At 38.6% G+C, this 57261-nt stretch overlaps 1 protein-coding gene across 2 annotated transcripts; it reads right to left on the minus strand.

Moving 5' to 3' along the window:
• Positions 1–36025: 36025 nt before the first annotated feature.
• On the minus strand, positions 36026–47240 carry LOC139709346 (talin rod domain-containing protein 1-like). 2 transcript variants are annotated; one of them, XM_071621301.1, is made up of 2 exons: positions 46927–47240; positions 36026–38649 (listed from the first exon to the last, which is right to left on the minus strand). In XM_071621301.1, the coding sequence occupies exon 2, from the start codon at positions 38244–38246 to the stop codon at positions 37188–37190; it is 1059 nt and encodes a 352-aa protein (XP_071477402.1). In that variant the 5' UTR covers positions 38247–38649; positions 46927–47240; the 3' UTR covers positions 36026–37187. The 2 variants fall into 2 exon arrangements, with proteins under 2 accessions (XP_071477402.1, XP_071477401.1); XM_071621300.1 differs by lacking the exon at positions 46927–47240 and adding an exon at positions 46790–46892.
• Positions 47241–57261: the final 10021 nt, after the last annotated feature.

Consider the following 57261-nt stretch of genomic DNA (forward strand, 5'->3'; position numbering starts at 1 on the left):
CGTACAATATTATTATAATAGTATTGTACGACTTAGAATGCTTGACATTCCAAGAAAGGTTGCTGCTGTACGAAAGATGAACAATTGAAGAGTTTTATTGCACAATGACCTCAGCACCATTTTTAAACATTTCAAAGTAAGTCCATTATCAGATAGAGGAAAACCAAACCTTTCCAGTAATACCCCACAACATAACACGGAATATTCTCGAAGTTATGTTTAAAAATATGCTGTATTTTCTTATTATTTTCTTTCTTTTTAGCATGCATGCTTTAATCACAAATATCTCAACTTTAATTTATAACAAGAATGGAGTTCGCTTTTTTTTGCGATTAAACTCTTCAATTAATCCTCAAAATTAACTATGCTTCTAAAACTGAGAAGGGGGAAGGGGTGGGGTGGGTGTGGGTGTGGGGGTTGACCTTGACACCCCCCCCCCCCCCCACACACACACACACGAAAAAAGTTCCGCGGCCCCTGTAATAAGGTGCTTGCAGCATCATTCTGGAGAGTTTTAAATTGATTTAAAAAAATAATGCTGTGTCACCATCATTGTAACATTGATTCCATAATGATTCTCTCACCGATTCATATCTCATGTCGAAATAACATTGAAAATGATGTAATGTATGATATTGCTAATATCAGTCATAGGCATTTAAGCTCCACAGGATTCTTTTAACTGCAAATCATAATGGAAATCACCTTTTGACAATTTTCTTGTGTGTGATTATCTGCTTCGTTAAAAAGTTAACGATCGAAAAAATCCTCTCCTGTTGACTAGGAAAGAAACTGTCAGCGAAATTTTGAGTAGTATAGCGTCCTCTTGTGGTGATGATCTACAATCTTTGACAATCCAGGATACTTTGCAAAATATTATATTCAGGGTGTACAAATGGTATGGTATGGAGTCAAGAATATTGATAGATAGATAGATAGACAGATGGATTGATTGATTGATTGATGATTGAAAATTTATACAAAATTCTCTGGACCAATTTCATAATCATTTTTGTCAATGGATACAAAATTTATACCAAAATTTAACATCAATTTGATACATTTTGATACACTCTGATACATCTTTTTCACAGTCCATATACACAATCCATATACACATCTGTCTTCTTTTCTATTTTTTACACTACTAATCCCTCATTTTCATTTTTATTTTATTCCTTCATTACATTACAAATTTTATTAACTAAATCACTAACCCAAAAATTTCTTTTCAACATTCATTCAATCCAACTTAAAATCCATTGATTGAAGTTTATTGTTTTAAAAAACCCACAACCCCCCCCCCCCCTGACCACCCTATACCCCCGTCCATTCTCCCTCTTACTACCCTACCCCATTCCCCCTCCCCCTTCCAACCCCCCCCCCTCACAACAAAACCTCAAAGGCAACTGATTAATTGATGGATTGATCGATCGATTGATTGGTTGATTTATTGATTGAATAAATGTATTGAGTTATTGAGTAATCATTTCAGTTTGTTTGTATGATTGATTGATTGATTGATAGAGGTGGTGGATTAATAAATGACTACCCCTTGAATGGGTAGACCTTACTTATTGATCGACTCATTCTAAGTATACCAGTTATCATTTTGTTTTTGTATTCATCTCGATCCATCACATTAATTCATAGGTTTTCCAGTCATGGTGATAATTTAGTTGAAAGGTGCCCCCTTCCCACCTCTTAAGTGTAAAAGACGAAATTCCCGTTGACGGAATCTTAAATCGGCAAATTTGGACAGGTCCAAAATGTGCCAGAGCTTATCACGCATTGTCAATATGAAATATCTTTATTTAGTAAGTACAGATTCTTAAAAACAAATTTATAGGCAAAGATCTCGATACGATAGTTATTGAAGAATAATAAACCTTCTGCTTGTATGCATCGCCATGAAATAATAATATATTTCTATTTACGGTAAGTACAGACTCTTAAAAATAAATTGATAGATAGAGAAATTCAAGCTTCTCGATACGATCGTTATTAATATAACTGCTATTAAAGTGCTAAACTAAATGCTTTGTATGCATCGAAATAATATTGAAACTCTTGCAGAGTGTTCCGTACAGAATTGTATGGAAGAAATTATTGGGAAGAGCAGCCAAACAGGGCTGATAACTGATAAGATGCCGATGTCAGCAAGAGGCATTATTGTCAGACAAGTTTCGGCAGTTTCCGGCCATTGAAACACGGTATACACCCACATCGTCTTGGCTTGAAATCTCTCGTACTGTCATTTTGTGGTACCTTGGTCGTAGGAAAGGAGATGACTATTGATAGAGTCTCGCGAAACCCGGAAGTCAGCTGGACGAACAAAAAAAAAAAAAACACCAACTGCTAATGATAATCATAACTGATGGAACAGAACGAATATACAGGAAATGAGCGCAGTTTTCTAAGAAGGAGAGGGATAGAAAGCAAGAGAGAAAAAGAACGTGTTTGTTTATAGCAGCTTGTTCGCTTCTCTGTCTGTTTATGTCTCCTCTGTCTTTTCTTTCTCTCTCTCTCTCTCTTTCTTGTTTCCTCTTCGTAGCTATATATACCTCTCTTCATCTGATATTTTGTTTTCTTCATTTCCCTGAAAAAAAGAAAACAACGCAATGTTGTCAGTTTTTTGTTTTGTTTTTGTGTGTGTGTTTAGGTGTTTGTTTGTTCTTTGTCTGTCTGTTTTTTTTTTTTAGTTTTTTGCATACGATTCATGTGCCGAATATTGAGGCCATCTACGTGTGGGTTTCTGTATCTTTTTAGTTTGTTTTCATTTCACTTTTCATGAGGGGTCCCAGGTTCAGCTGTCTAAGGAACTTTCCTCACACCTGATTTTTTTTAAATCATATTCTTTTTTTCCTTTCTTGGGGTTGCATCTTCTATACAACACAATCATATCAATATCCCCTTCATGTACTCGGAAGCGAATCCTATATTGTTATTTGCATGTATTGCATGTACACTTCTAGTTAAGTTTGATAATATTTACATCAAATCATATTTCAATATTATAGTTCCGCTACACACCTTTGTAAGTGTGTGTGTGCGTGTATGTATGTGTGTGCAACAATTTCTGTATCATCATACAATGAAATAAAAATTCTTCTGTTACACTCACACTATGAGCACAAACTACGAGAAATATATAGTGCTCACCAAAATCGATGAAATATTCTTGGCATGTGTTGCTTTGTATAACTGCACTAAAAGATAATTATAATTCTGTTTTGGAGGACAAAAGGTAGGACCGCGTTCACTTTACTCTCACGACAGAAAGAAGCTAACAATAGGCATTGTGTATAACTGCCACCTATATACTTCACTCATCTCCAATTGAAATCATTGTTTTTGCAGCATTACCGGAGTACGTCCGATGTGAACCGGTGAATGACTAACTCTACCAGCAGTCTTTCCGGTTCTTCCGTAAACACTCTCACAAAGACAAAGTAATGCGGGACCATAATCGAGAGTATATGGGCGTGGTTCTACTTTCACTTCCGTTAGATGTTTCGAAAGAAAGAAAGAAAGAAAAAATCTAACCAGAGAAGCGTGACCTGTATTTTTCGCTACCTCAGGAATTATCAATAAGGAAAGAGAAACTATAATTTCTTAATTTTTATTATTTCCATGTATTGAGAAAGGAAAAGGTCATGAGTTAAACGGCATACACCTCGAATGTTGTTGCATCAATCGGCGGAATATAGTGACAACAGTACTTTTTAATTATGTTATAATTCGTGTTAAGAAACAGTGAAATGGCAAGGACGCTATGATGGCACCGTAATATTTTGCTTTATAAGACCTGCGCTGCAGCTTTTTTTTTTCCTTTTCCTCTTCTTCTTCTTCTTTTTTTCTTCTTTTCCCAGAAAGTCATATACCTCAAAAAGACCATTTCTTACCAACTAAATTGGTAATTTTCTGGACTCGATAACATAGTAGCCATTGATCTGGGAGCAAGAATAAAGGAGGGGGGGGGGGGAGGGCGAGGTATACATTCTACTCTGACACTCTGAGGGATTCCTGAAAGACAGCCAGAGCAGCATACCTCACTATTCAGAGACCTGATGTGTGCACGTCCACACGTATACGAACACAGGGTTATGAGAGTAATTAGAGTCACGTGACTTTTGTTTGATATTTTAACCTTCATGGCAAAACTCAAGTCTAATCTCCAAGAAAGCCACGGACAGGTTACAGCCGAGGGTTATAGTGACTACCGCCACCAAGGGGACCACTTTGATAGCTGGTTATAATTTCGTAACGTGCACGTATTGACCATGGACTAAATGGGCAGCAACCGATACCAGATCGATACGTGAGAATCAGATGAGGAAATTTAAAACACCATCGATGGTAACACAAGTTTGAGGAATATCGGACAAGCATTTGAAAAGTTATCAATCTTTATCTACCATAAAATAGTATACACATTCCATCGAGTTGTTTAATGTTGAGGGTGATAATTCTCTGTGCCTTCTGAAAGCGGTATAGTAGAACGGAATAAGCATATAGATAGATAAAAATAAGTAAAAAAATAAACAAATAAATAAATAAATAAATAAATGTACATAATTATGTTGAATTCGGAGTGTTTATATTTTTCTTAGTTGCCCCATAAAATATTGTGACATCACGAATCGTTGTAGAATTCTAACCAGTGATGACGGCACATGGATTTAATCAAAACTTTTAAAATGTATATCATATTCATGACTTTTGAACGGATCGTCCAAAACTTCACTGACGCGAGTGATGTGTTCTACATTAAATTTATTTCTCCATTCACTGAATACACGCAAAAATATTTGAGGTAAGTTTCCCTTTAAGCAGTCACAGGAGACGAAACCTGGATGTGTTGAACTTTCTAAACTTTGTGCATGAAGATTATCATTTGAACCTCAAATAGGCACTATTTTTTTTTTTTTACGCAAATTCAAAATCAATAATTCTAATTGAAATCTCGCTGTAAGACTATGGTACCGAATCAGGATCTACTAGGAAGATTGAACACTGTGGCATCTGTGGCATCAGTACTACACGTTTGGAAGACGTTTGAGCAATTATGTATTTGTAGAAAATCACACAAACGTGTATTACGAGGCCTTCAATATTGACCCCTGAGCGCTTAAAATAAGCGATGTTACGTAATCACCAAATCACACACTGAAGTGTGATTTTTGCAACTTTCATCATTTTTAAAATTCTTAAACAAATAAATATACTAGTAATGGAAACCATTGAAACAGTTAAAAAGCATTTGAAGTCATTATGTTCGCATCTTGCTTTGGTTGAATATTAATTTGTTGAACTGCTAATTGGGTATTATACATTTCTCTCTCTTCCAATGGCGCATTATTACTATTATTATTATTATTATTACTATTATTATCATCATCATCATCATCATTATTAATTGAAAATCTTTTCCAACCTACATATTATAATTATATACATTGTGATCTTATAGTCCGTCTATGATGCTTTTGTAAATTTACAAATATTGCTCTGGTGTTATAGCAGTTATAGTAACGTTTGCCCAATGAATGAATTCCATGGCCTTTAGCTGGTCATGTTCGTTGACTTCAATGGTCCTAACACCGGTTGCCCTTTTTCGCTGCTTCAATTCACACCAAATCCATGTTCAAGCTGACATTCCGTCGTAGCTTGCTCAGATTGGGGGGGGGGGGGGAAACCCACATACACACAGCAGCGAAAATATCACTGAATTTACCACAGGACGATAAGTTATAGTAAGAAGGGTGTGCATGGGAAGTTCAAGACTCATGATGTTGACATGCGATAAAAATGAGTGAAATCAGTCAGGATCGCAAAGCTGAATCTCGGTGAGGTGAGGATTTCATCAACAATCAATTCTCCTATTGACCTGAAAATAGGCCGTCATCAAATTCCCTTTTCGGATGAATTTTAAGGGAAAAGGTTCAATCCTTCGAACGCATCATAGAACTGTTAAAAAGATAGTTTCGGTTGAGATGGGGCTTGAGGTTTCCTTTTCTATACAAGCCTTCTTACTTCATCTCTATCTCGTATTTGTTTACACTTGTTAACTTGTTTCTCCTATACACATATGTTTATCCATTCTTCGCCTTCGCGTATTGGCCTATCATCAGTTTTCATGTAGGGCCTATCATCGGTCCTTGAGAGTTTTGTTTGTTTGTTTGTTTGTTTGTTTTCTCTTTGTAATAAACTAAACTGAAACCAAACCTAGTGCGGCTATGTCTCACATTTCAACACGTATGATATTGCACTCCAATGGTTTTGAATTCATCACATTTGTCTTATACATGGTGTATGATATAGGCCTACCATAAATCATGGTCAGTACTGTGATTCTATAGCCTTCCATTTACAGTGATATATAGGCCTACTGAAGTATAAGAGAGAGCGCGAAACAGTCGAGGAAAATGGGACAAAGAAAAAAGAATAGCTGAAGCGTACGAAGAGGAATGGACATTAAAGGAGACCTTCTGATGATTTTCAGACTTTTACATTTGAACAACAATAAATTAGTTATACTGAGGACAGAGTTTCAGAGTTTGTAGTGACTGGGATGACGAATAAGAATGTTTTCAAAATTGACAACAAATTGGAATGAACAAGGATGATGACATGACAGCCTCACCATAAGAATACATGAGTTTGGGCTCAAGGAAGCAGAAGAAAAGAAGAAGGCATGCATAGATTCTACACAGCTAAACTTTTCAAGCAAGCGGTATTGTAATGGAATCACACTGCTGCATAGCTGAAATTATGTGAGGCTCCTATGTCATCAACATTGTTCAGTGCAATTTGTTAAATATTTTTCAGAATATTGGTTTCTCTGCTCAAGAACCACAACAAATTACACACACACACACACACACACACACACACACAGACACACACACACATCTACATATGGATCTGTCGATTTATGTACTACCTGATGTAAATTTTGAAAATCGTCTGGAATGCCCCCTTTAATGTAAATTGAACGAAGGAAGGGAAATGGATAGATAGTAAAGATCAATAAAGAAAGGAAACAGAAAGAGGGAGTGACAGGCAGAGAGGGAGGGGAGGGGGGGGGGGGGCGGTAGAGGAAGAGGTGATCACTGGGCCATTGACTCCGTTCATCGACAGAAGGCCAGCATCCACATCACGTGACTGATGGTGGTGACCTTCCAAGTTCAACAGCTCGACCTTTGTCCCCCATGATGGAATTAGCAGCTTTGAGCATTATCCCAGGCACGGAACTCCTTATTCTACGTGCAAATCCTGGTCCAAAAAATCCCACAGAACACCATGCCACATGGAAAGGTGGGATATACCATGTCCACCAACTTATTATTGTGTAAAACCAAAAGACAAGCGTTTGCACATCATAGTGTATTAGCAGTGGACTTCTTGTGATAAATTATCTGGTAACTGTAATCGACTATATTATACCATATAATGAGAGTCCACATGTGTCCACTTCAGAAGCTCGCTGCAAGTCCTGCAACAGCTCAACATTGCAAACATTCAATGATCTCGCCAAAGCCAAAGAATCGTCAAGAGGATATTTCTGTCTAGGTTATTCATAAATTTTAACGGTATATATAAGAGGACGAAGAAGCATATCACCGGCTATATAGGTCTAGCTCTCTTTCAATAATTATTGATTATTATACACAAAATAATATACTTATTCTGAGATCGTTGTGTGTATATCAAATTTGCACATACGCGCACGATATGTATAATGCATGTACAAAATAGTAGGGCCTACATGTATAATAATGTGCCCTTGTGTCCACCACAATAATAGTATTGTTAACTTTATACGCATTTCTCCTTGAAATGATTATATTTCCTTCTTCTAGCAAAATGTTTGTAAAAATAAGGAAAAGCAATATTCCCCTACCTGTAGTTTCTAAGCTCATGTAGAATATTGCCTAGCTGTTCTAAAACGTTGTGGCTTACTAGTATTTGGCCTGTCAGAGAGGACGTGTAGACATAAATGTGAGATGATTTAATGCACAGTCTTTAAATCCCAGGTCTGCCATCTGTCCATCACGATAGTGTGTTGACCTATGTCGGCATGCCTGACTTAAAACAGCCACACCCATTCCTAGGTTAATTACATATCGACTGCAGACTGCCAGACTAGTCTAACTTTTACAGTCCCCAATATGACGAGTGGCTAACCGAAGCGATGATAATACCGCTCATCTATTTGCGCTCTTCACGTATAGCATAGTCCACTATCTATCTATCCGGCACTTCTGTTACATTACGTGAGAGATAGATATGAGATACGGATAAAAGATAGGCAGACAGATACATTAATAGATTAATGGATAGATATATAAACGGGGGGTGGGGGACGAAGGTGTACCCGTTACCCATATTGTATTGGGTTCCAGACCACTCAACTTCAACAAAGATTTACTACTGCAGCCGTTGTATCATAAGGATTTAGCAATTACTGACATTACCCTAGTTTTGAAGAAAATAGCTGCTGAGTAACAACAGGACCTGGTAATGTACCTATGAATTATTCTACATTTGTATTAAAAAAAAAAGAATAAGTACAACCTCATTACCCAGGGAAACCAGATACATATCAAAGCATCTAAAATGACTCGGTTGTGAAGTGCGAGTTTAAATTCCACCCTGGCTCGGTGGATGAGACTATCTCACGACACTCGATTCTATAATGACATTAATATGACAATGGAATAATGGCCTGAAGTCCTACGGAGTATACTAGAGTATACACAGAGTGTTAGAACTAAACCAGGGCACGAAGAACCAGACACGCATTATAACACACTGATATAATAGCGGTAACAGTATACTGAGTACAGTCATGTTGGTGATAGTGGTGGTATCATTATGAGAATGAGAACGTGATTATTAAAAGAGGTATAGAAGGCGTAGAAGTGACGATTGAAACGACGATAACAAAATTAGCTATGGTCACCTTTTAACACCATCATCGTTATAATTATCATGATAATCATGATAATTATGATAATCATTATCATCATTATGCCCCCGTAACGAAATATCACCGAAGGCATTACGTTTTCGGGTTGTCCGTCCATCCGTCCGTCATTCCGCAATCGATTTTGTGGACGTCGTAAATTTAAGAATCATTTGAGGTATCCGAATGTAAACTTGGCGTATGCATACGGTATGATTGGACGAAGTTGTACCTGTCATCTTATGGGTGCACGCGCAAAGTCAAAGGTCAAAGGTCAGGGTCAAATTTTACGACTTTACTATTTACCCTTATATCGCTGCAATGCCTAGCTGAATGTATAATTATCTTAATTCAGATTATTAATCATAAGTGTATAAATATATTACCAGATAAAGATTCTCTTGGAAAATTTTTGGCCATGGAGTCAAAGACCAAGCGAAAATGTTAAAATTCCACTTCTTATTCCACATCTTGGAAATGGCTCAAAGTGTCTTCATTATAAGCTTAACATAGAGGATGTATTGCCTGGGTATTATTCTCTCGGGAAGTTTAGGGTCATGGAGTCAAAAGTCAAAGGTCAGTTTAAAATGCTGAAATGACACTTTGTACAATTGAAAATACATCATTTTCTCCATACCTTGGAAATACTCAATGTACAATACGGCATTTAATAAAATAGAACTCGCATTCATATACATTGCACATAATCATGCATTACCGCACAATGTTTCTGCAGGAAAAAGATTTGGTTCAAAGGCAGTGGCGGATCCAGGAGGGGGCGCATCGGGCGGGCACCCCCTCCCCCTTTATTTTTTGTTAAAATAAAAGAAATGAAAAAAAAATGAAAAAATGAAAGGGGGCGTGCCCCCTTATTTTTTTTTGCCCCCCCCCCCCCCCCCTTCCAGAATTCCTGAATTCGCCCCTGAGTTGGTCTGAGGCAAGTGAAATGCTATCATTTCGCTATCATTTCCCCCATTTTGAAAATGTCTCAAGGTATTGTCATGAAAATTGATGCATATTGCTATGGATAGTGATTATTTGGAGAAAGTTGTGGGCCAAAGGTATGTTCAATCATGTAGAACTGCATGTCGTCACACATTGTCAAGATGTATACGGTTATACACTTATTATTTGGAGAATAATGCGATATAGCGGAGGCATATAAGTCGCCGTGGTGGCGACCCAAGTTGTTATTGCTATCATATTCTCGTTATTTTCGTCATCAATATTATCACTGCCCTAATCATTCTCTTTTATCATCAATATTATCACTGCCCTAATCATTCTCTTTTATCATCAATATCACCATATTTATATAGTTGTAATACACATGTTTTTCGTGGTCATATTACTTTATTTGTAATTTTGCTCCACAAACTAGGAAATCAGGTGAAAACCTCATCAGACCTTAATCCGTCAATGTTCTGCTTTGAAGGGGAAAATCCAGTCCAAACATAAGTTAGTCTGATAAGAGAGAGTAAAATATTATGAGTTCAACGGTATATTCTGATCAAAATCGGATGAAAAATAAGGAAGTTATGACATTTTGAAGTTTTGCTATTTTTTCTCTTTTTTTTTGGGGGGGGGGGGAACTGTTCTTGAACAATCAATATGAATATTATGCAAATGGCAAAGTGAGCATGTCATTCCCTCACAACTTACCATACGGTTTGTACATAAAATTGTGAAAATTCCAGCTTTTCATTCAAACGCAATTATGCCCGAGGCTCAAATCCTGATGTATCTAACTGATCACTATATTCTGAAGTTATTCAACCAGGAATAACGTCATGTTTTGAGACTTCAATGACAGAAACATTGAATTTTCGTCATTCTTTAAATTGTGAGGGTATATGACATGGCTAGTCCACTCATTTGCATATTCATATCCACTGTACTCTCTGAAAAAAATCGAGTGAAAATATTCACTCTCGAAGGAGTGAATACAAAAAAGAGTGGATTTAGAGTGAAATTGTTCATTTTCATTCATTTTGGAGTGACCTCAGGGATCACTCGAAGATTTTGGAGTGATCCCTGACGTCACTCTAAAACGAGTGAAAATGAACATTTTCACTCAAAATTCACTCCAATTTCACTCTAAATTCACTCTTTTTTGTATTCACTCCTTCAAGAGTGAAAATTTTCACTCGATTTTTTTTTAGAGAGTACGAGAACTGTTTTGCAGAAATTAGCGAAACTTCAAAATGTCATTACTTCCTTATTTTTTCCATCCGATTTCAGTCAATTTTTTACCTGAACTCGTTAGATTTTACTCTTTTTTTATCAGACTAACTTATATTTTGACTGATTTCCTCTTTAAATGTTCTGTTTTGAAGTGTCTTATATCACTCTAGAAAGAGTTGAGAATTGAAACTCAACGCAAACATTCTCTCGTGATATTTTGTCACTTAAACGTTTTTTAAATAGACAATTAACATTTGCTATCCACGTTGATATCGCTAGGATTTCACTACCGCCACAAAATGTACACACATTGTGACATAAAATGAAATGAGTTCCGGTTACAATAAGGTTAGAACATAAAGTATGGTGGTTTTCCTCATCAATTAATGATTGTAATCATATATGGACATGGACTGAGTAAATGGCTCAATTATCATAATTGCCCGGTACGGAATAAATCAATTTTGATTTTGCAAAGTTTCTCACTTGCGATCTGTGAAAACGCCATGAGCTCTTCATGTAAAGCTCATCATGGAGTTTGACCTGCTGATCACGAACCCGGTTTGCAATTTTGCACGGTTGCAACTCTCGACACGTATCTGTATGATGGATAGGCCGGAAATAAACTATCGATACCGTACATCTCAAATCATCGGCATCAGGGCTGGCATACTTCGTTTGTGGGGGGAAAAACACATTAACATCATTTTCTTCCTCCCTCCCCCTTTTTTTTTCTTTTGATAAAAAGCAAGACTTGTAAGAGGACTTGGGCCCTGACTTGTTGTATCATCTGATAAAGTACGATGGGTCCTGTTGTATGAAATCAAAGAGTCCGATAAAAATGAATATAGTGTAAATGTTATTCGCAAAACTTGAAACTATGTATATAGGCCTACTAGTCCTCATTCGACTCATGATACTGTAGTGATGCTTTAATCATTGTCTTTTGAAATGAAATTAATGGACATGCTGAGGGTGATAAAAGGGGCTTGTCACCTTTAACGCAAACTGAGAGCAATCATAACATCAGGAAAACTTTAAACCCTTTGCTTGTTGACTCACAGTTCTGAGTAAACATCTGTGTTTTTATTTCCCAATAATAAATGAATCACTGTCTACAGGCTTCAGACCACTCGACATGTGCACGGTGCCAATGCATTCATCAGCCTGAAATAAGTGTGGATAAAGGCTACTCCCCAGTTCTTTCACCCTTCGAGTAGCCGGTACTGTTTACGGTGTCAATCCAGTGGAAATATTTTCTCATGAGCTTAATTCAAAGAACAAACAATTCCCCCTGAATCACATAACCGTTTGGACAGCCAAAATCCTCAACAAACGCTTGGCAGACTTGAAACTATTATAAGGGCAACACCCAATGTCCAAATCTAAATTAGCCTAAAGTCGTCATTAAGCTCGCTCTGACAGATTAGGTCCGACAACCCAAATACACAAGGGCCAGATACAACCTCACGGGGCAGGGCGTTTTCTAACATTCCGACAGAAGATCATTATTCGCACGTTTGTGTTGCGTTTCCTCCAGGGGTTGACATCACTTATATATGTATTTTGTTGTTGTTGAACGAGGAAGTAGATAAGCTGTGATGTATACTCCCATGCAAAACAAACACGCCCAGTTTTTATCATGTTTCGCCACGACAGTCTGATCGTCCCGTTGGGAAGGACGCTGCAGCAATTGCGTAATTTCCCCTCTCTTCAGATCAGTGCCAAGCATACTCGCCGCTCCTATCACATGCCGGGGCCAATCTCGTTCATAGTTTGATGACAAAAGGTTACTGTATCTATAATTCAGCCTCATATTCCCTTTTTTGCGTATTAAATGCGTTGATTTTCACTTGCTCTACTATTTCAACAGTCCTGGTTTTCAAGATGATTTAGGAAAGGGAAATATCAAAGCAAAATGTGGAATTTTGCAGCTCAGGAACTAGGTATTAAAGGTGCATGGCTGGTTTAAGAATAGTATACGTTCATGTGAAGTCCTGATAAAATACGATCTTGTGAAACCTAAATGTATCCTATCACGAACAACCCACAATTCTCTTGAATTTCTTGTTGCAAAGAGACACCTACAGTGCTGTACAGCCCCTCCCCTCCTCGGGTTTTGTGCAGTGGGAGTTTTTTGCCTCGTGTGTAGTCTTTGCCAAAGGCTATCACACTGTAGTGATTGTTTAGGAGGAGCGAGAAGATGATCTTCAAGAAGAGAATCACGTCTCAAGGGGAATGAAAATTTTGGCTGATTCCATGAAGACTGCAGTAACACTAAGGTCACACTATAAAACGATATCATAAAGATCTTTTCCCCTTCTAATAACTGCACTAATGCCATCTTGATAAAACTGGATTTAAAAAAAAAAATCCAGCAGAAACCGAAAGCCTTGCATATCCAGGCCACCTATTAATCAGCAAACCGAAAAATATACCACAACAAATATCATAGTAATATTATGACAAATATGAGGAAATACACTTATGTTATAACTTAATTATTATGTATAATTTCATATCATTTTATAATTCTTATATGTGAATTGTGATTCAGGGCCACGGAACGTCTTTAATAAGACAGTGTTGGGAGTATATATATAAATATATATATCTATCTATCTATCTATCTATCTATATATATATATATATATATATATATATATACATATATATACATGTATATATATACATATACATGTATATACATATACATGTATATATATATATATATATATATATATATATATTTGTATATATATATTATATATATATTGTTGTGTTGTTGTATAGCTGTATATAAACAGCATGGCAAAGATTACCCCTTTTGTCAAGTTTTGGGTTAGGTGGAATGAAGAGAAAAACTCGCGGTCATTCCTTCTCACTCCAAATTACCAGGGTAAATGAGGAGCATAATACATCGACCTGCAATAAACCCATATAGGCCTACAGCACTCAAGTTCGCAGAATCCGTATAGCCTTCAATACAAGGAGAGGGGTAGTAACATTAAACTTTTATTCCTCTATAACGAATGCTGGTCATCGACACTATGAACTCCCTATCAACGCCTCGGGCTTTATGAACCTACACTAATACACTAAAGAGCAGTTATACCTTGGCTTTAGAGTGGTGAAAACGCTTCATGTTGTTGTTATTATTGTTGTTGTTTTTCTACAATATCAGTGGCGGATATTGGACAAACTATTAACACTTTACAACCAAAAGGCTATAACTAACCAGCTAGTAGACATCAATCAAATAAATGAGCAAATTGAAAATCCTGCTCTTTATCCCCACGCAAGCCATGACATGTATCCTATCACGTATAGTATGACAAACAGAAGCACTTTCCTACACGAATTTATCCCTTGCATTGGCTAATCAAGGTACGAGCAAAATGTCCTCCAGTCTGGAAGGAAGGCTACGCACCAGCTAAGGGAGACTCTCCTACTGGGTGAGTGCATTCACCTCCGTCTTCATTCCAGCACAGCGTGGGTACCCATCCTGCCAACCCGTATCAAGTGACCTTGGAAGGGGTGTCCCCATTTGGTGACTCAACCATGGCTAGGTAGGCATTATGAAGGAGGGTGCGTTCACACATGACATTTTATCCTGAGACAATCTAATGCCGTTGTTCTCCTTGACAAGTGAAAATGAATTTGACACGACAAAGGCACAGAGATGGTATAAACACTGTTTGGAATTTGTTGATGCATGTATCAGATGCGGATGTCATTCTTGGGATGAACTGGGCTCGTGACAGAAATATGGCTTCTGTTTTACTATTTTGTTCTGTGCGTTGCCGAGAAAAGGTTGAATGCTGTGTAGGGCTTGTGTTCATGACATCTGACATTTTTAGGCTGTATCCGAGCAGGGTATACAATGTAATCTGCATGTGATAACAAGTTCATGGCAATGCTTTCAGATTGTCATTCCACCAACCAAGGCATGGCATATACTCAGCAATAGATGAACAAGTCTTGTGATGTTCTGCTGGGCTTGATAGCTGGAATGTATACTCATGTATGCATTTATTAGTGTTTGTATACAATAGCCCATTTACCAAATACATGAGCAGAATTGATTTGGTCATTATATAACATGGAGGGTGGAAATAAGTCTTTACTTCGCTGATACTGAGCCATCCTTCTTGTGAACTACATGTAGGGCTACCATCCAAAATGTAAACATAAACACTAATATTAATGTTTAGGTATGTTCGTGATCTAACATAAACACATTAAAGTTATATAATTATGGTATTTTTAATAACTGGATGGCAAGATAACTACCCACTTTCAACATAGCATGATACATCTGGATTCTTATCCTACCAAGACCTATACATGTCTTCATGTCTCAATGTTTGTATACAGTGTACATTCTAATGTTTTTCCTTCACATTGAGCAGGATCCTGAAAAAGGCCTACAGCTCTCTAATTACACACACAGTTTACAAAAACTCCTCTTTGCCTTTGTAAAGTCTCCCTGCAAATTTAGTGATTCCCCCTTACTGCTTTAAAATACCCCAATTTGATTTTAAAGTGCAGCCCGCCCACTGCACTGGATCAACACCAATGGTCTCTTCAGTCAAAAAATGAAGTAAGACAAAAAAAAAAAAAGAAGAAAAAAATAGATATGAATTCTCTATGATGCAAATGAAGCAGAAACAACTGACTTCTTGAGCAGCAACAGTGGCTAGGCCCTATAGCAGATCAATAAGATTTTCATATTTCACAAATGAAGAAGACAAAGCTAATTAAAGAGCTGCCAAGAGCTCTCATTAAAGGGGGGGGGGGGTGTGCTGTCTGGCTGTAGCTCTTCATCTAGTTCTTCGTCTAGCATCTTCGTACAGGTAATTAATTCCTTGCATGATACAACAGCCCACTCCAAGCTGATTATGGCTCATAAATGAGAAGTGAATTATGTCATTTAAATTGGCCATTATTTTTATGTCTACCTTAATTTCCACTTTGACATTCAAACATCCTAATCAAAGAAGTTCAACTCTGTATCATGCTGTTAACTAAGGTCTTGCACAGAAAGATCTGATTAAAAAAAAAAAAAAAATATAGCAACTGTAAATAACAAGTACTATTTCATTTCTTTACAATTACATCATTGTGGTGATTCAGTGTATATAGGCCTACCATCCACACAAAGCTAACATACTTCAAATTTCACTTTGACCACATAATTATATCAGTTGGCCGTCAACATTGTAGATATCGATACGGCAACAATACTCTTAAAAAATCTAATGATTATAGATAGGGCCTATAAAGTCAATTGAAAATCATACATCAACACCAAATGACTCATTAATAAGAAGCCACGAAGCATCACAACATATTTTTATGGGGGAACCTTGCTTACATTTCTATATCATACACTGGAAGACATTGATAGGTCATTTCCTATAATATGAAGACTGCATTTGGATTAGGTTACATTTGCAATTATCAAACTGTAGACAGTTCTTTCTCAGAAATTCCATAGTTTGCATGGTTCATCAAGTGCTCAATGTTATGAAATAGCTGAATACAACTGAACTCAAACTTCCTAACGTGTATACATCCCCAAATTTGACCAGCAGTGGAGGGCAAGTGTCATGTACAGTAAAACATCAGAAAGGTACAGAAAGGTACAACCCTACATGTAGGCATTGTTCTCCATTATCCACGGGCCACATCTGTTTTCATCACACACCACTGACCTAAGGAATATGCCTCCTTCCCTCGTTGTATCGTACAGCAAGCATCCCTCATACTGGACGCACCGACGACTCAGCATACATGCTACAGATCATAGCACACATGTGACACCAGGCAGATACGCTTTTTTAGGCCTGGCGTCTTTGCCTCCTGCTATGTATTAAAGTCAGATTTAACAAGACATGCACGCATAAAGGCCGTGCACACCATGTGTGCTTATGAATCCGCCATCTTCGGCATACTCAGTTTCCCTCCAGCACAAGCGGGTCTATTTAACCATCAACATCAAGCATAAATTACAGTGTATTTGTTGTCTGCCCTACACTACATGTATCTGGATGACATATTCTCCTCACATAAATTACACTGTACAAGAATTAACTGATGGAACTTGGTCGGAAGAGAGAATACATCTCAAGGCGAAATTCAGCATTTCCCCTGGGATATAGTAGTCTGAAAAGATGTTTAATTGGTAACAAAATGTATGAAGTGGTATAGAACATCCTTTCAAACATGCATGTACATCGATATGCACATTGCATAATGTCTGTGACTGCCCAGTCACATTACTGCTAACCTTTCATGCAATGATGCAAGGGATTACTACTAGTAACTCAAAATGGGACACACGTACAGTGTATGTTCCTTCCTATGATGACCTAATTCATATTCCTGTCAAGATGTATACATATGTATTTTGCATTCTTGTATTCATATTATGATAAAACTTCCATTTCATGTTAAACAGGCTACTAAATTATGTATCATGTATGCACAGGTTGGTGTGTGCTAATTGCAATTGTCCTTAAAGGACAAGTTCACCTTCATAAACATAAGGATTGAGAGAATGTAGCAATATTAGTAGAACACATCAGTGAAAGTTTGAGGAAAATCGGACAATCCGTTCAAAAGTTATGATTTTTTTGAAGTTTTTGTGCAGTAACCGCTGGATGAGGAGACTACTGCAGTGTACGATGTCACATGCGTACAACAATATAAGGAAAATATAAAGAGAATTTCACAAAATTCCATCTTTTGAAAAAAGTACACATTCCCCTGACTCATTACCGACAAATGTTATGGGTAATATTATTCCCCCTGCCTTTAGAAAGAGGCAAGTCAAGTGCTCTTTGATTATGCGAAAAAAAGTGAAAATATGTTGAATTTTCTTTTACATTTCCTTTATACTGTTGTACGCATATGACTCACAAGCTGTGTTAGTCTCCTCATCCAGCGGTTCCAGCACAAAAATTTAAAAAATTTATAACTTTTGCATCGATTGTCCAATTTTCCTCAAACTTTCACTGATGTGTTTTACTAATATTGTTGCATTTTCTCAATCCTTATGTTTATGAAGGTGAACTTGTCCTTTAACTCTTTAGCAACTGAAGCAACTATTGTTCCCTGAAGGGTCAGCAATATTACTCTCATTTTGACAACTTTCTAGATTATGTAGAATAGCTCACTGCATGTTTATTCTTGTCTATTATAGTTATGCTTTCACAAATATTATAAGTTATATTTATTATTAAGCCTACCACGACTTTACCAAGAGAATGGTGAGTCACAGAAATAATTCAAACATATTTTTGTTTACTTTTGACCTCTTTTAAATTATGTAATTATATATTATTGATTATATATAAAAACAAAAATGGTAAAGCATAAAAAAATTCTTTAAAAAAAGCAGACGGGTGGTTTCAGGCAATTTAGGGGGTAATGAGATGGGCAGTTTAGGGCTGTTCAGTTACTAATGGGTTTAAAAATTTATCAACTTGCTGAATATCAAGGCTGAGAATAAGTTCAACTCCTTTCAATATGCCACATCTTTCTGTGCTTGATCAAACCAAACCACAAAATTATTGCCAAATGTCGACTAGACAAAGAGGCAGTCTGTGATCTGTAAAAGAACAAGACTGCATGAATAGGTTTTCTTGCAGCAAAACCAAATGGAATTTTCACATTCTTGAATTGCATCAACTGTTGTGCAGAAAGCTGCCTTAGAATTCCCTTGGCTTGTGAAATATGTGTCAAGTAGGCCTACAGATGTGATGAGGAAATATCCCATGCCAATGAAAGTACACTTAAGCTGTAGTGCAATTGTTAAGAATGAATAGTTCCACGAGTTCAAGTGGAAAGTCCAAAGCTGTTGAAGTCAGGCGTCCTATACATTGTATTTGAAGTGACACTCTCCAATCCAGCGCTTAGTGCATCTTTTGTCGGTACAATGGCAAAGAATCATGGCTAGCAAATGACATAACTAGACAAATAGTAGAATGGATGTGGTGTGAAAAACAGTTAGTATAAGACAACTCTGTGCTCTGTAAAAGGAATAAAAAGATGCAAAAGACGGTAGGCAGAAATAACCGAAACTGTCACTTAAAGGGTAGCCTTTTAGACAGGCTCTCATGCTGGGTTTTTTTTTTTTTGTCTTTTTCAGTGTTGACAATCATAAGCTAAACAACACCTCTTTTTGTCTCGGGTGGCTTGTCTTGTGTGACAGGCCTCTCTTCGCTTCTCAAGCAATTACGACAGCAAGAGGACCTTTGACAGAATGCAACCACCCAGCTCAAAACCCATAGAAAGTCACAGGATTCTTTATAATGAACCAAAATATTCCTTTGGGTTGATCAACTCAAAGGTTTATAGTTTGTCTTTGAGTAATCCTTTCTCTATGTATTGTCAAAACTTGGGGGCTTGAAACAAAACCAAAATGAAGATATCAGCAGTTTTCCTGGACAATATTTTTTCGGACAGGCGCTATACTTTCATTGGGAAATAGAACATGGTTTCATTGACTAGGTGTGCACAGGCACACCTAGAGTGACCCTTATCTTTAAATCATCTTTTTTCCCTTTTCTATGAAACAGCACTTATAAACTCTCTTATTTCAATCACTTTTTGATTAGGTTAGGATGGCCAAATTTGAACAAGTTATATACCATTTTGAAACTTACTCTTGTAAACTACATGAAGAAAAGTACAAATTTTGGACTACTTTTTGTGAGTTTTGAGCTGGGGTCACAATATAATGTAGAAAGGGGACATGAAGGCAGACCTGTGGAGTATTTTACTCTGATGATTCCAGTGACGGAAATGAAACAGTATCCAACCAATAACAGTGCTGTCCCTTTGCCATTGAGTGTGAGGTGGCATAGCGACCTTCTAGCGCTCACAGGAGGCTGCAAGCTGTGAATAATGACATGGGACAGATTACCCAATTCTGGCTGACAAAGTTCATCAAATACATCCTGGACCGCTTTCAGCGCACAACCCCTCAAGGCCCTGAGGTGGCTCAGCAAAGGAAAATGCCAAATTTGGCACTCCCTGGTGTCTAACCAAACAAGGTTTGTGTAAGCCAGCATGAATTCAAAATGGTTTAATTCTTCATCTCTCAAGATGCAATTGTGGCATATCTATGGCAGGGCTTCAAAACCTCTAGCTCATGCACATGCAAAATAAAGGCAACAAATCATAATTAGGTTCATCAAATACATCCTACTAAGGCATCTTTTCAGGGTTACCTTCATATTTTGTATCTGTGTCTTGGGCAATGGTGATTTTCACATATTGCTACTTTGAAGCCACAGTCAAATTCATACAATTCAGACTTTTTTGTTTTCATGACAAATGCTCATGGAAATCATAAAATGGCAACAGCACGATTGTAGATTTCACGTACAGTAATTTCTCAAGGCATACATCACAGCCTGATGAAAATCTTCAATTCATAATATTCCTAATTTTGTTAATTATAGATCTGGCTGTGTATGCTAATCATTTTCTTGCATACATTTTTCTTTTGGTGGGAGGATTGAAAGGGTTTAATTTATGAAAGAATTTCATAAGTAATGTTCAATTAACAAATCAAAACTTATTTTATCAAAATAATCAAAACAAGCATTGATTCACATTAGGCCATGTGCCGCAGTACAGAATTGATAGAGAAAACCTTACAAACATGAAAATATCCTGGCATGTCACATAGTATTACACAAACACTGATTTTGTCCCCTTGTTATACTTCAAGCTTTAAATACTGGAGGCACCATATCGAGTCAGTGGCAGAGATACATCTAGCGACTCATAGGCTGAACATCAGGATTATTTCATTTGTACCTATAGACCCTCCGCAAAGTCTGCTCAGTTTCTAAAATGACTGACAGCGTCTTTTGATTTTCAGGATACATTGTATACCTTTGGCCCTTTGATACTGTGAAGAAAGCTGAAGTATTGAATCTTGTATTTATAGCCAACCATTTTATGTTTGATGAGGAATTGCATAATTGTTGGTTTATGCAATTCAACCACTTTGAACATCTCATCTACCATCAACTCATTTCTGCATATGATTAGATACTCCCAACAAAGCTGAGATATTATGTGCACACGCTATTGACAGCAATTTTGTTATCATGATTATCATCAAAATTGTGTTACTATAGTATAAACAACCAGCAAGATACAAATCTCTCCCTGCCAGCTTTATCAGTTTGCAAATACACGTAGTAAGCAGTTTTTTTAATTATTACAAACACAGTTTCTTCTACTACACAATGTGGCAGGGAGGTGTGATTATTGGTTCACTTAACAAAAGATTCATTTGTGTGTAAAATCATTTGTGTACCACACAATAGGCATGGGACACTGCAATATGATTGTTGGAATAAGTGTACACTGCTAAAATTAATGAGGATCTCTGATCTGTGAGTCAACACAAACTCGATCGGCACTGTGCTGGAGGACCTATGCATGTCTACCAAACAAGGCATATCAAGGGTAACAACCAACACTGACACCACTACAATACTGACTTAATCACAAAACTTTGTATTTGATGTTTTGCTTTGTTTTGTTAAATTGTTTTTTTTTTCTTTTTTTATTTTCTGGGGCACAGTTTGAACTCCTGGACACAAGCCTGGTCAAAGACTGCCAAAAAGATGTATTTCTCACTACATTTGGTTGGAAAAAAAATGCCTAGATATAGAATATAAATGTTTGTAGGTTGACAGATGATATCAGAATTATGTTTTCTGCTATCCCTACATAAGAAACTCAAACAAAAGTGACAAGTTTCCCTGCACTGGACATGAAGAGTAAAATAAACACTTTAAATCTGGGCTGTGATCACTAATATTAATGCTATAAGTTATAACTGCATAGAAAGGTAGATTAAAGAACCAACCACTTTTGAAAATGGGTCCATAAGTTCCATTATAACCACAAAGAAAACAAAAAGAATTCGATAACTGGTAAATTGTTATGAGTTCATCAGACTGCCTTCAGCAATTCCTCTTTTTTAAAGTTCTTTTCTGATTGTCGGTACATTACCACCATGAATAATTCTTTACAAGACACATGGTGCAATTATCCCTGCCGCATTACCATCATGTGTAGATTTGTGCCTAAATTTTCATCATGATGGTCGATGCATTGGCCAGGAACAGCTCTCTCTGTAAGACTACTAGTAATTCAAAGTGACTAATTTGTTAATCAAAAACAGAAGCAATTGGTATATCCTAATTTCCGCCACTAAATCCCCCTGACTGTCACCAGCTACATGTACAGGCAATAATCGCTGTGCCTGTGTGCGTGTAGTGGGGGGGGGGGGGGGGGGCAGTAATGAGGTGGGGCTGTCATCAAAGTTTGAGCCGACAGCCCTGGATAATCGTTGGCTTGGGAAGACAGGGGACAATTCTGCTTCATCCTGTTCTGTAGTCATGCGTGACCAGATTCCCTCGGGGACAAATGGGGTGGACTAACGTGTTATAAGTTCTAGGGCGGAGCTACATTGTAGCATTGACAAATCCAAGGCTGCTTTGTTTCTTTTCTTTCTGTTGTTTAACCTCAAATTAGAATGATACCAAAGTCGACAAAAGAAAATAAGCCAATGAACTAATCATAGTAAGTTATATGAGATCTGGGTTCAAAGGAGGCTCTGTGTTAAAAAAAAAACAAAAACAAACAAACAAACATACAGAGCACAGCAAAATGAGACAGTAAAAGATTCAGTATTGGACCAGAAGAATGAAAGTTTGAACATTTTGCAGCTTGACACGCTTTTGTGAAATGGTGATATCAGCCATAATCATATGCAAATTAGACAAGGGAATGACAAGACTACTTCCTTCAACTCTCCACTGCATTTGATACACACACTTTGTAAATATACACTTTTCACTTTTCTTTAAGTTTTTGAAAATAATTCTGCAAGTTTAGCCTCCTTCCCTTTGCAAAGTCAACACAGCTAACTTGTTAAAAAAAGAATCTGTATCAATTTGATATAGTAATGATGGAAATGATTCATTTCCCTTGAAATCATGTCAAAACAAAGCAATATATCTGCTGCTCCTGGTTGCTGGGATGCCCCCATTTCTCATGAAATCATTACTGTACTAGTATGCACAGTTTAGTTCATAGTGCTGTGTTTTTTTCAACAACTTGTGAAAATGTTGCCTCCCATTACAAAAGTGCATTGCATATCATTTCCAAGATAAAACCTATCACCTATTCATATCTACCCTTTCTAGCAAAGTATATTAATATTACCACACATTCCTGCATTTAAGCAATTTTCAGTCAAAGTTTAGTGACCTTTGACCTGGAGGGATTTCAACATAATCTAATCAGTGCATGCACACCTCAATCATGCATCATACCATGGAGGTACAAAGAAAGATGTCTTTGTACCTCCATGATCGTACACGGACCTGGGCCAGGTACCTGTAAAAAAAGGTGAACGATACCCAAAGATGTGGATTGAGAGAATTCAGCATTATCATACAGTAGAACACATCAGTGAAATTTTGAGGGATATCAGACAATCTGTTCAAAAGTTATGAAATTGAAAGTCATCATCCATTGCTTAATGAGAAGACTACAACAGGGCATCACTTCATTGCAGGAAAATCATATAAAAAGAACAAACTCTAAAGAGAATTCAACATTTTGCTAGCATAATGAAAGAGCACTTGACTTCAATACCTCTTTCAGAAAGCAAGTGTATCACGATAATGAGGCATGGGACGCACAGACAGGGAATCCCCAAACATATTAAATGTCTTTGGTGCCCTTGTGTAGGGTGGAGATGTACAACAGAATAATAATAATAATAATAATAATATGAACACTTGTAATGCGCCGGTATCCATCATGAAAAGATGCTCATGGCGCAAGAAAGAGAGGCAGAGAGAAAAAAACCAGTGAAAAGGAGGTATGAGAAAAGGAAGCTAGTGAAGATTTGTGTGTGAGTAAATGAAATACCTGTGAGGCTATTATGACATCACATCTCATCTGATATGATTAACACTTACTGAATAAGCTGTTATTTTATTTCTGCAGCCCTGTCTCTGGAATGCTCTTCCACTGAGGATCCAATCAGCAGAAACCACAGAAACATTTAAAAAGCATCTGAAGTCATATACAAGTATGTTCACATCTTTTTGTTGTTGTTGTTGTGGTTGTTGTTGAATATTTGTTGCATTGCTTACTGGGTATGCTTACCTCTTCCTTGCTCTTCAAATTTCATATGGACAACCATGTATGTTATTCTCTTTATATGTCCCTCTGAGCCTCAGAATAGGTTACTTGATTGATGGTGCATTACAAATTCTGTACTTATATTATTTTATGCATGCATCATAACAATGAGCGTGTTTCTACTGAGCGACGAAAATTCGAGGTGATGCCAGCCGATGTGTGGTGATACCGGCCGATGCCGGCCGATACCGGCCGATGCGTGGTGACACCTCGAATTTTTCCTCAGTAGAAACAGATCGGGTAGTGGCCGATGCCAGCTGATGCGAGGTGCTCCGTCGTCCATCTATTGAGGTGGTCGATGCGTGGTGACGCGAAGGACGATTCTCAGTAGAAACACACCGGGTAGCGAAATTCGTGGTGTATCGGACGTCTAGAATTTCTCCCTGCGCTTTTCAATCGGTTCATCGGTTCAAACACTCCTTCGACACACATGTACAAAATACGTGTGTACCACAGCGACCGTGTTCGCATCATGCTTTGTTTGTACCAACTCCCTTGTGTATGTGTTATAGGCCCTATACGTTACGTTACATGTGAATTGTGGCATTCATCGTCTATTGTTCGCGTGATTAACAGCCTAACTTATTGCATTACTAAGCCCTCATCACTTACTTGATTTTACACCGCGTTATTTCATTTTATATTTGTCTTGAATCGCGAGTACCACATTAGTATGTCGCAGCCTTGAGAAAATCTCAACTGGACCCTCGATCTCCAAAGATTTATCATCAGTCAGTGGCAGGATACCAGTATGTTAGTTCGGGGTATATTAAATTGCTTATCAAAAAATAGCCGACGCAGTTGTAGCAAAGCAGGCAGGGTTCGGATCGTAAACAGTGCGCGCGTGACCCAAATCTGTGACTTAAAAATACCTGACTTCCGGAATCGCCGCATTTGCACGTCACCTTTGCATCACCTCGTATTCTATCGCTCAGTAGAAACAGCTCGAGTGGTCGTAAAATACGAGGTGCTGCGTTGGACAAAATTCGTGGCGATGCCAGGGATGCGAGGTGCTCTCAGTAGAAACACGCTCAATGTACAATGTATCCCTGTGAGTGCTTTCACTGTTGTAGATAAACTGTGATACTCAAATAGTCTCATCACTTGCACCCCCCCCCCCCCCCCAATGAAATATCACATTTCTGTTTATTTTTTTAAAGTTATTCTTTTTGGATACAGCATGATGACTTTACAACATGTATTATATGCCTGCAAAGTATGCATCTTTGTGATTGTAATTCCCACATAATAAAACCATTCAGGAGATAAAATGCATACTATTACAACTAAGCAAACCATGTCCAACACACAACACACACACACACACACACACACACACACACACACACACACAAATGAGCCACACAGAGCAAGACTAAAGAGGAATGGAGCAAAAGTCCTTGCCAAAATACTTCTTCAAACAAATAATTCCACTTTGATTATGTTTGAAATTACTGGCAGGATGTTCTCCCCTGAATTCTTTTACTACAATAACAATACGATTTTATGAACAGCAAGAGTGAGTTCAGGAACATACTGGTATATCTGCAAATTAAACATTTTCAGTCACTATAAAAAACAATCCATACTGTATATTCTGTTCAACACACTGGTGACTCTCTTCATTGTCTTCATCATTTCAAAGGAATATAATCTCTAATGTTCTCCTTGATTAACAGGTTAGATGCAAACATCTTCACAAGCATACATGGAATTCAAACATGAAGATTTAAAAACTACAGTACACATCTTACTTAAAACCAAAAGTAATACTGAGTGAACTGAACACTATCATCACCAGTTTGTAAATTATGAGTACTACACTGTACTTTTTTTTTACCGTGATCAACTGGAAGAATGCATCAGCAGACTCATAATAATTTCTAGTGCCTGTGCACCATCGAAGTTTGAAGACAGAGATAACAAGACAAAAACAACAGAAACACAGACCTGTGTATCCTTAACCAGGACATCTGTTAAATCTTTTTATTGCTGCATCTTGCCTCTTTATAAGTCCTCTACAGACATTTGTCCTCTGCTCTAGAATGCTGGTATGGCGTCTGGAAGCAAGCATTTATCAACAGAACTTGGAAGTATAAATCAAACTTTTCTTCTCATTAATTAACTGTTTGTTTTTTTTCCTGGAAACTACAATCAATTACAGTACATTTGCTTTTCAATACACACACACATACACACACACATAGATTGTACTCGATAACACAGCTCTTTATCAAACTAATACAATTTCAACACAGTTTAAGTTCAGTTTTAAACAGTATGCAGAGTATTTCAGTATTTCAGTGCCAAGATACACAATGTACACTGTGTATGTTTACCCTTTCACAAATAAGCATGTTCCTGTCCAAATCCATATCTTCATACTAGTAGTCATCACAAAATTTGCACCATCAGACCTTTTTCAAAGAACAAACACACAGTTCTTCACTAAAGTGTTTAAGTCAACATTTGCTTGCATACAAATGAGTAATTAATCAAGAGAGTTGTATTGGCAGGGTGGTCCACGAGGGGTTTTAGCATGTCGCTGCAACATGCTAAAATTCTTGTGCGACATCCTCAAAAGCCAGCAACATGCTATGCAACATCCTCAAGAATTTGCAACAAGCTCAAAGTAAAAGTATTCAAAAATGTGCAAAACATGTGCATAACATAAGAAACATCAAACTACCTGGTACATAGATATTTGTGTGCAAAATATGAGAGAGAACATTGAATGTACCATAAGCAGCACAAAGAGAGATAAGCAGCAAAATATTGCGTACTATGTACTCATTGTGTGCGCTCCGCGCATATTCAATTTCTGCAATATTCTCAGATTCTGAGCTTGCAACATGCTCAAATTTCAAGTTGTGGACCACCCTGTATTGGTATATGTACATTGTCTTCCAAAATGAAGTGTATGATGTCACAGTCAAGGGGGAAAAAATCCACTCTACTACAATAGATGTACAGATGTACATTTTGTTTAGCCTACGATTTATAAATCCATCTATAGCATACTCAAATTGCTCGACAATACCTAACAATATTGTTTTCTCAATAACAGGGAGATTATTTACATTATAAGCTGCATTCATGCTCTTCTTACTTACTGTAATCAGACCACTTGAAGCATAAACGTTCAAAGTCAATCTCTTTTCAAGATATTCTACAGAAATATCGGCTGTATGTGATATATGTATGCCATGTGTTTAGAGAGCACTACCTTAAGTCTTAGGGAATAAATCAATAGTTACGTTCACACGCAGTTGCCAAACTTGAAGTTTAGATCAAAAACTGAACTGTCAATGATTAGCTCCACTCATGAATTCACGACGCGATTTCACACACGCACCTAAACTTGTAAGTTACAACTTACTGTACGAGCGCATCCCACTCGATGATTACACCGGCAGTGCAGAGTCTTTACTACATTTGTAGATGGCCTTATGGCTTTATGGCCAGCGCAGATGGAGGTTGACCCGGATGCGAATGAGAAGCAAGGTTCATGCTATTAACTCACAAGCTTGTTGATCATTGCGTCCACACGGAGTGAAAGTACAAGTGGGGATCCCCCATCGCTCGTGGGGAGAGCGTAAACCCTAAGATGTCTCGTGGTTCTAATCATCAATTAAACCTGCAATTAACTTTTGAATGCATCCACACGGTGCTAAACTACAAGCTAATCATCAAGAGTTAAGTTTTCGACCTAAGCTTAAAGTTTAGGAACAGCGTGTGAACCTAACTAATGACAGCACTGAAACTGGAAGCTGGGCAACTGAGGGACAAATATTCAAGCAAGAGGAGTGACAGGCTTCATGTATGAAGGTCTTGACAAGCTGACAGTGCTCAGTAAATAATCCATGACAATCATTCCACTACACAACTCAAACAGAAGGTCACATGTGACTGTGAGATTTAACTTGTGTACTCTGGACAACACAGTCATCATTTGTTTTGCTTATGAAACTTTTGAACTTTCAATAATCATTGGAAAAATAATTATCTTTCTAATTCTGTCACACATACATGTACATTGTAACATACAAAACGAAGATGGTGCTCGTATTATTTCAAACTATGACACTGCATGCAGTGTATCATCCCAGTTTATCCAAATTGGTGTTTTCAACAAAGTACACTGTAAGTACATGTAGGCCTACAGTAATGTACATGGCACACACGAGGGTCTGATTCAACTTTCTGGTTGTCTTTGTACAACAAACATGATGGCTTACTTGTTACCCAGAGTGATTCAAATGCCATCTTGTGATTTGTCTGATTTGGTACAAACATTCACTGATGTGGCAATTCAGTTTAAATATAGATTCATTTCCTACATGCAGTTTTCTCTCGACATCAAATTTGTAACATCGGCAAAAAGAGACTGACAGAGGCTGAAATACAAACAGAAAAACTTGATCTTTCTCTCGGGAAAGAAAAATACAAAAGATGAAAACACTCTTTCTCATATTGCAATCCACTAATAGCTTCACTTGGCAAATCATATTACAGATCTGTTCATAAAAAAACATACACAGTAATACACGCTACAAGAAATAGATTCATCATGCCAGGACAACCATACATGTACATGAATGTTACTTGTTACATGCACAGGTGAATCATATGTAGTTTCTTCATGTGTTATGTGAAAGAGAAAAGGTCGTCCACACTGCCATTGGAATCTGTCGTGGAATCTGTGGTGGGACTACAGTATCATGCAAGGTCCCTATTATTTTGCAGCTTTACAACCTATGTATATATGTCTATTATAAATATCCCATTCACAAAATATTTCCTGTGACAAAAATAGTGTTCAGAGTTTGAATTTACCCTGCATACTGTTTATTATTTAAAGCAACATTGCACAAAAGTATCTACATGTAAAGGGCATATCTCAATGGAGGAGGCTTTGCCGTGACTGCTGCAACTCACGCAACTCAAAGGACAAGTAAACAAATGGATCGCGCCCTCACCAAGAGAGCGACTCCATGGTGACTTCAGAGACGGCTTCAAAAAAGGGGAGAATTCACTCGTCCAAAAGTCACAGAGCCGTCACTGTGACATCTCTGAAACATCTTCTAAGTCACAGAGATGACGCCATGACATTTCCGGTAAGTCATGAATAAAATTAGTCCCCATGACTTGGCTGCAACTAACTACACAGGTTAGGAGATGTCACGGAGACGTCTCCACGACCACCTTGCCGGCTTGGAGACCGAAAAGAGTCTCTGATAAAAACTTGAACATGTTTGATTCTCTTGCGAACCTTCACAGACTCAGCTACATGCTAGGACATGTCGCCGAGCCATCTCCGCATCTAGGGAGATTGAGTCTCCACAATGAACTCCTAAGAAAAAAATAAACAACAACACCTTTTTATCACTGATAGCTTTTACATACAATGTATTTCCAGGGTGGTCTACATGCCTTTATTGTATTCATTCCAACAATGAACGGATAATCACTTTCCCACATTTAGTTTGTCCAAGGAGGTTGAAGATATGGAGTAACAACTGAGTTATTCCCTTTGATCTATGTTCGAAGCCGCCGCTCAAAAATATTTGAAGCATGTGCCAAACAGGATCTGCCGCGCCGATACGAAGACAATTGACTCGTGTCTCATTGCATAATTACAATGTACCAGCCACTTTCAAAGGAAGATATGTCTTTGTGATGGTAATTACTTTTCACTATCCCTTCTTATAAAAGCTAGGTGGTACAGACACGAGGATGCGCAAACAGAAATTGAGGAAAAAATGCTCAAATGAAAATGAAAATTACTCGACTGGGCATACGCAGGCACTAATCTAATATATCTATCAATAAAGAATTATACTTGAAGATTATTACATGTTAGTTTCATTTGGGAAAATTAAGTCGAAAAGTGATAAAACCAGCTTTCCAGGATGGTACAGTTTTAAACATTTTCATATAATACAGCTCTGATTTACACTTTTGCGCAAATTTCTGAATGGAATTGACTTTCGTTGTTTTACATGCTTTACTATTAAGTGAAATTTCATTTCATTTAATAAATAGATAAGCAAAATATGGCCAACATTATGATAACGTTCAAAATGAATCTTCAGATTGCTCAGCAAGACGGCGGCTTGGAACTTTGATCATCAATGGCACAAGTGCACCTGTGGAATTCTTTTGCACATCAATAGAAATCTGACAACTGTTTGAATAAATTACAGCCAGTAGGAACTCCAAGTACAAAACCTCCTTGGTCTGTCAAAACCACAACCTGATTTCACAGGCACTGACTTTTATGTAGTTTTACAAAGGGTGAACTATCAAATGCTACATGTAGCTGCAGCAAGTCAGAGTAGACTTTCACTGCACATACTTGTACTGTAAAAAAAAAAAAGAAAAAAAAAAAGGTGCGAATGTGTACTCCAGCACAAGACGTCCTAGAGATCAAAGTGCATGTTTTGGAAATAGAATCACTTTTAAAAATCCAACCCTCTTTGCACCTAAAGAGAATATATAACCTGATATCATATTTCACTCATGATCAGTGAAATCGTAATGTACGTGTGTACATTTAATAGATTTCCCTGAACTGTTCTAAAGTTTAAGACTGAATTGAGACTGCATACATACAGTAACTGTGAAACTCTACAGAAAATGAGACCTTGTACATATTTTGTAGATATCCCTAGATTTTTAAAAAGGACATTTTTCTTCTTTTTTTAAATATCTGTTTGTATGTGAAACACACGTTTCATGTATGCCACTAACATGAAAGACTGGACAGTGTAGGCCCTATTGATTACTGTTGACGTCAGGCTCAAATGTTTGGTTTTAACTGTTCACAGAAATATAGAGTGTACATGTACCATGAAATCATGGTGTGAACATACACACTCACAATCCATAAAGTAAAATTTGTTTTGTTTGCATGGCCACCAAATAATTCAAAATAAATAGCTGTTATGTTTGATATCTCATATCTGGTACCTCTGATATCTTACCACCACACTTACTGCTACAACATACAATAACATGATGTGTCTTCAATTTGATCACACAATATACAGTGTCATGTTACAAATTGTCACGTTGCACATGCCTTTTATTCATTGCACAGTGGTCAATGTTACAAGGCATTTTGGACTACATTTTTAACACATCATAATACTGTATAACCTCCACATAAGGTGTTGCACGCATGACTGCAAGATCCAGCAATTAGCTAACTACGAAGTTGTAATACCTTTTATGGCCAAGTAAACTTAATATGGCCAAGTGAACTTAATATGTTCTGTAAAGTATGGTTGCCAAAAACACTGGGGCTTTTGTTACAGAGCGTAATTTGCAGTATGCTTCATACACTGTACTTGCACAATTGTCCAACAGAAGGCAACTTACAGGGCAACAACACGAAAAAGATCAGTCATACATCAACCCTTGATTACAAGTATCACTTGTCAATAAGTTTGTTTTGGACACCATACGTGTGTACAGGTAACAGGGTGGTTTGTACAAAATTGTAATTAGCGAGCTTCAAATCACTATCCCTCATTGCTTGTCAATACTGTTTCAGGCACCTACAGCTAACTGGGTGGTTTGCATGTCACCAGTTTCAAATAATTATCCCAATAGCCCAATTTGGCTATCACACAATTTCAATGTCACAGGCTTGTGGTCACACATGAATCTCAATTGTCCAATAGATTTTGAAGTTTCAAGTACACTGTTTTTTTGGAGAGGGAATGAAACCACAGCTATGGCAATGCATAGCAAACTAGTAGTATGAATGCAATGCACATCAACAAATAAACGTAGTATTTTCAAGTATTTTTATGGTTCTTTTGACTTGTGTGAAAGTACAAACACTTCTACACCTGATGGTGTCTGACAGTCAATGTACAAGCTGTACAACTTACAATTGTACATGTATAGTACAGTATTGTGGTTTGCCGTTTTTTAGTTTTGTTCGGGGCTTGAGATAGTTCTTGTTTTTGTTCTTTGCTTTTTGTGTTACTTTTTGCTTTTGACAAGTGTTTTGTTCTGTATCGGAGGATTATTGGACATTTACAATTAGTGCTTGCATGTGTCCTGTTTTTAAATTATCAATATTGTTACATCTACACATTCCTGCGATTTATCTCTGTGAAACACAGTAAACATCTGAATTTGGATCTGACTTTTAATTTCATAAAGAGCACTTTCAAAACCCTGCATTCATACTGCTATTAAAATTAAATTTCTTGAGAAGCAGGGCATTACAATCCAAGATTTCTACCCTTCTTGTCTTATAAATGGGCATTCTGGCAAGGGCCCCACACTTTTAACTGGCAAGTACTGTCAGTACTCATTCATATCATCACTTCCCTGACAGTGAGTTTTTGTAGCCCAGGGGCAAGCTGGCTAGTACACTGTAGGTTTGTAGCATCCCGAGATCATAATCATATGGCCGGAGGGGCATGCACTCAAAACTTAACATCTTCAAGGTGCATAGTCCCGGTAGTGTAGAGGACGCTGTTGATGATACTGCCGATCACCGTTAGCATTGATACGAAGATTGCCGAAGTTGAGCTGTCATCGAGAGCAAAGCGCATAGGTGTTGCTAAGTAACGTTGCCTTCATTGTCTTCTCGGCGCATCACACAGTCTGTAGTACAGTGTAATGCCAGGGTTTGTGCAGATGTGCTTCTTATTATGACATCACAAAAGAAGTTTGCTAAAGCTGTCATCCCCATCAGCTGAACCATGAGCCGAACTGTGATCGGACCACTGACTACAGTGGATCGGACTTCTTCGGACTCGGGAAAGTGGGCCACAGCGTAAGCGCTAAAGAGGAGTCGATAGCGTACTCTATAGGAAACTTGCGCCGTGCGCCCGCGTACGCATTTGACTAAAACACCGGGACCATGCACCTTTAATTGTGTATTATCAGCTACAGTATACATGCACAAAAACATATTAATTTAGATTAAACTTAAAAAGATTAGCGTGAATAATAAGCTCATAGCATAGTACCATGAAAATGCACACAAAAGTTAGCTACATGTACACAAGATTACTTGATGATTGTAACCACAAGATATCTCAGGGCTTGTGCTCTATCAAAGAGCAGCAGGGGTCCCCACTCGTAGTATAGCATCTTGTGGCCATGTAATCAATACCGGCAAACTCAAAAGTTAGTGTAACCTCTCAGTGAAACCTATTCCCCGTCAGTTTCCACGTCAACCTCCAGGGCCGCAGGATGTGTTGTACACTTCTGTATCGTCAAGCCATAATCAGGTTTGTCTTCAAATAGCGTTGTGTGTATGTACATTGTATCTCTTCCAGTTAATGGTTTTATCATCGAGTAAGACACTCTCTCGTGAAAGTTCAATCTTTAAGATTAAGTGTCGTGTGGTCATGCGTTGTAGCTTAGAGGGCAAATCTTATCATTGATGCTTAGACCGACAATGATTAGCTTCAATCTGAATGCAACTATTGTGACTTTTGATAACAGATTTATCATGTTCCCAGCACAAGCACAACAAATATTTATGTATACATCATAAACAATATAACTTTATCTCCATAACATTTGCTTTTTACATGTATGAGGAATTGATTTTAATTTCCTTTGCTTGACTGGCACAGTCGTTGCTCAGAGCAGTTAACAATGTCAGTTTGCCGAAGATGTTCCTCTAGATGAAGCTTCACATGTAATACATGTACATTGCACATTTACATTGTACAAGTACACTCACAAGTTTACACAAACGCATAATACAATGTACAATGTACATGAATTAACTACCACACAGTGGTTTCAGGTAAATCACAACATTACAAATGTTGTTTGGCGTGAACTTGTAACATGTCTTCATAACATTACATCCATATCCATTAAAGCCTTTCCCACGATTAGATACCGGGAACTCTTGGTTATTGTAACACAGGTACAGTACAATGTATGTTCTAATTTGGCTAAAATAATATGCCTATGGCAATCCCTATTAGAAACCTGGATGCATATTCTATCGTAACAGTAGTTGGCAAGGAGTGGTACAGATTGTACATAATACAGCATAGGAATCAACGTGCTATCCATATAACCAAGCAGTACACGTTGTATTCAGTACAAAGCCTGCCCTCAGTGTTAGCCAAGAGGATTTTATACGTGTGGTACGGTATGTACAACTGTAGTGTGCATGTCCAAGGCATTTGGTATGTACAACACCGTGTCATCTGAGATATCTCGTGACTCTGGGAGATGTGAACACAAAACCACATGCGAGACAGGAAAAACAACCTTGCGCTGATATTCTTGTATTGTATGTATCACATACTGTGATGTGGGCAGGAACTCAAAAAATTCAGGAAGTTGCGCCATTAAATCAGTGCACACATGTAAGATTAATGCATACATTGTAGTGCCATATCAATACTCACTGCAGACCCTCAGATGGTATCAGCAATCCAAATTCTATGTCATGGTGTCTTTTTATTTGAAAATAAAAAGAGAAAATGTCATCACCCCCCCCCTCCAAAAAAAAAAAAAAAAAAAAAAAAAAAACTATGAAAGTGAATTTGCTCTGCACAGTTCCTTTATTGCTAAAATTCGAATACAGGTTTAATCATGACTGACAAAAAAAACAAAAAACAAAAACAAAAACAAAAAACAAAAAAACAAAACTCCTCCTAATATAAAATTGCTAAATATGATTGTAAAAATGGCTTCTGGAAAATTTTAGACCAAAGAGATACAAAAAGACAACTGAATGTACATAATGTAGGAGAGGTATGACTGTTAGACTCTAGTGAATTTTGTACCAAGCACACAATCATTGAGTGATGTAACAAACAGGGCTCCTCAAATGCACAAAGCTGTGTAATTGCTTCACTAGTATTAAAACCTTGCTTCTAAAACTCATCACATGAAACATGTCTTTTTTTTGGATATCACAATTATTATGTTTTCTCTCTTTTGGGGTGGTTAGGGAAGGGGATTGGAAAGGGGTAGGATTGGTCTAAAAATTTATTCTGCCAGGGCATCAAACTTTCAACTTTGCCTACTATGGAAACAATCCCTGTAACCACTGCATTGCAAGTGCAGGATCTGAGAAGTCGAGACATAAAATTGATTAGGCACATGACATACTTAATCATTGAAAGTCTGTGCTTGAGTGCCTGTGCTGCATACCAGTGTCGCAAAGCATACCACGACCCTGTATGGCTTGGAAAGTTACGTCAGTGTGGGAACGAGCATGCATTCGGCAATCCTTTACTGCACATATATTATGAAAGGCGAACTTGTATCAAGGACTGTACATTAGTACTGATTAACAGGTTAACACTTGGTTACTGATAGTTCCAGATACTTTGTATTCGAATCAATAACCTGCTGGGAAAATGTGTTAGGCAGACATTCAAATTTGTAACAAGAAGCATACAAAACAAAAACAATGACAAGAAATTTAGGCTTTAATCTACCTAGAATCCGACCAGTTTGTTCTATATAGCAGATATGGTAAGTTAAATGTCATTCAACACCCCAGTGGGATATTCCCAGATAACAATCCAGAATAGTTACTTATATCTTGCAGAAGAAGCCAGAAATTGCCCACTGTAAAAATCAAGATTTGACTAAACATACAGTGTAAATAAAAAATGCCCCCCCCCCCCAAAAAAAAAAAAAAAATGTTGGCGTTTGTTTTATAGTTTTCAAAGCCCATACTTCTGCACTAGCACAACTTTTCATCACAAACTGGCCATTACAGCACCACATACTGATCAATAGGAAAAATATTACTTCACAGCAATTGATTTCTTTACAAGTGAAAACAAAAACTCAACATTGAAAAATATGTCACTCACAACCTCTCTACTTCACATACAATGAGTCACAAGAGTTCCATTGTGTCTTGGACATACTCTGTCAAATGCGTTGAAAACTCTAGGCAATGTCAATTACCACAAAATGTCTTGTTCTGATAAGTGGCAGTGTCATCAACAAGGTGTGGAAAGCACTTCAAAACAATGCAATCACAGCACAACATGCCATGCATTGGTACATACCACAACTACTGTATATGCCATATATTTTAAATAGCAAGTCTAAATTTTCGCGAATCGGGACTTCCTGACAATTTCGTGAGTGGTTGAATTCGCAATCGTGGAGTCCTGTACTGAATGGAGAAATGTATGTACGCGTACATCACATTCATATCGGCATTAGAGTCAATATTTTCATGTGTTTTTAATTTCGCGAATAGCAGCTGACTCGCGAAATTCGCTAAAATAAAAACTTTGCGAAATATTTGGCGTATACAGTAATATTTCCAATACACTGTGTACCATGGCCTTTGATTTTTGTTTTCTACTGTCATTATATTTACATTCTACAGGTTACCACATCAAAAGAAACTACTCTATGCATAACTGAACATAGTAATCTTACAAGCAAGAGAGTGGAGGGATGGAATTTGGCAACCATTACTTCATCTTTCTCTATTTTTTGGTGTATTTCCGTAAGTCCATTTTGATATGATATGTATGAAGACTGAAATGAATAAACATTAGTTAAATGGAAATACTATTTTTCACTGCTTGTGGATTACTTATCATCGGCCTGGTACGTTGAGATGGCACCGTGTTTTACATGTTGCATAGTGCGAATGGTAACTGCCACCAGGGATGGGTGTCACATAAATATAGCACATTAACAGAGCTGGCAAGTATGAGTACATGAATGTAAGTTATGCCATAGGCTAGGACTTCAAGTTGAAGTGTCTCCTACACCATTACTTTATGCTTCATTTCCGTTATTCTGCATGATTGAGGTGAGGGCAAGATGCAGATGGGGGAATAGTTCGAGGCGACGATTTATCCCGCAGAGCCTGAGCCAGCAGCGTGGCCCCATCCATCACTGCTGTACAACAAACTGTCAATCTTTGTATCAAATCGGGATTCTGAAAGTCGAAAGCTGCTGTCCGCGTGCAGTGACATAGCTGTATACAAGAGCTTGCAACACTCATGCCGCCACCTAATATTGCCGTCTGCACCTGCCGTCCACTTTCAGAGATCTCCGCCTGGACACCCGTATGCTCCGGTTCACTCGCGTAGTCAACAAATGCCTGACAAGATTGCACAAGAGGTTTAGAAAAAGTAAGGCAGCGAGTCCTACTCCGCTCGTCCAATGTCACTTTATAGCGTTTGATGCTCGCTAGCAGTGAGCTTGTGCAAGCTGTCACACTCTTCATGGACAATTTGAACTGTTCTTTATGGAAGATATCATCGCTGGCGTCGCTGGCAAGTTTGCTTGCGTTGGTTAAGAGCACAAGCTCTTTGGCAATATCTGCTGACAGATCAACTATATCCGAGGGGGAGAGTTCAACAAGGGGCGTGTGTTGGAGCTTCATGCACGAGTGCTCAATGTTCAGTTTTGCACAGGAGATTTTGTATCTATCTATGATTCCCGGCACTGCTTGCTTGGACGCTGGCTCATTTATTGCAGCAAGATATGCAGCATGGCTGGAGCACTCTGTGATATGAACGACGAGGTCTGTGAGCTGCCTGAGTGCAGTGGCAGCATCTTTTAAACGTCCCTTCACAAGCTGTGCCCTCACTTCCCTCGCTGCTATGGCCAGGCCCTTTGTCCTGGCTATCAACGTGTCCCTGCACTTAGAATACGACTCCCCGATCATGGAAACACCATCCGTGTTCACTGGTCGAATGTCCCTCGTGAGAAGAAACAAATCGGCAAAAGATTGCATCTTGAATGCACAAAGATCACACACAACATTCAATGAAGAAGGTCCAAATAAGTCGTTTGCTGACATGGCCATAATACACGCAGTGATAATCCATGAACAGCTAGACATTCACAAGGGTTTGGTTGTAATCCATTGCTTTTCACGTGAGGAGCAGATTGTCCCTGCAGATGCACTTGTGGGTTGATCCTGTAGTACGAACAACTGTTGTACTTCATCATTCATGAATAAAATGTTGTTTACTGAATGAGAAACACTTTGGAGACTAGTATAGCCCTGTGGTTTGAAGATCTAGCCGCTGAGGTAGGTGGGCTGCACTGCCACGGTGCCCGGCTTATCACCTCTCACCAACACTGAATGATGTGTGGAAAACTTACTTCTTTAGGGTGAGGTGTGTCCCGCAAACACCCAGCTCAATCTCTGGTACACTCCACACTGTTTCATGACTCACCAGAGAGCACTATGACAGCGGTCCCGTTTGAAACCCTCTTGACAGCCATTGGGGAGAGTAGACCTGCAAAACACAGCAAAAAAACCTTTTGATAAAAAACACAATGCAATGGTAGCCTGCCGGCTGTCAGCCAACTACACTTTTAACTCTTCGGGGTTTTGCAACGCCCCCCCCCCCCAACCCACCCCATGATTTGAATATTAGTGTTTGGATATGGGATCAACTACACTAGAAGGTCAATTTCACTGGGGGGAAAAAAATGGTTCCACAAGGAGACCTACATTTCTACATGAAAGCATACTGCAATGGTCCTTTACATGAGACTAGCCAACATGGTGCACTGTTGTCGTATGTTGGTATTTTCATTTTTTTAAATATTCAACCTTAATTTTACATAATGTTCCAACAAATTCATCGAAACAAAGAAAATGCAAACATTTTATGAGATATTTACTGTGAAATTCTTATTATTTCTCGTATGACTACATGTATGTATGCCTCCCTATGTATAATTTTGAAAGTTTGTAACATGATAAAATGGCTACAGATATTACTAAACCAACAATACATGTATCTATGCACTTGCTGTTTTGGTTCTGTGCAATGTTAAGAAAAAGGCACATTGTAAAAAGCATCTTATAATAGCCCATCTCTGTCCTTTTAATTCATACGATGACTTGTTCAAATCACAAAATCTGCATCTCAGTTCTCAAAATATCATGGTGAGTTGAACTACAGATTATACTTCAACTTGAAATAGCATGATAATTGCATAATGCAAAAATCAAATTGAGTATAATTGCAAGAACTACACACTGTACACTATACTAAATGTACACTTGTACATGTATACAGTACATGTACAGGGGCGGATCCAGGAAATCCGTAAAGAGGGGGCGCGTTTACAAAATTAAAGGGGGGGCACACGCGCCCCTCCCCCCATTTGTTTCTTTTTACTTCTTTTGTTTCAACAAAAAATAAAGGGGGGGGGGGATGCGCCAGTTGCGGTCCTCCCTGGATCCGCCCCTGCATGTACACATGTACTGTCATCTGTTCAGAAAAAAAAAAGAAAACAAATCTTGGATTACAGTTTGATAAATACAGAATGCAGAGTTCTTGAACAGTCCACTTGATGACTGACATCAAAGTTCATCACTAACTGTTTTGTGCATTTAAAAGACTATAGTGCTTCTTCTTATGCGAACATACAAGTCAAGACTGGGTATAACTGTCAGACAGGAGTAGGCAGTGGCACTCAGAACACAACAGAGATCCCAAAAGCCAGCTACAGTATGATCAGATCAAACACACACTCAGATCAACAGCTACTTGCTGGATTGGGAGATGATGCATAGAAGATGGCCATGGACGTCATCTTCAAAACAACTGAGTAAGGTGTTTTAATCCCAAGTCAGTCTATACAACTGAATATAGATCTAGAAAAAAAAATAATAAAAATAATAATAATAACAATAACAATAATAATAATAATAATGATAATAATAATAATAATAATAATAATAATAATAATAATAATAATAATAACAATAATAATAATAATAATAATAATAATAATAATAATGATAATAATAATAATAATTAATAATAATAATAATGATAATAATGATAATAATAATAATAATGATAATAATAATAAGAAGAAGAAGAAGAAGAAGAAGAAGAAGAAGAAGAAGAATAACAACAACAATAACATGGACATTTATACCGCGCAACTTCTCCACTCATATTGTGCTCAGGCCCCCCGGCGCTCATACACAATCTGATGGTTTATTACAAATTCCTACAGCTGCAAAGTGCAACATGAAACCAACCAAACATTGTTTAGAATTGATTCTGTCTACTATTCATTTCACAAACATTATGTATTTGATAAAAGTTAACTACTTTGTTGCAGTTTATAACCAGATGAAATCACACTTTCTGTTAATCAATGAGCAGAACAAAAGAATCTTCATTGCAACTTTATGTTATGTCTGTACATATACATGTACCATAGTAAAGTAGATGACAAAAAAGAAAATTTGGATAATTAGAACACCAGCAAATAATCAAAATGCACAACTCACTACAAGTACAAACTGAGCTGCCACTATGTGGTCAGCTGGGTAGGAGTGACTCAACTTGTCATGATGTGGACAGCTTGGATTGGTGGAGCAAAAAGTTGTTGAAATTTGTGTCAAAAGTCAAACATTAGATTGACGCAAACGGGGAACATAAAAGCTGCATTGCACTCTATTTCAGTCAGCTGTGATGCAACTAGGGCAAATTACACTTCTAGACATTGACACCACACAAATGATGCATCTGTCGAAGTACGTCAGTAGGAATTGTGTGCACAAGGTAACTACGGAATTGTTTACTAGTAACCCACAAGGCACAGCCAAGTGAGTTAACATTAGATTCCATACAGTACCGTGTAGTTACCACATATACCGTAATACGCATGATTCCTACAATGTACTGACCAATGAAATGACATATTGTATTGAATGTACACGTACATCATCTGTTTTATAGAATGGTGGACAGATTACTGCCAGAAATAATTTGTTTTAATCATATTTCTGACAATTCCTGGATTCATGGTTAACCATCTCTTCTCAAGTGAGTGAACTCTTGTGACTACAAGTGCACAATAACATGCTTTACAGTGTCTATTAACTGGTACGAATGCAATGATTATTCGACACTGAACATGCTACCAGTAAAAAGTGATGCACAGGTCTTGACCAACGAGACTGCAGAATTTTCTTGACCTGTTCAATACTATGTATATATGGCGCCATAAAAATGCTGTGGATCATCATCATCATCATCATATGTAAATCATTTGCTTTTTAATGAGTGTCACATTATAGAAAGAAGACAACTCCGGGTTCTGTTAGTATAAACTGTGAAATCTTTGCCAGACATCTATCAATTATTCAGAGTTGAAACTCAGTTCCTTTTAGAACTGCAGACAAACTTTTCTATGATTCTGGATGCATGAAATACTCCTGCAGTGTGATGGAAGTGAACAGGTGACAGCTATCCTGGAGTAACCTGACCAAACTGGCATGCAGCATTGCTGGAATGAGAAGGTGTCAACACACAGCATGCGGGCATATCTGTGTGATGCTAATTTGTGAGTTTATTCATTTTAGTTCATTGCCTTGCAGTGTCTACATCCTACATGTAATTCCTAATTCAATGTCTGATTGTATAGTTTTCACACCTTGTTACGTTTTTCATGCTGTTCACTTCAGGGCAACATTAACCCACAAGACACAACATACTGTACTGTACTGCATACTCCCTGGGTTGGCAGGTTTTTCAAATTTGTAAAACCCTGAAAACTTTCCAATAGTAACATCGGTACTTTCAATTTGTCACTGATTAGGAAATTGGGATCACGTTTCATGCATTAACAATGATAAACATAATCTATTTGGGGATAAAGTTGGTACAGTTCGTACCCCCGGACTGGCAGTTTTCTTCAGTTATATCAAGATTTTGTTATTCAAAACCAAACAAATAAACAACTAGAAAAGCACTCTGAGAGCGCAGACCTCCGCCAAGCATGCAGCTCATTTCCATCACTGATCTTGTTCTTCTAATATTTCCACCCATACGTACTGCATTGTGTGCAGAGTCGCCCGAATCCCAATATAGAAGCCTTTGTTACGTCATAAACCCACAGCTGCACGGCGCGCTTCGCCCTAACAGAAACTAGAGCACACACTCTAGAGCGCGCATGCAAACCTCAAATGCGCGCAGCCTGAACTCGCAAGTTCATTGACCCTACCTGCTAGAATATCAAAAATCCCTCATAAATTCCCCCAAAATTCTCGGATCACTACCAAAAGTTAATCGTTTGGTACTTGTGTAATTCTCAACCTTTCCTGCAAGTTTCATTCCAATCCGTTAAACACTTTTTGAGTTATTTTGCGCACGGACAAACGAACGAACGAACGAACGAACGAACGAACGAACAAACGAACGAACGAACGAACGAACGAACGAACCAACGAACGAACGAACGAACCAACCAACCAACAAACCAACAGAAACGAAAACATAACCTCCCCACTTGGCGGAGGTAATAAAATACAAAGAGCTGATAATGTTGGGGACTGACTTTTACTTCATTGTAAGCAGAATTCTGTTAAAAGCTGTAACTGTTTTTGTTTAACAGGAGTACACTGTAATGTATATGAGAGCAACTTCTTCTAAAAACTTGAACGAGTAAAAAAAACAAAAACAAAAAAGAAAAGTGTAATTTGGTATACTAACCCCAAACCTGACGTGGGTGTGATGTAAAGAGCTCTATTATGGTTTTTTGGGGATATCTTTTCCAATACAGTGTATCTACTTTGCCATAAAGCAATGCAAAATAAAGTTTTTTCCCACTGTCTTTATATGACTCTCTGTAGTCCATGCATAGTTTTCATCTTTCCTTACATGCATGAATAATTAATACGATATCAGGGTCAGTTCAAGATCCTGTCTTCAGGGTTAAAGCTCTGTCTAGTACCGTATAATGCCAATTCTACACAAGTGCTGTCTAGTGACATGTATACAAGTGTACTATTATTACTACTAGATTTATTCTGCTAAATGTGTGGCAGCAACAGAAAGGGGCAATATGCCAGGAGGTCCAAATGAAAGAAGCCTTTATTTAATTGGGATCACATTCCTCAATGATGAATGGACTGACGAATATACCAGTACAGATCCTACAGTAAAGGGGAAAGGAATATCAAAGTCATGTTCAACTAGAGCGCTAAACCTGTCACGTAACTTTTAAGAGCTATAGAAACAAAAACTCATAGACCTGTCTAAATGTCTACGAAACGTGGAATTCTACAGTGTATATGAAGATTTGGAAAGGGAGGTGTGACCAGTGGAACTGCTCAACTCTTTATGTGCCATTGTGCAAACCCCCTGTGTGGCACATTATTCTGAGACAGCAACGCAGTCTGTCATACTTTGGAATTTACCGGTACAATACATCTGATTCTGTTTATCAAATCAAAGTAACTTTTACAGATTTTTGTTACCCTGGACATGTAAATGTGACCCGCTACAACAAAAGGATCTGAAAGTCGGTGGAGGACAATTTTCTGAAAATGGCATGATATTATTCCCATATTCTTCGACTTTAATTTCATATATTGCACAATTCATGAAAGTACTCGGGTGCAGAGATATCAATGATATTATCAGCGCATGTCAAGTGGTTGAGGAAATCAGAGTTTTGAGCAAAATGCCTTCAAAGTTGTCCTTCCGACGCTTTCATGGTCATGGGGAGGCGAGACAGTTTTCCCTGCTGGACAATAGAAGGCACGCTCCTAGCGACCTCCGCCATGTTCAGTCAAGCTTAGCGCCAGCAGTCTACGCACGAGCAATCGGTAATCAGGATGCCAAGCACTGACCAATAAGATCACTCCCTTGTTGCTAGGGGCGGAGTCTAGCTACGGCGCTAAATCCAAATCTTCGGACACCTTTCTCTTACATTGAAAGTCAGAAAATAATGGCACAGAAAAACGCTTATTTCTTGCCTTTCCTTTGATCATTTAGCTTAAAAATTTCGGCAGATGACAGACAAAACATTAGACTACAAAATCATGCAAAAATCAGAAATCTGATTGTTTTGACCAATTTTGATTATGGACTTCAAACTCGATTTTTCTCGGCTTGGCCGTCAGCGACTTTAGGATCCTTTTGTTGTAGCAGGTCACAAATAAACAGAGTTGTACAGAAAATGCCAAGCTCTGCTTTGATGTAAATATATGTATATTATTGTATGGCAAATCTATGATTGTTTGTTTTTTTTTCATTCGAATGACCAAAATAGCTACATGACTATCTGAGGCATGACTTTTGCACACAAATCAGTGACAGAAACATAGAATTTACTCGCAAATCCAGTAGGGAACGGCGCTTGACACTGTTATAGTCAATCACCACCGGTTTGATTTTGCTACAACATGCATTTCCCATAGACACTTGACCAAGTATACTCGGGACTCGTCCTCAATGGGTTCAGCTACATATGGCAAGAATGGAATCACAAGAAATGCTTTCATTATACTGTGGCATTTGGCGATTGTGGGCATCTTTGGCAAGACAAGATCGTCCATCGGTTTGGGCGGGTTGGTGCGTTTTGAGCAGAATTTATGCGAACCTGGCGTGCCACTGACTGAGTCAGGCATGCAAATGTGGTACATAAAGAGTGAAAAGCAAATATGAAATCAAGCTAGAATGGTCTCAGAGACCTTTACCTCTGACTATATGTATTTCCAGTCCTTACATATGTACTTCACTAGCATAATAGCAGGTTAGTACAATAAATTAGTGTCTTCTCTTTAACTAACAGTCAGTAAAACAATGCACAGGAGAGAGTGCATAATTGTGGATATGGAAGAAGTGTACTCACAGTCACAAGGGTAAATTAATTTAAAATAGTCCAACATGCACAAGGTGCAGAGCTCTGAGTGTACCAGACAGAAAGATCCGTCTGTCCGGAGGACTCTTTTATATTTTGCCATTAACGCTGTCCTCCGTAGACAGACGGAAGGTATCAGTACCCATTGCTGTGTGGATGTTCTTAACCACTGTCTCTATGGAAAATTGGGTGAGGTACCTCACCCTTCTCGATTGCGTCTAATTCACGGCCCTAGGTCGGCAAATTTAAGCTTGTATAGTGAAATTAGCTTTTTAAGAATACATCACACTCACCAGATTAATGAATAATCCAACATTTCAGTAGAATTTTCAACGTAAAACACAGCCTGTCGCGTCGTCACGTTCAAACTGCAGAAACATACACTATGAATTTATTAGCCAATCACATGCGAGGTAGTTTCTACGCGTTTTGTTTTACTAAAACACGTACCTCGCATGTGATTAGCTTACAGATTCAAAATGGTGACTTACTGCTTGCGAACGGCGATGTTGCGATATCGATAAAATTTCTGCGTTATAACCGAGTTTATGTGAGTATTTCGATTGCACAATGTGAGAAATTTATCCAAAATATTGCTGCATAATGTGTCATGTCATGTCAAACTTGTTTGAATGTAAAAAAGCTGTCTGAAATTTGGTTTAAATATCGTAACATTTGATCTGTGCGCGACTGCTCCACACAGGAGCCGCAATCATTGACTTCGGTCTGTATACAGAGGGTATCCGTGAAGCCAGACGCAGTCTCCGCGGAACATTCCCCGACGGACAGATACAGACCGATCTTTTGGTCAATGAGTGTACATGCTGTAGCGTAGGACATTTTGAATACCCCAGGAGAGTGCTGCATTTCAAATGATGTCATGAACTCAAACCTGTGCAGTTTGTCATATAAAAATGTCTAAATGGGTCTTTAATGTACTGATATCATCACAGGCACACAGCTGATAAAACTCAGTAGGTCTATTTCAGCATTTCTACAATGGGGTTGCTCTCCAACTGACTGCACACATTGTGTGATTCAAAATCAAAGTGATTTGGGGGGGGGGGGGTGTGCCACCCGAGCACACAGCTAGCTGCACATCAAGACATGTATCAATAAAGCAATCTGTAATCTGTAGTGCACAGGATAAGATGCTAGATGCCATGCACTTTTTGCTGCAATTCCTTGCACTCTTGTGCATTTACTATTTAGCAAAAGACAAAAGACAAAAAAAAAAAAAAAATCAAGGAAACACACTTCCACACATATGGCTATTTTGTCTAGATAGATACTAAGCCATCATTTCATCGTTCCTGATTGGCTAATTTTACATTCATGAATCTACACTACAGACACTAACTTAAAACATTCCAAACAGTAATCAGCAACATCAGACTAACGTTAGAGACGCAGTGTTAGCTATAAATATCAGGGGACCTTTCATGAAGCATTTTGTCTGACAAGTTGTCGGACAAATTGGGCTCTCAGCCAATCAGATGCAAGGTTTTCAATAGCTTGTAACAGTTTGTCAGAAAAATATCCGACCAAAATGTTTCATGAAATGCCCCCCTGAACGCAAACTCAACTGGTACTTGAAATCTAACGGTTTACGTATTCAACACTAGGCTACTTTATGTTAGGATTGTAACGGTTAGAAACACTGAACAGACGGCGAAGAGCAGCTATTTTTTTTTAGTAACTACTGTTAGGCCTAGGTCCTCAATTTTAAGTTAAAAACTTAAATAATTAAATTACCAAACAGCTGCGAATAGACTGATCACCGGAACGAGGTGCAGAGACCCGTTCAACTTCCAATTTTGCCAGGCCAAGTATCTCATCAGCTCGAGTCCTCTCAAGAGTAGGCAGACCGTGGTAGGTCTACGTCTACTCACTCAGCTCAGCAGCGCATACAATGGTAGATAGCGAGCTGGGTGAATCCAAATCCCGATACGCACGCATCACCAACGCCTTGCCTTCAAGAGGCCCGATAAATGATGGTCATCCATCGGCCATCCTCAGCAGTGTTATTTACATGGCCGTCAGTGCAACACATGAGGTGCTGGGAGTACAAAGCACACGGGCTACCAAAGGCAACTATAAACCCGAAAAAGCATGCATTTCAGCGCTGGAATTCTGTCGTTGTCACATAATTCCAAGGGCTTCACATCTCATTACATGGACAGTAACGTACCAGGAAATCAGCTGGCGTGTGTGGGATGTGCGTCGCGCTGCTACTGCTGCACTAAGGTATATGCACGAGTACTAAATTTGTAACGCACGCGTACGCGTGATCGAAGACTGCACGTAAATCTGCTCCGCCAGTGTAGATAATGAAGTGTGCTGGTGTCAAGATGGGAGGTACACTAGGTGCACCAGGTGTAGCGAATGTGTAAGAATACTCCAGTATGCCATCCATGCTAGAGATCTTCCTCCTTTACACCTCGTTTACTGATCTAGCAAGGGACCATGCGGAGTGATTGTGGTGTAGCTCCGTGGACGAAGCAGGTCGCCGTTCAGACCACAGTGTAAGAGTTCTGTGGTTCAGACGCGTAGCAGACGATTTCTGCCTGAACAGTGTAATGGCTGCGTGAAGACAACCAATGGATCGAGACACCTGCGTTCGGTCTGTCGATTTCGAGACTTGGAAAAGAATGTTTCATGTTCCAGAAACACAAAACAATGATTGTGTAATGGTACGCAAGCGCCAAATAATATGATGCATGAACCGAAAACCTATACCGTCTTGTCAACGTGGCGAGGTGCTCGGTACATAGTGTAATACTAATATAGGCCTACGTGTCATCATTATGTATTATTTCTGAACAAAAGTTTATCTTCTGATGGTTGTTTGAAAGAGCTTCACTTGATTGTAGTAAGCCTACAAGTATTTTTTTTTAACTATTTAAGAATGTTTGTAAGCCTTTTTGAAACTTCATGTTACACTGTTGTAAGTATTTTGAAAAATGATGTCTCGTTTTATACAACAACATTTTAATTTCCAAATAGTACACTATTTGAGAAATACTGTCAAGGCAATTGTGACATCATGCACTACTTTAAAAGGTCATTTTGTGAAAAAATGTTTGAAAGTAATTATTGTGTCATTGCATAATATGTATATTTCAGCCCGTAGTGGGATGGGATGGAGATGGGGGGGGGGGGGGGGGCTTCTAACGATAGCTAATTCATTCACTGACAGGTGCATTATAGCGCTGTGCATGCTGAATCACATTTTCTTCTTATTTTGGAAGTCCCCAAGTTATGACAGATATAGATATTAGTGCTTTAAAAGTTAAAACCAAAATGTCTATACAGTTCAAGATCCTTCCACAACATCGAATCCACCACGCAACTTCACCCCTAATTTTCCTTACCCGTTCTTTGTTTAAATTTTTGATCCAGAATATACCCCCACCCCAAAAAAAAAAAAAAAAAAATATATATATATATATATATATATATATTTATGAAGGGTTTGTTCGCAAAAACAGATAAGTCCATATTTGCCAAATGGAGATATTTGCGATTAAAGGTCAAGAAGAATAAAGAGAATAAGAAAATTTTTGCTTCTTTCGACCATAACTTACCAAAAATGTACCTTTATTATGTAGTGACCAATATATCATTTAAAAGGTATTATTTTGTACTTTATAACAGAGACCGTACTTCAAAATCGTCATAAATGGACTTATTGGTTTTTGCAAACAAACTCTTCATATATGTTTTATCACCAGATAATCGGACGGACATGCCAAGGGGGGGAGGGGGGAACCCCAACAACAACAAAACAAGAAAGAGCTATAAAAATGTGGGCGCTAGATGGCGTTCGTTCAGATGTCAAGCACTGCAGCTTATGGTAAATCCTGCGTGGATATAATAGCAATTAACACCAGCCTTGCGTGCGACTTGCAAAGAACAATAATTTGACTACCCGGAGGTCCCCGTAGATATCCGCACATGACAGTACCTAGCATGTATCTCAAAAGTAGTCGCCCGGAGGTGCGCACGCATATTTTTTTTTTACCCGCAACCGTGTTTAGGCCCTGTCACACCTCAGAAGTTCCGGGCAAGCTATACTCGGGCTTGTCACGTGTAGGGATTTTCTAGCATACCGGACATTCCTGAGGGCGGAAAAGGATTAGTGCGAGTCAGCGCATGTGTCTTACTTGCTGGACGCGTTATATTATTTGCGAGTATACACTCTATAGTGTGACCTTGCCAGTCGCGTGGGGGCTGACAACTAGTGAAGGAATTCCTCTAATGGAATGGCTGAAATCTCACAGAATTTCATTATCTTGGTTGCATACGGGACTGCGAAGTACCTGCGTGGGAATTGCCTGGGAAGTACTGCCGCTAAGGGTCTCCTACTGGCGTTCTGCGTGGACCTCTACGGGCATTCCCGCGACTCACCCGGAAAAAGTTTTGGTCATGCTCAAAACTTGGCTGCGGTTAAATCGGACTTGCGTGAGCACCTCCGGGCAACTACGCGCTATAGATATTGTCAGGTGCGGACCAACTGCGGAGAGCTCCTTGGAGTAAATTTGTTTCCCCGCAAGTCAAGCCGCAGAAGTTCCCCCGTACGGTATGACAAGGCATGAATGAAAATTGCAAACAATCTTGTTCGCCCGCAGAAAATCTACGTGCTGGAAACTACCTCCTCGCCACAAGCCCGCGTTAATGGTGTGACACGTCCTTTAAGAAGATTGAGCAATGTGGCTCCAAATTAATTACCTTTTTTTTTTTTTTTGCATCGAGTTGTTTTAATTGCATCTCATTGACATAATTAGCTTTCATCGAATCAAATAAGCACTGATTATTTAGTAATTTATACAGATTTAAAGGGATGGTACAGTATTGGTGGAGATGAGAATTGGGCTTTTAACTTTTTGCCAGATACCAAGAAAACACTTATGATATAGTACAGAGCATACCATTTTAAGAGGAATTCAAAGTTTATTTGACGAAAATCGGGTTTGGAATGACTGAAACATCCAAAAACAAAGTAAAACAAAGCAATCGTAATAAAGTGTGGGTCCCACACTTTATTAGAATCGCTCTTTTTTGGATATCTCAGCCATTTCAAAACCAATTTTCACCAAAATAAACGTTGAATTCCTCATAAAATTACATATTTCATAAGAGGTTTCTCATTATTTCACCAAAAAAATGTTAGAAACCTGAAATTAGGTCTCAACCAAAACTGTACGATCCCTTTAAGCTACTAAAGTTTGGAGAAAATGCTGGAATAATCATTGCCCGAGTCATCCGACATGATGCATGATAATGAACGCAATTATGATAACAATTTTATTTTCCATGCATAAGCCCCATTAATTAAGAATTAGTGATATCGGTAATTCTATGCCACATTTTTGACATCATTCTTTTCTCATGACTCCAGAGGGCGTCTTAAAATCTGTTATGATAAGTTTTCTTATGTCCTTCACTTAACATGAGGATAGCATCCTCATCATACAACTTTGAGGTGAAGTTGAATTATTTACTTTTGTGCCTATAATCACCTTGCCATATAGATAGGCAACGAGTCAAAAAGACAATAAAACCAGATTTTGTAAGTCATGAAACAGACACATTTATTGATGTTTTATTGTCTTTGTTTTTATAATTTCATTGTTGATTTTTCTTTGGTTTTTTTTTTTCTTATAATCTGTGAGACTTCTCTAGGCGAAGGGATCGTAGCTATGTAGGTCCTACTATCCTCAGTAACCGAGTTGTCCCTCTGGATTGTTTTAGTACAGCGTTGTACTTTGGGAGCGCTTCGCGTTCTGGCTGGTCGCAGTTATGCCTAGGCCGAGTTGTCCCTGAGACCGAGTTAGCCTGGATCCTTCTGGATTAAAAGTCGGTATGCAGGCCTATATTGTATACCGACTTTTATTATTCTACACTTTTGATCTCAAAATACCCCAAAACAACTCATCGTCCCGGCAAATCGCGTCAGCCAGGTAAGTTTCTTGGTAGACTCTTTCGATATCGCAAGCAATTATAGTATTATGCGAGACGGTTCTCCAGGGGGTGTTTCATCAACGTTTGTCAGCGCGGCTGACAATTTCAGCAAAATCCTTGGTTTTGATTGGCTGAGATGCTCTGGTCACTGACTGTTACTATGGTGATTCAAGTTGTCAGCGCTGACAAACGTTGATGAAACACCCCCTATGATTTCACTTTAAGGAGCATTTTTGTTCTCTGTTGAGCAGTTGTCGTAGGATTTATCATACGCATAACGTGGCATAGAAACTAAATGCCTGAGCTGACAAATCATAATTATATCGTCGTCATTGCTAGAACATGATCATTTGCTGATACCTAACCATCATCCTGACAGACGAGTGTACAAGCCCATAATACAAACTATCAATCCCATGGGCGTCACCAGGGGGGGTGCGTTGGGTGCGAACGCACCCCCCTTCAGATCCTTAAAAAAAAAAAAAAAAAAAAAAAAAAAAAAAAAAAAAAAAAAAAATCAGTCTGCGAGCGACCTCAACGCCGGACGCAAAATAATTATTCTTTTCTATTTTTTTTAGATATTTGACACCAGGGACACACACACACACACACACACACACACACACACACACACACACACACAAATCGTCGGCAAAAACAATTCGCACCCCTGGTTCTGGCAGCACTGATTTTATACATATCTATTAGTATTCTACAGTGTTTACTATCTATCGACCGTACCGTACATCCGTGCGATACGGAGCACTTATACACGTTTGCATGTACGTGTGCTACTTACAAGTATGTAGGGACTATGTACGTTACTTCTGACCAATCCATATTGCCAGCCCAAGAGCGAGCCTTAGCCTCATTAAAAAAAATGAAAAAAAAATGGAGGGGCAAGCATATCATTTTGCCCACCCCCCCCCCTCCATAATTCCAGAGACGAGAAGATTTTCTTCTTTTTTTTTGACAGAAAAACAAAATGTTACCCCCATAAAAATATTGGAGGGGCAAGCATATTTGAATTTTGCCCCCCCCCCCCATAATTAATAATTCCCGTAATGAGAAGATTTTCTTGCTTTTGAAAGAAAACAAAAATGTTGCCCCCATAAAAATATTGGAAGGCAAGCGCACCATTTGCCCCACCCCACATAATCATAATTCCCGCGATGAAAAGATTTTCTTGCTTTTTTGTTAGAATTTAAGAAATCTGTCCAATTATTTCACCCAAAAGCAGTGGCGTAACTACGGAGGGGGGGGGGGGTGCGCCCCCTCCCAATCCGCTGGTTAAAAAAAAAAAAAAAAAAAAAAAAAAACCTACCGAAATAGTAGTTCAAGTGTTAGTAAACTGCTTTTTGAATGAAAGGGTGATCAAGAAATAAGATATTTTTTCTATGATTTCTTTTAACCATAATTAAATAGGTACATAGTGTGAAACATTGTTCAAAAAACCCGAACGCGACAAAAGATTGTGATTTAGCGTGATTCCTGGTTGGCATTCTGCATATTATAAGCAGGATGTGCGCAGTGTACTCAGTACATCCGAACGAAGAGTCGCTACAATGTTGCGCAATGTGATGTAGAATGTACACCTTTGTACCTCACGCTTCGTTATATCAAAGCGAGATCATTGATTTTGCAGTGTTGCTTTACATACTAAATGTCTTGCATTGCCAATAAAAAGACTTGACCTGGGCTAATTCCTAACTTTTCCATGTATATAATACACACACACAAACAAACACAATTAGTTTAGGGAATGCTCTAAAGTGCAGATTTTGGACATCCTTTCCACGACGCCACCTCGCTGGTCATAGCTCCCCCAGACATGAACATAAACCCACACCCTTGACTACAGTGGCGGATCCGGGGGAGGGGCGCACCGGTCCCCCCCCCCCCTTTAATTTCCAAAGCGAAAAAAAAATAATATAGCTTCAAACGACAGTTTTTGGACAGTAAAATGTCAAAATTGTCAAGCTCGCTCGCTCCTCTCGCTCGCATTTAGTCGTAATGCCATTCTCCTGAAGTTGCTGCCAGTAATTGCCGGCAGTTGCGCCTGGTGCGCCCCCCCCCCCTTTGATTTCCAAAGCGAAAAGATATAGCTACAAACGGCAGTTTGGGGACTGTAAAATGTCAAAGTTTTCAAGCTCGCTCGCTCCGTTCGCTCGCATTTAATGTTTATGCCATTCTTCTGATGTTGCTGCCAGTAATTGCCTGCAGTTGCGCGCGGTGCGCCCCCCTTAATTTCCAAAGCGAAAAAATATGGCTTAGAACGGCAGTTTTTGGACTGTAAAATGTAAAATTTTCAAGCTCGCTCTCTCCGCTCCCTCGCATTTAATCGTTATGTAATTCATCTGATGTTGCTGCCATTAATTGCCAGCAGTTCCGCCCGGTGCCCCTCCCCCCTTAATTTCCAAGACGAAAAAATATGGCTAAGAACGGCAGTTTTTGGACTGTAAAATGTAAAATTTTCAAGCTCGCTCGTTCCGCTCGCTCAAATGTAATCATTATGCTCTCCTGATAATGCTGCCATTATTCGCCAGCAGTTGCGCCCGATGCGCCCCCTTAAATTCTAAAGCGAAGAAATATAGCTACAAACGGCAGTTTGTTTTTTACTGTAAATGTCAAAATTTTCAAGCTCGCTCGCTCGCTCGCATTTAATTGTTACGCAATTCTCCTGATGTTACTACCAGTAATTACAAGCAGTTAGGCCCGGTGCGCCCCCCCCCCCCTCCTTTATTTCCAAAGCGAAAAAATATGGCTACAAATGGCAGTTTTAGGACTGTAAAATGTCAATATTTTCAAGCTCGCTCTCTTCGCTCGCTCGCATTTAATTGTTATGCCATTCACCTGATGTTGCTGCCAGCAATTGCCAGCAGTTGCGCCCGTTGCGCCCCCCCCCCTTATTTCCAAAGCAAAAAAATATGGCTACAAACGGCATTTTTTGGACTTTAAAATGTCAAAATTTTCAAGCTCGCTCGCTCGCTCGCTCGCATTTAATTGTTATGCAATTCTCCTGATTTTGCTGCCAGTAGTTACCGGCAGTTGCGCCCGTTGCGCCCCCACCTCTCCTTTATTTCCAAAGCGAAAAAATATGGCTCCAAATGGCAGTTTGGGGACTGTAAAATGTCAAAGTTTTCAAGCTCGCTCTCTTCGCCGCTCGCATTTAATTGTTATGCCATTCACCTGATGTTGCTGCCAGTAATTGCCAGCAGTTGCGCCCGTTGCGCCCCCCCCCTTAATTTCCAAAGCAAAAAAAAATATGGCTATACAATCGGCAGTTTTTGGACTTTAAAATGTCAAAATTTTCAAGCTCGCTCGCTCGCTCGCTCGCATTTAATTGTTATGCAATTCTCCTGTTGTTGCTGCCAGTAATTACCGGCAGTTGCGCACGTTGCGCCCCCACCCCTCCTTTATTTCCAAAGCGAAAAAATATGGCTCCAAATGGCAGTTTTGGGACTGTAAAATGTCAAAATTTTCAAGCTCGCTCTCTTCGCCCGCTCGCATTTAATTGTTATGCCATTCACCTGATGTTGCTGCCAGTAATTGCCGGCAGTTGCGCCCGGTGCGCCCCCCCCCCCCTTAATTTCCAAAGCAAAAAAATATGGCTATACAAACGGCAGTTTTTGGACTGTAAAATGTCAAAATTTTCAAGCTCGCATTTAATTGTTATGCAGTTCTCCTGATGTTGCTGCCAGTAATTACCCGCAGTTGCGCCCGTTACGCCCCCACCCCTCCTTTATTTCCAAAGCGAAAAAATATGGCTCCAAATGGCAGTTTTGGGACTGTAAAATGTCAAAATTTCCAAGCTCGCTCTCTTTGCTCGCTCGCATTTAATTATTATGCCATTCTCCTGATGTTGCTGCCAGTAATTACCAGCAGTTGCGCCCGGTACGCGCCCCCCCCCCCTTAATTTACAAAGCACAAAAATATGGCTACAAACGGCAGTTCTTGGACTGTAAAATGTCAAAATTTTCAAGCTCGCTCGCTCCGCTCGCTCGCATGTAGTCGTTATGCCATTCTCCTGATATCGTTGCCAGTAATTTGTCGTTTCACACCGTCATTCCATAATCCACTTATAGGGGGTACACCCCCCTCCGGCACTTCTACACCCTCCCCCACCCTTGCTCGCTCCCTCGCATACTAACCCCCCTCCCCCACCCCCCCCCCCCCCCCAAGATGAAATCCTAGTTACGCCGGTGCCCTTTCCCCGCTTGGTTTCCCTAAAAAAAAAACAGTAAAAGTCTAGGGATTGAGAGCTTCCTATATTCCAAATGTCTGTCCAAAAAAATCTCGTAAACATTTTACTGTCAAAACGCACCCCCCTTGAAAAAATGCTGGTGACGCCCCTGAATCCTGATAGGTATCCCCCAAAATGATGAGTCAATTCGAACACATCCTCCTCAGAGAAGTAGATGGATGTAGAGAACTTTGTCCGTAAATTTCAAAATGGATCTCACGAATTCCGGACATTTTTTTTGTTAACCTCCTTCGTCTAGTTTGCTCACTGAAAATAATAGGGAAAGAAGTAGAAAAAAAACAAAGTCGGTTCCCGATTGAGTCGCTTAATAACGAACGTAGATGGCGCTAGACGGGCAAGCACACTGAGCGCATGGATGCACGTAGAAAGTGTAGCTCTGTTCACGTCACCTCCAAAAGCAGGAACAGTACAGCCTTTATTCCGACCAAGCTTCGCGACTTACTATTTTTTTTTTGTTCTTACTCAGTGGAATTTGTTGTTGTTGTTGTTATTATGCGTTCTCAAGTGCTCGTAGAAATAAAAATCGAAGTGAGAATGCATAGATTGGTTGAAGAACAGCAACTGAAAAAAGACAAAAAAGAACAACCTTTTCGAAGTTATCAGCATCTCTCACCATTACATGTATTACTATAATATTAATCGTCATTGTTCTTTTCTTTAACATGACGGCTAAACTCATTTATCACATACAATAATTGCATTGTATGAATTGCTTTCATCACAGTATCCAAAAGAATGATCAGTGACGTCTTTAAGATCAATAGATTAAAAAAAAATGTGAAATAGAGATTGACAGAAGCTAATAACTGGAGCAAAATTAGGGTTGCAGGCGTCTCGCGATCATGACAGTGCTGGTTATGGCTCTTGTGTGTTTCACCAACAGCACCTAAAATATAGGTATCAATATGTACGGTTTGCAAATAATGATGAACTCATCTGCGCTGACCGCTAAACAATGACAGAATAACTTTCATGCCTTTATTATGCTCAAGCATATACAATTGTTTAGTATCTCCATCTTTCCCCAAAAGACTTTCTTGATAGTATAATGTATAACAGTCTACTTACATGATTGAAATTCATAAGAGACACCAATCGCCACGATGATCAAGCAGATTCCCGAAGTCAAACAATAAAACCCAACACAAAGTGCATATCAAGGTTTATAGTGCCTTTGATTTTGTCAGCTATGATAGAAATTAAATGAGAGATGAAGGCGAATGTGACGGAAAAGGAAAAAGAAGAAGGATGAGGAGGAGAATGTCAAAGAAACTGAGAAGAATTTCAGAAGGTAGAGGAGAATGGAAGAAGAATGCATGCAAGAGAAGAAGAATTATACATAAATCATAATTACATTTCGATGCGCTCTTTTTCCTAATAATTATTGTAAGTGCAATAATGTCAGTTAAGCCATCACATTGAAATGAAATAAATGATAATAACTAACCATATCAGACATCTGAATCCGAGCAATGCCATTTTGCCATTGTTGCCCTGCTTTGGCAAGCAAACAACTATGTTTTGCAAACAAAGTTGTTTTTACTCTTCGCTCACGAAAGTGTATACGCATGTAACATAGGGGCAATAGATTGACAATAATTGACATGGCAATGGTAATGACACGAACAATGACAATATTTATCCTTTTATTTTCCCTTTTCATCCATACCAGGTATATTGGGGAACGCATTAGAAATACAATCAATAATAAAGTTTCATAACTATTTACAATATTAATAAGGATATTTACAAAACGATGAATAATGCTAACGATAAATTTTTGATATCAAATATGCTTGAACAAGAAAACGAAAAGAACAATCGCTTTGGCTGAAACTGTAATACCAATGTATAAGCGACAGTGAAACTTATTACATTAACATAGGCTGTTTATTATAGAGCATAATATAAAAAGCGGAGAATCATCTCCTTGCAAATATTGCCAAGTTCATGAGTGTTGGCGGTCTTCTAGAGTTGAATAATTCATTTATTCTTAAAG

Source organism: Diadema antillarum, unplaced genomic scaffold (assembly GCF_040938485.1).
Source record: "Diadema antillarum isolate AM-2024a unplaced genomic scaffold, OU_Dant_1.0 seq00001426_RagTag, whole genome shotgun sequence".
Classification (NCBI taxonomy): Eukaryota; Metazoa; Echinodermata; class Echinoidea; order Diadematoida; family Diadematidae; genus Diadema; species Diadema antillarum.

Coding starts and splice junctions, on each gene's coding strand:
- LOC139709346 (XM_071621301.1), bottom strand. CDS start 38,246: ATGTCTAGCTGTTCATGGATTATCACTGCGTGTATTATGGCCATGTCA.